The following is a 72,089-nucleotide window of genomic DNA, read 5'->3' on the forward strand; positions in this document are numbered from 1 at the left end:
GAAATCCACAAATTCGAAATACTTTTTTCTTACGGATGTAAACCAACTTTGATTCTCTCCTGGAGTACATATTTTCTTCAAAATAATGACTTCACACACTGGAACCAATGAAACTCAAGCTTTGTAATGTTTTATGAATGGTCTGATAACTTTTTTTTGTGAAAATATCTGTTAAATTCAAGTGTTCCACAATTGTGAGAGGAACAATAACCACAATTATGAAACAGGCAATTTGGAGGCAGTGTTTTGCAGCTCTGAAAAAAAAATAGTCTCGACATGCAGTTTTTTTGTTCAAAAAGAACTAAAAAGAAAAAGGCTAGTGAAATAGCAAGAGAATGTCCTAATAAAGGTCCTAAAAATAGTAGGGTCATCAGAAAAGCTGCATTTGGCATGCTATTGACAAATTATCACAAAGGTGTTCCGAATTTGTGGGTGTTCTGAATATGTGCGATGACTGAACAATGACCCTTTGTACGACCGCAAACGGTTTAAAATTGATTTTAAAATCAATTGAAAAAAACGGGCCGTGAAGGCCGTGGTCTTGACAGCTCGTTCCAAGGGGAGCATAGTTGATCCATCGAAAAAATGTTGTCCAGTCAATTTATTTTTTTGCATTAAAATGAAAAAAATAAGCAGAAATGGTTTTAAATTGTGTTTTTAACGTTGTACAATTTGATATTGCCTTAAAAATATGTAGGTATTGAGGAAAAAAATGTTGAAAAAAAAAAAACTTTTGCGGTACTGCACATTTAAATTCCACAAAAATTACATAGTGAGTTGGTGTCTTCTAGATATTTTCAGAGCTCATCACAACAAACATTTCTGTTCGAAAAGAATAAAAGTAAGCCCTTTAAAACAAAAGTTAAAGCCAGAATACGACGAAAAAGACGCCATTTCAAAATGTGGATGGTGATGGAGTTGGACCTCGCTCTTGGAAGCATTTGAGGTCTTTTTTGTTCAAATCTTTTTGAAAACGAGCATTTTTTTAGTCGTTTTCTGATTCTTTTGATCAAAATTCGTTTTTCTAGAATGAAAATGTTTATTTTGGCAACCTTTACAATACAGTCTAGACTCGATAATCCGAAGGCCAAGGCAAAATTTCACTTCGAATAATCAAATCACAAAAAATAGTGTTTTCGATGTCTTATTTTTGATTGTTGAGCTTTAGTATGACTCCTAAACTACTCTAAAGTGATTTAGATTTTTTAAATCCAAGATGGCGGCCAAAACGGCGCTGATGAAATATTGAAAAAATGCATTTTTTTAATTTAATAAGCAATCAACCAGTCAAATTTGACTGACATGCAGTCGCAGCACTCGAATTTGATTTTTTGTTCATGAGACGATTATCCGAAGTCCCATAAAAACCTTCGGATAATCGAACTTTGAATGATCAAAACTACGGTTAATCGAGACTTCCGATAATCGAGTCTGGACTGTAGTCTAGAAGGGTCCAAACTAGAGATACTAAATAGGGAGACTGGACGAAGTGAATTTTGCGTACCCAAACAGACGCGAGTTTGACGTATCCAAACGAGCATTTGCCTTTACGCCCAGCAAAACTTATCAGTGTTGCCAAGCTCAAAACATACGTTGCCAGATCGATTTAGCAAGCTTAGTCCAGTCTCCCTATTTAGGGTCTCTAGTCCAAACCTGTACAAAAGAATCCAGTGGTGGTAAAAGAAGAAACAAGTTTTTACTGAAATATTTCAGGAATGAATATTATTAATTTAGTTGATTATTTTTAAAAATTTGTTTTAAATAATCTTTATTTCAAAATGGCGACTTTTTCGTCGTATTTTAGCTATAATTTTTGTTTAAAAAGACCTATTGAATGGTTCTGAATATACTATCTCGCCATCTTGCCAAATTAGAAGTTCAGAACCACCTTAAAATTTTGAGGTATAGCGTGGTCCACCGTACCAAAAGATGTCCCCATTGGCTCTGATGATAGAATAAATCGCATCAGTTCACAATTTGACAAATTCAATGCCAAAAGCTGGAAAATTATGAAAAAAATAAACAAATCCATAAACTAAACAAAACAAAAACTTAACAAGATAAATGCATACTGAAAAATAAAAAAATTATGATGAAAACTTAAAACCAGAGAAGTAAAGTTTTTCATTGGACAAATGTATCCCAAATGCAGGAGGTTTAGGGGAAATTAAAAAAACGAAATAAATTGGAAGTAGAGGGTGCTGTTCAAGTGAGCACATCTTTATATCAGAAAAATATGTATTTTTTATTATAATTTTTGTAATTTGTAATTTATTGCAAACGATAGCCTGTTAGTATAAAAGAGGTAATACTTAACCTTCAAGTTTTAAACAATCCAAAATTACACATTTGGATTGTGTACCTTTTATGCATTTCTGAAAGAAATTTTAGAATCAGCAAATTAATTTGATTTCAGGTACTCCAAAAACAGTTTCCCGACTTCCGTCAATTAGGAGGTGATTTCCAGCTTAAGTTGAGATTATTCCCGTCACCTCAGTTCACCTAGTTAGCAGTGACAGATCTTCCTCAAAGCGTCTCACCACAGAAGAAGATTCATTGCATTTCACCTAGCTCTGCTACTGAGCTGTCGCACCTTTTCAACCGTTTTTATCAAACCAGCCAGCCACCAGCACTGCACATAAATCCCCCAGTTTTGCCCTCCTTTTTTAGCGAGGGATATTTTCCTCCTCAAAGTCAAAGAAAAGCTGACACACCAGCCTGCACTGGACTCAGATTTGAAAAGAAGAAAAAGCAGAAGAAGAAGTGGGTGAGGTGTTTGGAGGAAAAACGGAATGAAAATGCTGCGTTCTTAACGGTGAGAAAAGACATCGATAGTGTTAAAATTTGTGGAAAGATATACGGTTTCTTTCTAGCTTGCTTACAAAGTTTTTTATCTTCTTTTTCGTTTTTTTCCCCTTACCAATATACAGGTTTACAGACACCATCATGAGAGAAAGAGAGAGAGATAGGGATTGGTTCTTGCCTTCCATTCCGACTGAGTGCTCGCAAATCCCTTCTTTAAGATTCTTCCTACTTTCCTCCTTCTTTAGTCCTCATACTTTTACACACTTTATGTCTTCCCTCCTGGGAGCCAAGGATGAACAACCAACCTCCTGGACCTTGCACACCGTGTCTCGTTGAGATATACCTATTGAATCCCCCATGGCCTTAAGGTTTGCTGCACCCCATATCGAACGAGACGAGACTCGTCTGACGTCCGGACAGGCTGTGCATGCATCTCCGGTTCGGTCGGTCTATTTGCGGGATAAACTTTTCGTGGAAGTTTTCTCAATGTGGATCAGGATGCTGTTGGACGTGCCGAACGTCGAGACCCGTATGTCGAACTTGCCGTCCAGTCCGAGCGAGTGGGTCATCAATCTTGCATTCTCGATCGTCGAATCGCACAGTCTGTTCGAGGGAATGAACGAAAGAAAGAAAGGAATGGAATCAATAATTTGTGAGGAGTCGGTGAAGTGATATTATGCTTTCTTTTTTTTCGTGATTTTATTCGCGTTCACTGGTTTTGTGACAGGATGGCTGGTGCATTACTTTTATAATCACATATAATTTAAAAAAAATGATATTAAAGCAAAGTGTAACTTATCAAACATCCAAATAATTCAAATCTTTTTGAAGAAAAACTTTTGCTAACGCAGGAATATAAAAATCATAAAAATGATTACAATATTGAAACTTTTAAATTATTTTAAACAAAGCTTCAAAAATGTGGTTTAGATTTTCTTTGGTCATATTAGTACAAAATAGAGCGTCCGATTTCCCGTCCCGGGAAATTATTTCCCGGAAAAAAACATTTCCCGTTTCCCGGGAAATTTGTTATTTTCCCGGGAATTCCCGAAATACAAGCGGAAGTATATGTACATTTGCCTACCTTTTTGGCACCAATATTTTGAAATTATGCAAAAAATAATAATTAGAGAACCTGATTTGATTTTATCAAACATATGTTGAACTAATCAGCTTGTCTGTAAATTTCATGTCAAGGTTTAATTCAGATAGTATTTATTACTGAAGCATTCATAACTAGGAATATTGTATGCTTGTATGTTGTGCAACAAAAATTACGCTATAATGGAATGAATACTACCTTTTTTATTTTCAACAACCTATTTTAACGATTTTTTTTGTTATATCATTTGAAAATGAGATATTTACCTCTTCCGGCCAAGATCAAAATTGAGATTTGTTTAAAATTCTTGTTTACATTTTTGGTAAATAAATAAAAATTGAATTGATATAATTAATTTTCTCAAAAAGGGTTGTGCGAGAAGAATTTGTTGAAAAGTATTCGAGAAATTATAGTTTGAGGTTATACATTTATAAAGCACTTGAGCTGCCATGGGATTAAAAGGGTTAAATATGAGTAATTCTCTACGAATTCGCTTTTTTAGAATTTTAATTTTTGTATTTTTTAATTCGACTGAGACTTTTTTGGTGCCTTCGGTATGCCCAAAGAAGCCATTTTGCATCATTAGTTTGTCCATATAATTTTCCATACAAATTTGGTAGCTGTCCATACAAAAATGATGTATGAAAACAATTGCATGGCAATATCTCAGCAACTAAGGGTCGTATCAAAAAAGTTCTAGAAAGCAAAATATAGAGCAGGCCTGCCCAACGTCCGGCCCGTGAAGCCATTTCTTCCGGCCCGTGACGGCTTTTCAAAATACACTCAAACCCCGATGGTTTGACACCAAATGTTGTCAAACGAACGGGGTCACTTTTTAGTTTGACACCCCATAGAGATATCCACGCGCGAGAGTGTGTAAGTTTGTACAAAATTTACACGCAGACTTAGGCAAATCGAGTAGAATGATTCGTCTGTCAAAATCAGCTGTGTTCTTTGTTATACCACGAGCACGTGGTAAACAGCTGGTTTTTACAGACGATTGATCTACTCGATTTGCCTATGTCTGCGTAAAAAAAGTGTAAACAAAATCAGCTGAATTCCAATCAGCCAATCACAATCGTTCAAAACCAAAACAATACTTCAAATACAAATACTAACACAGAATCATTGTGTGCGTGAGAGAAACCGTGGAGATCTCTATTTACACGGAGTTCACACGCACTAACAAACATTTGTTTTGATAGTGTGCGTGAGCACCGTGTAAAAAGTGACAGTTCGTCACTTTTTAGTTTGACTTTGACCAACGGGGTACAAACTAAAAAAGTGTCAAACGAAAAAGTGACCAACCACCGGGGGTTGAGTGTAGTTCTATGACCGGCCCTTAAAGCTGTTCATGAAATATTAAATAAATAAATTGATTGTCTGAAATAAATAAAATAAGCTTGAGATCAAATTTTAACATAGAGCAGTTCTCTAGGATTTCGGTCAATCGATTTTTTTTTGTATTTTTTAATCCGACTGAAACTTTTTTGGTGCCTTCGGTATGCCTAAAGAAGCCATTTTGCATCATTAGTTTGTCCATAAAATTTTCCATACAAGTTTGGCAGCTGTCCATACAAAAATGATGTATGAAAATTCAAAAATCTTTATCTTTTGAAGGAATTTTTTGATCAATTTGGTGTCTTCGGCAAAGTTGTAGGTATGGATACAGACTACACTGAAAAAAATGATACACTTAAAAATAATTGGTGATTTTTGCCTTCCTCACTGAGGTAAGGCTATAATCCTGCTCTGAAAATGAACTTTTTATTAAAAGCTTCTAGACCCACCTTCATGTATACATATCTACTCAGAATCGAAAACTGAACAAATGTCTGTGTGTGTATGTGTGTGTGTATGTGTGTGTATGTGTGTGTATGTATGTATGTGACCAAAATTCTCACTGAGTTTTCTCAGCACTGGCTGAACCGATTTTGATCGAACCAGTTGCATTCGACTTGGTTTAGGGTCCCATACATCGCTATTGAATTGTTTGAAGTTTCGATAAGCAGTTCAAAAGTTATGCATAAAAATGTGTTTTCACAAATACCGGATCTCAATTATATGCATGTAAACGATGTCCGGATCCATCATCCGACCCATCGTTGATTAGGTAATTGAAAGGCCTTTCCAATGAGTCCAAGACATTGATGATCTGGCAACCCTGTCTCGAGTTATGACCACTTAAGTGATATTTATGTACTTTTTTGAAGCCGGATCTCACTTAAATGTATGTAAACTATATCTGGATCCATCATCCGACCCATCGTTGGTTAGGTAATTGAAAGGCCTTTCCAATGAGTCCAAGACATTGAAGATCTGGCAACCGTGTCTCGAGTTATGACCACTTAAGTGATATTTATGTACTTTTTTGAAGCCGGATCTCACTTAAATGTATGTAAACTATGTCCGAATCCATCATCCGACTCATCGTTGGTTAGGTAATTGAAAGGCCTTTCCAATGAGTCCAAGACATTGATGATCTGGCAACCGTGTCTCGAGTTATGACCACTTAAGTGATATTTATGTACTTTTTTGAAGCCGGATCTCCCTTAAATGTATGTAAACTATGTCCTGTTCCATCATCCGACCCATCGTTGGTAAGGTAATTGGAAGGCTTTTCCAATGAGTCCAAAATATTGAAGATCTGGCAACCCTGTCTCGAGTTATGACCACTTAAGTGATATTTATGTACTAATAAACTATGTAAACTAGTAAACTATGTCTGGATCCATCATCCGACCCATCGTTGGTTAGGTAATTGAAAGGCTTTTCCAATGAGTCCAAGACATTGAAGATCTGGCAACCCTGTCTCGAGTTATGACCACAAAAGTTATACATTGTGTTCTTTTTTTCTGGATCTAAAAAAATGATGAAACCACTCATATACCCATTTTTGGTAAAAAGTGAGGAAGGCATCAACCATATAGGTGGATTAAGTTAGTTTTTTATTTAACTTTTTATCACTAAAACTTGATTTGCAAAAAAACACTACTTTTAATTTTTTTTATTTTTTGATATGTTTTAGAGGACATAAAATGCAAACTTTTCATAAATTTCCAGGTTGTGCAAAAAATCTTTCTAAACCAGGACTAACATTTTAAAAGGGCGTAATATTGAATGTTTGGTTCTTTTGAAATGCTAGTCTTGATTTGAAAATTTTGAAAATATTGTTTTCGAAAAGATCGGAAAATTTCACAAATGTTTCATATATTAACATTGAAAATCGGACCATTACTTGCTAAGATATCGACAATAAAAAATGGTGGGTTGTTTGGGTGAGACTTAGAAAACATCAATTTTCCTGTTTTTAAACCTTTGCATTGCAATATCTCAGCAACTAAAGGTCGTATCAACAAAGTCCGAAGAAGCAAAATATAGAGAATTTTCTCAGCTTTTCAAAAATTTTTTTTCCAAAAGTGTGCAAACATGTGCACTATTTAAAAAAATGAAAAACTGCGACAATTTTCAAAAAAGTTACCTAAAAATGGATTTATCTTGAAAACGGTGCACTTTATCAAAATTTCACTTAAGTACTTTTTGATTGCAAATTTGATTTTACATCGAAAAATGAAGTTGAATGTTTTTTGCGACCAATATTTCGATTTTTTGAAAAAAACCAGTATTGATTAAAAAATTTATAACTCGGTCAAAGATTTTTTGCACAACCTGGAAATTTCTGAAAAGTTGGCATTTTATTAAACATATCAAAAAATAAAAAAAATTAAAAATAGTGTTTTTTTGCAAATCAAGTTTTAGTGATAAAAAGTTAAATAAAAAAATCACCAATTTTTTTTTAAAGTGTATCATTTTTTTTCAGTGTAGTCTGTATCCATACCTAAAACTTTGCCGAAGACACCAAATCGATCAAAAAATTCCTTCAAAAGATACAGATTTTTGAATTTTCATATATCATTTTTGAATGGACAGCTGCCAAATTTGTATGGAAAATGGCAAACTAATGATGCAAAATGGCTTCTTTAGGCATACCGAAGGCACCAAAAAAGTCTCAGTCGGATTAAAAAACACAAAAACTAAAATTGAAGAAAAAAGACCGATTTCGTAGAGAACTGCTCCATATTTATACAACATTCTTTATGTTTGAATTTAATTCTTATAATTTCTTTATTGATATTTTTAAACTGAAAACTTGTCCATTTCGTAAAATTGTGAAATTTAAAAAAACTTGGATTGTTGTCTAAAAATGTACAAAAAGAAACTAAATTTAAATATTGTTTAGTTTTAACTGGGTTTTTTTCAAATTGAAGTTGTTTTCTATTTTATATTTTTTAAATAAATATGTAAGCAAAAACTAATGTATTTTCCGGAACAACTTTTCAATTTGAGAAAAGCTTTAAAATGCAAATTATTCATACTGAATATTAAAAAATGTCTCAAGCAATTAGGGAGCAAAAATATATTTTTAATAAGCTTTGAATTTCGAAGGAGAGCGAAAAAAAATATTTAAAATGACTAAAAAACACAAATTTTAAAAAGTAAAAAAAAAAAATTAAATCATTTATTTTTTTACTTTTTTTAAAATTTGTGTTTTTTTAATCATTTTTTTTTAGCTTGAATAAAGGTTCACAACAACTCTAAAAGTTATTTTTTGTAAAGGATATTCGAATTCAAATTTCGTTTGAATAAATTTTACTATGTCTCATTTTTTTTTATATTGTAGTGTTGAGAAAATTAAACAAACAAAAATTGCAGCGGCCATAAAAATTATAATGTTTTACACATTTTTGAAAGTTATCTTTGTTTTTCATTCTTTAAATCAAGATATATGAATCCTTTTTGCAACACAAGTTCTTCTATTTATTTACTTTAAAAGAACCCAAGCATAAAAAATTTTTATTTTCTGTTTTAGAAAAATCATATCTGGCCCGCAAGGCTAAAAGGTTGGGCACCCCTGATATAGAGAATTTTCTCAGCTCTTCAAAAATATATTTTTCAAAAGTGGGCAAACATGTGCACTAATTTAAAAAAATGAAAAACTGCGACTATTTTCAAAAAAGTCACCTGTAAATGGATTTAACTTGTAAACGGTACACTTTATCAAAATTTCACTTAAGTACTTTTTGATTTCACATCGAAAATGAAGTTGAAATATTTTTGCGACCGAAATTTCGATTTTTTGAAAAAATCAGTGTTGATTCAAAAATTCATAACTCGGTCAAAGGTTTTTTTTGGACAACCTGAAAATTTCTGAAAAGTTGGCATTTTATGTCCTCTTAAACATATCAAAAAATAAAAATAGTGTTTTTGCAAATCAAGTTTTAGTGATAAAAAGTTAAATAAAAATCACAATTTTTTTTTACCGTGTATCATTTTTTTCAGTGTAGTCCATATCCATACCTACAACTTTGCCGAAGACACCAAATCTATTAAAAAAATCCTTCAAAAGATACAGATTTTTGAATTTTTATAAATCATTTTTGTATGGACAGCTACCAAATTTGTATGGAAAATAATATGGACAAACTAATGATGCAAAATGGCTTCTTTGGGCATACCGAAGGCACCAAAAAAGTTTCAGTCGGATTAAAAAATACAAAAAAACATCGAATTTTGTAACTTCGGGAAATTGGACGCTCTAGTACAAAACAGTACATAGGAAATGCCTATGAACCAGGGCGTCTCCATAATTGTACATTAGGCTCATAAATTTTAAAGGAGACGCATGGCTATCCAGAAGCGATCGTTTTAGGATGGTGTAGTTAATCCGGTACCGGATCAACAATAACTTTGCAAAATTTTGGAATAAGTGTATCGTTTTCATGTTTAAGACATTCCAATTTTTTTTCATCTAATTTGATCGATCCACTTACGAAAAAATGTAGCAAAACGTAAAAATCTCGGTTTTGCTCTGGGCGGGAAGGGGTTAAATAAAAAGAATGAACATGATTTTTTTTTTCGATAAGATCAGAAAATTTCACAAATGTTTCATATTTTAACATTGAAAATCGGACCATTAGTTGCTGAGATATCGACGTTAGAAAATGGATTGTTTGGGTGAGACTTACTCTTTTTAAAAAGATAATCACACCGTCTTTGCAGACTGAATACTAATATTAAACGGGACACCATAGCAACTTAGGGATCGGCAGCCGAAGCCGCTAACCACCGTGCCACGAGGCCCTCCTACTTCTACATCTCGTCGCCGTTGTGCTAACTTGTCGTACGTGCATTTTGGGCCAAATTGAGTTAAGAACGCCATTTTGTGCAGCTCACAATGCCACATCTTTTCAATCCTGGGATATTCAACGAAATCCGAAAAAAAACTCCGTGCATTTTTGTCACTTTTCATATGAAAGTAGTTTCAATCTTGTCGTGCTATCTTGTCACTCCCTGAAAATTGATGTAAGTGCGACAACTGGCCAAAGAGATTTCAGGTCAGAACGCGTTTGACGCACGTATCAGTTAGACTACCGTAAACATTTGTAATTATAACTCGGGACTGCAGCAACCAACTTCAACCAAACTTCGGGACAATGCACATAATGGTCAGCCAAACAAAACGTGTTTGTTATTGTTTACATAGCGTGATTTCGTTTTTGTTTATTCAAGGTCAAACATTGAAACGCGTTTTTCTCGGAACGTCAAAATGGCGGGTGCGACAAGATAGCACGGCAACGTCGATCTGTCTTAATTTGTTATATTATGTAGCAGATGGCGGTGCTTGAGGAAACATGATAAAATGTGATATTTTTTTTCAAATTTGAAATATTTTCTTACAAGAATGTTCAGGTCATCATTTTTATTATTGTTTTAATATTTCGGGAAAATCGGGACAAATTATATTTTTTTGGAAACATCCCGGAAATTTTGTCCCGGAAATGGACATACAAAGTCTCACCAAAATTACATAAAAAATTCTAGTACAAGTTGATTTGCAAAAGATAAACACATGCAGAAAAATAAGGCATATTTGAATCAACAAAACGTTTTGCTGATTTGAAACTCAAGATTTTTGTTGAATCAACGCTTAACGTCAAAGCAACTTTTTCAAAACAACAAAAGATTTTTGTGGAATTGAAAAAATCAAGGTTTGTTTTAAAGCAAAATCGGCGTTGATTATAAAAAATTTGTTGAATCAAACCTCGTACGACTGATTCTACAAAATATTTTTCTGCGTGCACTTAACTCTATCCAGTGATTTAATTAAAAATTGATTTAATCAAAATTCACAAAATTCATTCTAGAATTGTTATATTCACCTTTCTTTAGATCGAGTTTCACTCGAATTTTAGCTCAATGAGCCATGTTTCTCAAACAGAAGAATTGGCCCAAGAGAGCACATACGCAACGATATGTCAACATATTCCAGGGTAACCCCTTAAACTTGGTCGTTACAGTCCTAAACGCTTAACAAAATGTCTATTTCATAAATTTCATAAATATAACAACTTTTATTTTATCCATTTTTTCCGTCTGAAAAAAAAATCTAACTGGGAATCATTTAACACTATGCAAGTAGAAAGAACGGTGAAATTCCATTTGCCAATTTCGATTCTTTTTTCAGCGTTTTCCCAGCTTTGATAACGAGGCAACAAACGTAATCCATGCAAATCCACATCTAGATTTGAATATCTTGCTCCAGGCTAGACATAGCAATAAATCGGAAGCTATCCAAATCTGGCACCCGTAAGTTCATGCCATTGATTGATTTTAGCAGTGATTTCATGTCTGAACAATATGTTCGATATCAATTGAGTTTTTTTTTTGATTCGACTAACTTTTTATTGATTTCAAACTGTTTATCTGTATTTTGCCTTCAAATGCACAAAAAAGGCATTCAAGGGAACAGCATCTAACTCCATCGTGCCTCTTATGTTGCCATATCAGCACTTTAACGTTCAATTACAGTTCATAAAAGGCGTTTTCAACTGAAATCGAGTGATAAATAGATCAGTTATCTTTTTCCGCTTGGTTATCATCAAGTTATCAAGCACACTCACCTCACATCAATCTCCATCCCCCGTATATCGGCGCAGTGCGTCCCAATGGCCACGATCTGCTCCTCGCTCAGCCCGGCCACCGTAATGCCGAGCCAGCGCAGCAGCGGCAAAAACCCGAGCAGCGCGTGCATAAACTGCGCCTCGATGCGGGCTTTCTTGGGCCTGTCCAGCACCACGATCCCGTCCAGCTTGACGTGACTCATCGGGCTCGACTTGAACAGCTTGGAGACAGTTTTGAGCGTGCGCACCGCGTCGTCCAGATGGACGATCCAGTTGCAGATCTTCAGCGTGTTCAGGGAGCTGGCAAAGAGGGGGAAGGGGATGATTGTTAGTGTTTTAGATAGAGATTGTTGAGGTTATGTTTACCTAAAGTGCCCGTTCAGGGTGGAGAAGAAACCGATGATGTCCTTGTCGGAGAGGATCAACGGGGTGGACGTGGTGCTGCCGAGGCCGGTGCGCGACGGCGCCGACAGGTCCAGCTCCCGCAGGTTCACGAAACCGGTCAGATATGGTAGCATGTGGGGACCCTTCATCGAGACGTGGTCGGCAAAGAGGATCTGTCAAAGCGAAAAGAGGTTAGGTTGTGGTTTTTTGGAGCGTCTTCTGGATCGCTTACCTGTGCGCCGGCCATTTTGAGGTTCACGACGGAGCGGCAATCGTACGCGGAGCTCGGCATGGCCAAATCGCTCTTGAACATGGACACATTCAGCCGGCAGTTGTTGAGGCCAAGTTCGCGGATCGACGTTAGCGACAAGAAGCCTCGGACGGAGGCGAGCGTGCCAATGTTCTCTATCCTGAAGCTCCACCCGTCCAGGCTAAGCAGTCTTAGTGTGATGCAACTACCCAAGGCACGTGCGGACATTCCGACGGCGGCGTCCTCAAGGGCGATCCGCGGCGATCCGAGACTCAGCATTTGAAGGGTGGGTGATTCGCTGGCGCCAAGTACCGTCGGGAGGATCTCGCTGAGCCGGGAGGCACCTTCCAGCTTGATCGAGTGCAGAGTAGCGGAGACGCGAACCGTTTCTCCGAGACACATGGAGTCTTCCAGCGAGAGTTGCGCCTTGCTGAGATCTAGGCCGTGCAGTCGGGAATACGGATCGCGAGCGGCCAGGAGCAGTTCGTGCAGGGTTCCGGAGTTGTGGGGACCTCCGTCGCAAGCGGGGGTCGGGTACCACGTTCGGGAGATTACGGAATCGGTGCTGCGCTTGTCTGGCGGTCCGTCCATAGGCTGTCGGGGCAGGGTAGCTGATCGACCCATGGCCGATGTGGAGTTGAGGACTCCTCGGGGCAGTGATGAAAATATTCCGGTAGGGTAAGATCGGGGCGAGGGCGCTCCGGTGAGGGACGATTGTTTGATGAGGCCAGAGTTGCCGGAGCTGCTACCGGAGCCGGAGCCCATGCTGACGCCACTCGAGGAAGGAGGATCGTCGCGGGCGCCCCAGCTGGACGCTAGCGCAAGATATGATAGGGGTCGGGCGTTCAGGAGACTGGCCAGGGCCCCAACGGCACCGCGTTCACAGCGAAGATGCGGGAATGAGAGTCGCGTCACTTGAGGACACTTTTCCAGCATGGAGCAGATTTGAACCAGCTGGGAGGTGCACAGACTAAGATCCAGAATCAAATTGCTGAGCTTCGGTTGTCGCGGAATTGTCCGGCAGAGACCGGTCACCACCGACTGTAACTTTAGGATAGGAGGATCCTCCTCAAGCAGGGTCAGAATGAGTTCGAAACTCTCCAGTCTTGGTTTTAGCACCGTCTTGGATATGCACGACGCCAGGTAGTTGATGTCCGAGTCGCGGACCTCGTTCTCGATCAGCGAAGTTATCCGCAGCGTCGTGACGGACTCATTCTTCAGCAGTGCGTCCAGGAAGATGTCCATCACGTTGCGCGACTCGAGCAGCATGTTCTTCTCGATTTGGTAGACGATTTCTAGGTTCTTCAGCGTACAGGTTGGGCTCTTCAGAGCCATTCCCCATCCTTGCAGCTCGGAGGCAGTGGACTTGATCTGCACCCAGATGGGTTTAGCCTCGAGCGGTGGGATTGGGGGTGACTTGGAGATGCCCAGGATCTCGCAGAGAGCTGTGAGGTTGGCCTCGGTTTCACCGCCGGCTAGGGCTAGGGAGAAGATCGTTTGGGGACTCAACCAGAGTGGGGTCAACTTGGAGAGGAGCAGGTGAGCGCGAGATCCCAGCAGTGCCATGGAGTACGTGAGGACTTTGAGGATCTCGGGCTCGACTTCGTCGCCGATGGCAAGTCCAGCTACTTCAGCTGCGAGCAGTCCCGGTCGGCTGGCGAGTGAGACCAGGTAGTTGGCCGCTAGGAACTCGGCGATTCCGGGGCAGATCGTCGTGTACTGGTACTCGGATTTTCTCCGGGCGGTGCGTCCAAACACGGGACCTTTGTCCAGGCAGCCGATGATGTTGGTCTCCGGCGAGGAGCAGTACATTTTAAGCTCCGCTGAACTAACCGTTGATCGTTTGGTCTTGAGACAGAACAGGGCTAGCCGTCCTAGCTCGGTGACCTGGGTGTGTGACGAGTTGGCCGCTACGCAGTTGAACACGGACGCTATCACGTTGATTTCGTCCTCGGTCCGAAGGACGCCGGCGTTTGAGTTGTAGATCGCGGCAATAGCCAGACATCCTAGCGAAGTCCGGGCAATGTTTCGCAGATGGTGGCAGTCTTGAACGCTGTCGATGAGCCTCGTTGGGGCACCCCACTGCCCTCCTCCGAGCAGCGAAACCGACCGGCCCCAAGTGATGCCCTCAAAGGTGATGTGCCGCTGCATCAACGGCAGAAGCTCACTGCAGGATGACGTTACGGAAATTAAAATGACCCGTGCTTCCGGAAAGAGTCGACCTTCCAGCAGATCCGCCACGTCCTTCTGCACGGTCTTGTTCTTGCGGGACTTGCTCTGCACGTCGTACCCGTCCAGCACGATCAGCAGTTTGCTCTTGAGCGACTCAAGCGAGCTCCAGGCGGCGTTGAAACCGCCAAACCCGGACGCAAACGGGTTCTGCGGTCCGCGAGGCAGCAGTTCTTTCGCCACGTAGCTGGATATAGACCCGCGTAGCTCGTTCAACGGTACAAAAAGTGCCAACGCTACGGGTTGACCTCGCGGAGGCCACGGCGGTTCCCGGCTCCAGCCGTGCAGTATCCGGAGGGCCAGCGTGCTACGCGTGACCCACGGCGGACACTCGATGAGGACACGCCGTGGCGCCTCCAGAAACGGTCCATCCTTGGTCTGAACGGCGGCCAGGATCTGGTCCACGGTGATGCACTCGTTTAGGCCGTGCGAGTGGATGTGCAGTCTTAGTTCGGGTTCGAGCCGGGCCGGACAGAGGACGCCGGGCGCCACCGGTTGGACCCAGGTCGGCAGGACCGGCTCCTTCAGCGCCAACTCGGTGTAGAGATTGCGCAGGGCGTGCGCTAGCCGACCTTGCGGGTCGCGTCGATTCTCGAGCAGGCATGCTGGCGGACCGGGAGGTGACGCGGGACACTCGAGCGACACGTACGATCCGGACAGTTCGTATTCGGTCCGGTAGGAGGTCGGGGTCGTGATTTGATGGTGGTGGTGATGCTGCTGCTGCGGATGTGGCTGGCTGTTGGTCTTCGTTGGATAGCACTGCAAAGAAGGGGTAAATAAAAATTTCAAACGTTACTTTGGCATTGCACAACGTGCCTCAAAGGGAATATCTGCTTCAGTGGTCAATTAGGGAACTTTTTGCCGGTTGCTGCAACTTTAACGAAATCATTTCCCATTCCGGTGAATAGACGGAACGTAGATCCGCAAAGATATGGCCCAAAGTTTGTCTGGTGTGCAACTTTTCGTTTTTTTTTTCATTCCGTTGTTGACCCACCACGTTGAAATGCTAGTTCTTTTCGTTATCTACGCGCGTGCTCGCTTTTCACACACAGTTTGTGGGTCGGGGCGTAAACTTTTTTAATTTTGAAAGGACTTTGATGTAAGTTTTTTTTTCGTGCAGTTCTTTTGGTGGATTTACAAGTTTTTTTTTGCTACATTTTTCCACGAGCCTGCGGCAGACAAGTAGAATATATGCGGGAAACGCACGGTGGAAACTATTCGGAAGGATGGTGTGATGCATGAGCTTGAGTTGCATCCTCCGAGGGCTTTGAATGATATCACTGACTGGAAGAGTGATTATCTGTGCGCGTTTTTAAAATTAAACTGCGAATTTGGGATGGTTGAACGCTTTTGATTATACAGTGAGAGAATAGCTTCATTGAGTTTTAAAGTTGGTAATTTAGTTAATTTAGTTTATGGAAGATAGCAAATAAGTCAAAGCTTGACACATCCCATCACCAGGCTAAATTTCAAATTTAGGCTAATTCTGACCACGGGAATCCCTTGTTTGTTTGTATGGGAAAAATCGCCAAAATGAATGGAAAAAAACAATCGTTCCTGTTTTTACCAATTTACCAGGCGCAATAACTATCCAATTCTTACCAATTTTCGGAACTAAGATCTTCATTAAATTTGGAACAACTTTCTCGAAGACAGCATATTTCTAGAATTTTCAGCTAAAAATTTGCATTTCTGCGTGGATGGCTCTTAGTTTAAAACCACAAAAAAAAAACTTAACAGTCATGTGCTCGTCAAAGTGCGTCACGTGTTAATCTGAAAAGCTCACATTTTTCACGTTCTCGTACGTGAACTTTCATCATTCGCGGATTATCCCGGCACACATACGTGGAGAATTGTCACATGTTTGCAGCGGGAAACAGCCATTACTTTTTTTTGCCAGCCACAAGAGGAAAACGGGTAAAAAATAGTTTCATAAAAGTCCAACATGATACAACGAACTTTCCACCGAAACACGTTCGCCTTCGGTGGAGAGCAACCGGAGCACGTCACTTTTGGAAGAGTATTTGACACTGACTTATGAGTACATTTTTCGAAGATTTTTGTTCTTTATGTTATATTTATAAGATTATTTTTAAAATTTAAAAAAAATTATCTCTTTATCAAATATTACTCAAGACAGCCATATGTCACACCCAACTCCCCACTTTTTACATCCCGGGGAGTATGCAAATGTGTTTTAAATGCACTGCAATCCGTAAAGTTGCGTTTTGTTTCAAAAACTGACTGCACTGCACAGCACATTCTCACACATTTCTCTTGCTGCCTGCCTGGCTGCAGTAAATTTTCCATCATTTTCCGACGGCGACGACGCGTTGCAGTGCTGTGGAGTGAAATGTGTTTGAAAATGTTTCCAGCAACAGCTTTCAGGGAGCGTGACATTTTTGAGTCAAACTAGAGCAAAAAAAAAAGTGGAAGCGGTTTTTGAAAGTTGGCAAAAGGCTTTGCATTCCAGAAGGCGAAATTCCAGGGCAACATTGCGATGGCACTATATGCAGTTTTGAAAAAAAGGATCATAAATTCATGAAGCTTTTAAGCTTCAATGATGCATTGTATGGTCATTTGTTTATTTTTTTTCTTTAAACGGAATTCATGAAATGAATTTAAAATCATCAATTGTGATAGGAAACAGCGAAAATTTGTTTCGAATTTACCTGTTTGTATTTACACTTGAGTATTTGTTTCGGATACTGGATTTTTAGTTTTACTTTGGTTTATTTTATAAGTGGTGAGAATAAGGTACTAATGGAATAATTTTGCATTCCTTTGTTTTGTTGACCATCATTACTTCAAGTTGAATTACCAGATAGGGTATTTGTCCCTATTTTGGGCCTACTAAGCCGAGCTCACTTTTAACTTGATGTATTCTTAAAGGCTGCTATAGGCAGCCTTGCTTGTATTACATGAATAAGTTGGTTTTTTAATGCTAATGCTCTTACTTGAACACATTTTAGACGAAAATACCTTATATTGCTGTACAAGCACGAGAAACTAAAACATTTTTTGTCCCTATTTTGGGGATACTGCACCTAGCATACGACCTTCTTTGTGCATATTTTCGGCCTACCATCTGATTGGTTGAAATCTCGAAGCACGTGGCGAACTTTTTTGACGTACGGTTCAGCCCCAGCTCGTACAGTACAGCCGCACAAATTCGGTCGACAAACATGTTAAATAATTTTGATGTTTTAAGCCACAAATCAACATTAACATGATTGATTCCACTTGCATTACATGCATAATCAGCTTATACATGATTTATATCATTCTTTACGAGTTTTAAACAAAATTAAACATTTGTTGCGTAGCCAAACAACAAGCCCGTAATATACAATAAAGACTGTAACTTGTGAAAAGCGCACACACATTGTCACAATTTGTAGAAGTGTCAAATGGACTGAATATAGAGCCATTCTCTCCGAAATGGACGAAGTGACTTTAATCAGTTCTTTTATTGATTTGGTGGCAGTTAAGCGATTGTTTTTGCAACGGAATTGTGCAACCCACCAATAAAAACATATTGCCGGTGGTTGGAGATTCGGGGGACGGCTCTCATTAGTGTGCTGAGTGATGAAAGCCGTGGTGCTGAGTGTCAACAAGCGCTAAGCAAAAGTGGTGAAAATTTTCGACCTAACGGGCAACTAGCGATTTGCCAAGAAAAAAAATGAAGAGTTCTATTTTTATTGCTTTATTTCTAATTTGGGAAGAAAAAGCAAATTATTCTTTCCCACCAAAATGAAGATAATGTCTGCCCGTATCATTCTCAAGTGGCAGATTCCTGCCAGATATGGTGAAATGCTCAATTTCGTTGGATTAATGTTGGTAGACCCAAAATAGGTACTAGGCCCAAAATAGGAACAAATACCCTATCCATTTTGTTTGTTTTCTCCAAGTGGTAAAATACTTCAGGGTTTTTCATAGAGCCTTTTAAAACACCGAGTAAGAATATATGAAAAAGACAAAAGTGTTCAATTAAGTTTGCATCAACCGGAATTTTAAAGTTCTATGACCCCAGAAGCCTGCATCTGATATCTCAGTTAGAAAATGTCTAGTTTTCAGGGAAAAGTGTTTGCGACCACCCTAACAAAATTCGAAAATTGTCTAATTATATGTTTTCCATGTAATTTTGCACACTGAATCTGAATCTGCCCTCAGAATTGAGTCAAAGTGTCAAAATATTTTTGGTCATATTTTTTCAAGATCAATCAAACCATCCACATTAACGACTCCCGGGTCTTTTGTGGTCTCTATTGCAAGTTTCTGCTCGAACCTAGGAGTCCGAAGGCTTGAATGGGGAGATCACCCAAACCTCTTTTTACTCCAAGGAACCTTCCACCCCAGTGTTTGAACTGACGACCTTTGGATTGCGAGTCCAACCGCCGCCAGCGATTCCACCGGAGTAGGCTTGGTTTGGTGTGTTGTTTGTTCTTATGGCATAGAGACAACTCCTACACCTGGAATGACTTAACGGCCTAACAACCAAGGCCGGGACCGACATTTTACTTCCTCATCCGATGGAAGGTTGTAGCAGATGGGAATCGAACCCAGAATCATCCGCTTACAAAGCGGACAGCGTAACCATTCGGCCACGCACTGCCACATTTTTTTTTTTGCCATTTTTTCAAGATAAATTTACATATAAACTTTACCCTGATTTGCTACTGTAAACTGGGGTGACATAGAGTCTGCGATTAGCAGAGAAGCGAGTCAGACGTGCGTCCCTCACACACCAAAAAAAAGTGCAAAAAAGTGCAAAAAATGCCTCACGACAAGAAAGAGAGGCGGTCCTCACCAGCAGGATCGGCAGATTTGAAGAAGCTAAAGAATGCCGAACCTGCAAAGCCAGGCAGTTTGAGCAAGGACGCTCAAAATTCCTCTGGAAACTACTTCGCTACCCTCCCTGTAGACGTAAGCGAGAAGGAAGAATTTGAACGACGGGAAAAGGTGCCGCCAATTTTTGTGAAAACATCGTCATCGGATTCGGTGCGAAAGTGGCTGACCGGGTTTATCAAATCTGGTGCTTTACGAGCTTCCAGTCGCTTATGTGCTGATGGACTCAGTATTCTGCTACCTGGCAGAAAGGATTAAAATTACGTTCGGAATTTCTTGAACAACACAAAGATTGAATACTATAGCCATGACGATCCAGGTAAACGCCCCATGTAACTGAAAGAAGAGCTCAAAACTCTTAAGTTCAACGTAATCGAAGTCTTCAAGATGACGAGACGCAACAAGGACATCAAGTATCGTGATCAACTGTACCTAATTCATCTCGAGATAGGATCAACAACGCCGTCTGAACTGAAAGCAGTTTGTGCAATTTTCAACATCATCGTGACTTGGGAACGTTATCGTCCAGTGCACCATGACGTGACGCAATGTTCAAACTGCTTGCAAGGAACTGTTTCATCAAGAGTCGTTGTGCAACCTGCGGAGGTGAGCACAAAACTCAAGCTTGCGAAACAATCAACGAGAGCATCGAAGCGAAATGCTTCAATTGCGGTGGCGACCATTCGACCAAGAATCGGAGCTGCCCAAAACGTGCTGAGTTTGTAAAACTTCGGCAGCAAGCGACGGCGAGGCACCAACCAAATCGTCGCAAAAAACACCACCAGCATTCACGGACGTGGATTTTCCTGCTTTGGCGTCACCAGGAGCGGGATCTGCTCGAGTGGTTCCAAATCTGCAGCCATTGCCGTTGAATCAGCGGCAAAAAGTTGCAGAGAATACAACACCTCCAGGCTTCAGTCAGTAACCGAGGGAAAACCAACCATAAGCCATACCACTTAGCATGTAAAAGAAATGTAATTACATATTATAAGAAAGTTCAATAAAGACATATATAATAAAAAAATAAAAAAACTACAGGCTTCATGGCTCGGTCAACTGGGTGTGTTTGGGCACAATTTATAATACCATATTTTAAACATGATTGCTCTATTCATATGACTTCTAAATCTCCAATACCCTTTTAGTACCTTGAACTTGCATAAATCACAGCCCATAAAAAAACATGCATAAAAGGAAGGTGCTCTTTCACCAAAATAAGCCAACCCAAATGACCATCCGGGGGTTGTGTGCCTTTTAACGGGCCATCCATAATGCGGAGCTTTCCGGGATCAGAACCTAATGATCCGATATCGGGTTTTACCTGCTAGGTTTAAGAGGAACCAACATATATCACTGTCGCATTCTATGCTTATTACGCATTCGTCTCATCCTGGCTCTCGGTACCTTCTCGAAATGGACCTCCTTTTTCATATTTCAAAATAACTTCTTCTCAGAGATGCTGCATGACACCGGGGATGAAAGCAGGACTTTTCCATGGCACAGAGATATTCATCACGCCCAGATATGTGCCTTTTCTTAGAGATTCTACTCGGCGGTTGGTCGATTTTCCAGAGTGGATGTTTCAATCCAGGGAAATAGGCAAGTAAAGCGAGAAAAAAATCCAGAAGGATGCTTTCATCTTCTTCTCGGACTCTGCCGAGTGCGGCATGGTAATTTTGTGCAAGGCTCTCATCCGCATCTTTGTCGGTGGACCTCCGGGCAAATACCGGCCGGAGCCCAGCGGAACGCTATGGGACGCCGGAAGCTGGAACACGTTGGGGCTGTGGCTTACTTTCTTCCTTGCATGAAGATTAGGATGACTACATTTTATGATATCTTTTAACTTTATATTAAAGTTAATTTAAGACTTTTATTTTTTTATTTAAGCATAAACTTTTTCTGTTAAAAATCTAGAAAATTTGAATTTAGGTCATCCTATCATTGTACTTATTAAACCATCACAAACTACACATACCCCGAACTATTTCCAGATTGGATAGCCCAGATATAGAGCACGGAAACTAAATACCCCGACTCGCACTCGTTGACTAACCGACAGCCTAATGAGGTTATTCAAAGTTCAGCAAGTGACTTTGTAGCTACTTATAGGAGAATGCTGCGGAAGCTGAGCTCCGGAATTTGTGCTGCAGCAGCACATTCTTGCAGTACCGTATTCCGAATATTACCATCATGTACAGCAGCAACAGCAGCCAAAGGATACCAAATCTGGGAACTTTTGGCCCCCTTGCCCCAAACGAAGAATTACAAAGACGGTCCCCGGCCGGTACCAACTTTGGCAGGCACGTAGAGGTCATATTGTTCTTAGATCCCTCTGGCCTAGAGGGGTGGGAGCGATTGGAATGCAGTGGCATTAGCAGGAATCTCTGTGGGGCTTCGAGGAAATGCTGACGTGCAGGATTAACTGCATCAAAGAGGTTATGATTGTTGGTCCTGTGGGGAACATATTTGGGTGTTCTAGCTAATTTGTGTACAACATCATGAAATGATGTTTTTTTTCTGAGACGTTGAATTTCTAGCATCAGAAGAATTTATGCACCTTCAAATAATGTGAATTGAGACTGAGAATTGACTTTGTGTTGTGATTTGTGTATGTCTAAAATCTTCGAAAAAAAAAATCCTTTTCATATGTGGATGGAACCTACAAGTATTGAATGAAAGTAAAAGTAAAAATGTATACATATCGACTCAGAATCGAAAACTGAGCAAATTTCTGTGTGCATGTGTGAACCGACTTCAGCCAAATTGGTCGCATTCGACTCGGTTTAGGGTCCCATAGATCAAGTTTAACTTTTTTTAAGTTTTGATAAGAAGTTCAAAAGTTATGTATAAAATGTGTTTTCGTAAATGTCCGGATGTAAATAAAGTGATCTTTTATAACACCAAACCCTATAATATCATAAATCAATAGGAAGATAATCAAAAGATCTATTAAATGAGTCATAAACATTAAAGATCTGGTCGCCTTATCTAAAGTTATGGCCACTTAAGTGATATTTATGTACTTTTTTTAGTCGGATCTCAGTAAATTTGATGATAATGATGCCCGGATCTAGCTTGTGACACATCATTGCACAGTGGGCGAAATGGAACCCAAAATCGGACTTATTCATCTCATCCACCGTACGAAACGGCAAAGGGTCCATTTTGCCCCAATTCCCATTTTTTACATTTTTTTCTTGAAAATCTGTGCGTATTTAGACCGTAGGCTTTATGCGGCCATCCAAAATGCACTTAACTTATGTGAAAATGTCTCAGGAATGCAGTAAAAATAACCACTTGCAACGCAAAAATCATCTAGGGTCCATTTAACCCCAATTCCGCTATAAAAGCATTTTTGGCCGTTTTCAAATATTAGGTCAGATTTTGGAAAACTGAAAATATTTGTATCGTAAAGATGAGACAATGATGAATGATGATTTGCACTTGATAGTTTGACATATTTATGTTACTATATTGACATTTAGTTAGATTGAAAGTTTGCTAAATTAAGTTTAGATATGTTTTATATAGAATTTCCAGAGTTTTATAAACTTTATACTAAGTAATTAGAAAACTTTATATTCAAGTCAAATTATTTTTTTAATCAGTCAAGGATGCCTATTTGGAGTTGGGAGACTGGATTTATGGTGATTTGTCAACAAATAACTTTATTTATTTTAATTTTTCGAAAGGCGCACAGAAAAAAAATGATGGTAATATTCATCAGGAAATGGTGACAGATTTTGTGGCAAAATAAATGGTAAATTTTACCCCAGAAAATGATAAATCAGTTATTGATGAATATTCATCAGGTTCACATTTTTACACATTTTTTATGTAATATTACACAAATAAAGAGGTAATATTCAACCTACCAAATTTTCAACATTCCAAAATTCAACTTTTTTTTCTGTGTGTACAAACTTTTTTTGCACCTTTTTTGATTTTTGTAAATACTATTACTTTTATATAACTTTTTATAGAAAACATCTTTTCATAAGCTTTTTGTAGCAAAATGTTCGGTATGAGTTTCTAACACTAGTACTAGGTTTCTTTCAAACTTTAAATTGTTACATGTTTCATCACAAAATGTGCATAGTGCCCAAGGGTTGTAAATACTTTTTTTACATACTGTAAATGAATGTGAACGATGTCCGGATCTATCAACCGACCCATCATTGGTTAGGTATTCAAAAGACCTTTCCAACGAGTCCAAATCATTGATAATCTGGCAACCCTGTTTTGAGTTATTACCACTTAAGTGATATTTATGTATCTTTTTGAAGCCGGATCTCACTTAAATGTATATAAACTATGTCCGGATTCATCATCCGACCCACCGTTGGTTAGGTAATTTCCAATTTGTCCAAAACATTGATGATCTGGTAACCCTGTCTCAAGTTATGACCACTTCAGTGATATTTGTGTACTTTCTTTTCCGGATCTAAAAAATAGATGAAATTTGTTTCCAAATTTGTGTGTTCTATCATGTCACCCACTATTTGTAAAGAGTGAGGAAGGCACCAACCACATAGGTGGATTATGTAAGTTTTCTTGTTTCATTTTTAGTATTTAAATTAACATTTATCTTGTTTAGTTTATGTTTGTTTTAATTGTTTTTGGCCTATTCTACTACCTCCTATCATAACATTTTGCCTTTCTAATTTTTTCATGTTTTTTTAATTTTTTTTTTATTTTTTTCACGTTTTCTGCTATATAATGTCACCATTATCATTTCAATTGTAAAAAAAATGCGTAGAGGCATAGTCTGCGGCATTAGAAAAATTATTGCATACTTTTTTTTACTTCAAATATAGGAAATGATGATAAAAAACACAGCCAAAGTTGACCACTTTTAAAAATGACATTTTTAAATAAAACATGGGCAAAGTCACATAAAACAAGTAAAACTTGCAAGTTGAAAGTTGGAGAATATTTATGGGTTGGAAGTTACAACCCATAATTTTTTTAAAATCACAAGAATTCGATGCCAACATTTCAAAAAGCATCATGTACAAACCATGCGTTTTGAGAAAAACGCATTTGAATGTTGAACATCCATTTTCAATTACCATTTTTATATAAAAGCAAAATAAGATGTTCTAATGATAACAAACGGTGAAAAACGTTGCTTTTGTTGATACTTGATCATCCATATTCAATAAAACATTATTCCCGTAATTTTATTTGAGAAAAACAAACATAACTTCTTTTGAAATCACCAACGTCGATATCACCCTGGTGTCACTGAGGGGGGCGCTTTGTTATGATTCATTTTTCTTAGCCGAATGTACATGGCGCTTTGTTCATGTTGCTTTTTTTTCGTCACGAGGTTCATGTAGTCTTTTGTTTGACAGATTGACAGGGCTATATAAACAGGGACTGCTGACGGCAGAGATTTTGTTTATGTTACTTTATTTAAAATCATGATTAAACAGGCTTTACTGAAGCAACTTTTGCTCATTTTTGGTGGAGAGGTAGCTTATTAGGAGTACTTTCAGAATATGCAATAACCCAGAAAGTGTCAAAATGTACATGATGCCTTTTGAAATGTTACCGTCGAATTCTTCTTTCCAATGCTTTTTAAAGATCAAAAAATGGTTGAAAAGTGTACAAATTGCCAAAAGATTTCTTTTCCTTGGAAGAATTCAAGCCAAAGATTTGGTTAGGGCACAAAACCAAAACGCGCGATTCGAGAAAATCGCTGGCAGAAAGTGGCCAACTTTTATTTATTATTTATTATCTAAATCATTAATCCACCGCAACTATCCAAATTAATCACTCAAGAAAATCATAGTGAGAGAGATTATCCTGCAGAAATAAAAATTTAAATGCTTCCACTTTTGAAAGCTTGAAACATCACAATTTTCCACCCAATTGCTTCCATTCAGACTAATGGCCAACACCCCCCACAAACCACGTCAAACGATCCACCGCAATCAATTACGGCTTTTCCGAAAGCCTCTCGTTAAATGAAACCAATAAATCTTGAAGCACCCACACTCAAGGAATTTACACTGTTTATTTCTGGGGCTCAAAAACGCCCCCCCCCCGCAAGCATTCCGCTCTCAGCGCCCAACGGAAATAATTTAAGACCCGACCATTTATTTCTACAAAGTACCAAGGAGTTGCGTATTAATCTCGTTGAGCAGCAAATACACAAACACACTTTGTGCATGAACTTCCGTATGAACTTCCCCGGCAGAAGCAGCACTTGCTTACTGTATTGCCGCCACCATATCGTGCCAAATGAACAAACTTTCCCTGTTGGCTAATCCCACACCCTCCCCAAGTCCCTGCCCTAATTCCCCCAAACTTTCCCACCAGTCATCGGGGGTAAAAGACTTTTCCAAACGCAAAGTTTATCATATTTTCCGACGAATGCCAACTCAACTAAAAGTAAGAGCGAGCAGCACACGCCTTAAGTCTCCACAGATCAACTCTCGAAGCGATGGAAACGCATGGTAGGTACTTCTTGTTTCTCCTCCTCCCTGGAAAAGTGTTCCGTGGGGGAGGGTTGTACCAAGTGTTCATCCACACATACACACGCACATGGTTTTTCTAATCGCATGCCGCTGCTGCTGGGCGGAGGAATTTAGACCATAAATAGTCGAGTTCCCGAACGCAAAACTTCCAACTGCCAACGACTGCGACGACGACGACGACGACGACGATGGCTGGTAATGAATGTGCTTTTTGTGCTATCTTTGGAATGGGGTTGAGGTGTTTGGGATTAGGAGGAAAACGCCAGGGTGGTGCAGCACATTTTCATTTTTCGTTCCTGGTTAGGACTTTTTAATTGTTTTTTTTAAACCACGAAAGTTTTTAACGTGATGACTTCCATCATTGTCACGATTTTTCGTTCAAAGATATAAATTTTGCGTCGCTTTCAATATTTTGACAAAATTCCTTCTACAAGTTGTTTAGAATAGTGCTCTACACATGCTGATTCCTTTTGGTAACAATTATCCCATTCCTTGCAAAGTTATGGAAATCGTCATTAATCAATGATTGCCAACTAGGCCGTCAATGACTGCACCACAAAATTATATAAATTTTGAAGCACAATTGATTTAGATCAAAATTTCCTTCAGTGGCTTCAAGAAGGCAACAATCGGCACATGCTGATTCCTTTTGGTGCTGAAATTCGGTAAATTGAATTTAATATAAAATATTCTATAGTGATGATCAGTTTTCTTCGAAAATGATCAACGGCTTCACCTTAAAGTAGCTAGGTACATCTATTTGATTTGCAAAAAGGATACTTTCCCAAGTAACCGCGAGGCACTAAATAGCGGCATTAAATCAGCATTATATTGGCATTTAATACCAGCAAATAATGCTTCAAAACATTTAATCAGCACTTTTCCCTTGAGAAATATTTCAAGTGGCGCACAGTGATGCTGATTTAATACTTCACCGAAAGCTCGAACAAAAACAAACTGCTTTATCGACGTCAAGGCTGGGGGGAAAAAAGAACAGCTGCTCCACACACTTGGTGGTGGGCCTCCTTTGTTTTTTTTCTCCTGTTGCGTTTCATGTGGGAGTGTGACACTTTGATGTTATTTTTGCATTTTTCTCGTCGATCTCCAGGATGCGCGCCAGCCAACTGATGTATTCTGAAATGAGTGTTTGTTTTGAAACTTTTAATCGATGTGGATAATGCATCAAACATTAATGAAGACTTTCTTTCTGCTGTTTAGAGATTCTGGTTCATGGTTGGACGGAAATAGGGACGTGGCGTTACATCGTGCTGCCATTTGGTTTTTTTAAGTGCAAGAGTGGAAAAGTGCTGAGTCATCGTCTAAAAATAGACGGCTTCCTATCTCGCCCAGCAAAATAAAGTCGATAAAGTAGTCGGTTTCGATGAGAAAAAGTGGAAAAAGTGTTCTAAAAATAGCGACGCCATCCCTCTATTATTTACGAGTCACTCAGCAAATTGCGGCCTGCCAGTAAGTGCAGTGCAATCAATTACGGAAAGCTTGAGGTTATTAGGGACAAGTACTGGCTAACGGCTAACGGGAACTGTTTTCCCGAGGAGTGCTTGGTCCACGGTTGGCAAAATTTCGCAAAGTGTATCAGACTTCTGGAAAACAGCTTTTTGCTTGCGAGAAAAATCATTCAATTTACCAGAGAACTTTTGATAATGTCCTTTGTGCTATAGAGGGATGGCGTCGCTATTTTTAGAACACTTTTTCCACTTTTTCTCATCGAAACCGACTACTTTATCGACTTTATTTTGCTGGGCGAGATAGGAAGCCGTCTATTTTTAGACGATGACTCAGCACTTTTCCACTCTTGCACTTAAAAAAACCAGATGGCAGCACGATGTAACGCCACGTCCCTATGGGCATAAGTTTTGAAAAATTTGGCTTATTACAGGCTGCAGTTTTCCACAAAATAAAAACAAGAAAACACTTCAATCGGCGGGAATTGAACCCAGCTCACGCAAAAATAAAACTGGTGCACACTGGGGGAATTGCGCCTTAGCCCGCACGTTTGATGGAACGGTATGACGGGAGAAGGATAAAAGTCAATAAAACCGTGCCAGGCTGAAATGTTCCCCGTATTGATGGGTTACTTTGTTGATAAACATCAAATGCTTTGAAGCACATTTTCAAGGTCGTAAATGGTGATTTAATGCCAGTTGTAATGCTGCAAAGTCTTGATACTTTGAAGCATTCGCAAAGCTTATTTACTACTTCAAAACATTCCAGTGCTGATTTAGTACTGCATTAATACTTCAATCAAGTGCTTGTGGTTACTTGGGTTAATATCGAATATTCTAAAATTTAAATAATTTTCATTATCAAATTGCGGTTCCTTGTATTTTTGTTGTTTTTTAGGGAGATGTACAGAGTCTTCACCATAAATGATAGCTGAATTTGTTCATCTAAAAAAATAAACATTTAATATAAAATGAGTTAATATTACACCATAAAAGATGTAATTTTAAACCTCCAAATTTTATACTTTCAAAATTTACACATTATGTTTTTAACTGTGTGTAGGCATTTGTAAATGAGCATCGTGTTTCGAGAAAACGCGTTGTAAGTTTGACAGTAGAGCAGTTCTCCCAAGAATGTGCAAATTTTACGCAAATTTATTTCATGTTTTTTTCTTATTAGGATGAAACTTTGTATGTACCTTTTTTATAACCAAAGGAGACATTTTATGTCATTATTTCGCGCACAGTAAACAAATGTGTAAATTGGAATGATGTTATATTGAAAGGTGTTTTTTTACCTCAATTAAGACTGAAAAGAGTGACATTATGCTTCGCTTCGGTAGGAGACGGTGATTTTAGCGGATTGCAGACTGGATTTCGCCATGTGATGTGATGATTGTCTAAGCCCAAGTTGCTTAGGATTGATAATTGGGAATAGAACCAATTCCACCTGAACCAGATTCTCACCACCATGACAGCCGTCCATTGCCGGCCGCTCCCATCTCCACCGCGCACCAGGGACAAGGATAGGAGATTTGGCAGACGGGAAGTGTTGATGCTCCACTTCAGGGGACAAGGGAAAATCTCCACGGTGTCCCCAAAAAAGTTTCGCTTGGAGTTGGACGGTTTTTGGGAAGGTAGAAGGTCTAGGATACGCTCTAAGCAAGCGTTGCGACCAATGGCATAATGTGTTTAAGGGTTATAGTTTTATTCTCAAGGCAAGCAATCGGATGCTGCTGTCGAGACATTTCCCGACATTTTAAGACTAAAATTTAAGAGTAACATTACACCAAAAAAGTGGTAAAATTACACATTTTTAGAGGCAAAATTACGCATTTTTCTGACATTAAAGATGTCCTGTGCATACTAGTCTTTATACAATTTTGGCAGCTGTCCATAGAAAAAGGCTATACAAAAAAAAATGTATCCTGAGAACGGATGTTTTGTTTCCAGCTAGATTGTACATGCTGCTAGGAACACTCGAAAAAAATTAAGCTTTAAAAATCATTTTCAAATATGTTTATCTGAAACATATTTGAAAATGACAAAAATTGCAATTTTAGAGCTAAAGCAAAAAATGGTCAACATTCAAAAGGCAAGCAATTTGTTTGATATCATTTTCAGATGTAAAATCAAATTTGCAATCAAAAAGTACTTTACCAACAATTTTATATCATGCACCGTTTTCAAGTTATTGCTAAAACAAATTTTATATTTAGCTAAAAACGCGACTTTTTGTATCTGCAGAGTTTTCATGAACATCCCTAAAAATGTTTTTTTTTTCGAAAATCTACGCTAAGGTTTGAAAAGGTTATCATACAATTATTATTGCTAACCTGCTATTTGCTAGGTTCATTAAATACAACATAATTTCGAAATAAGACTAAAATTTTTACGATAGTTTCATTTTTTTTTAATTTTTTTTGAAATTCGTACGCATATCTGCAGATTTTTAAACGTTTGAGTTGACTTCAATTAAAAAAATAAATGTTAAATGTTTCAACTTTTGACCTTTACGTAGGTTGCTATTTGTTGACAATCAGAAAATCCCATAATTCCTGTCTATCTTTTTTCGGTTGTTTACAAATTACATACAAAGATAGGATCTGCATTAGGCCGTCTCAAAAAAAAAATAAAAATAAATAAAAGTTGTCAAATCTTTGGTGCTCACCCCTAGAATGATAGATTAGGATGTCAGGAACAATGTTTTCATACTACAAAAAAATCCCTAAAATGGTTTACAACTCGCGCGAGGAGCTTGAATGAAAAAAGTGCATTTTTCGAGTATTTTTCAGAAATGCGCGTAACAATCATACTAAAGTCATTCAAATTTGGTCGCCTTGGGCTTAAAGTTATAGTTTAATGTCCCCTGAACAAATTTCTGTACAGGCATAGTCCATAAAAGCTTGTGTTTGGGCATGGCAGGGCGTTTTAGCGCGAAAAAAAAGGTATTTTTCAGCTAAAAAATTTCAAAAACCAATTTTGCAGCCAAAACTAATGCATACAGCAAATAGGAAATTTTACGAAGATGATTTTGCTTTTTTTAACATTCTATTTATGTCCACGCAAAGCCGAGATATTTACATTTTAGTGAACAAAATGTGACGAATTTTCAAAATTCTTAGTATATTTCCCTTTTTAAGCATAAAACATTGGTTACTATGATTACAAACGGGAAAGCACATATTTTGGATATTTTTATTTTGCACGCTCAAAAACAATATTTGTTTACAACATTTCATGAGAAACATGAGATTTTCTCACAATGTGACGTGACATTAAACTTTAACTTGAAGCCCAAGGCGACCAAATTCGAATGACTTTAGTATGATTGTTACGCGCATTTCTGAAAAATACTCGTAAAATGCACTTTTTTCATTCAAGCTCCGCGAGCGAGTTGTAAACCATTTTTGGGATTTTTTTGTTGTATGAAAACATTGTTCCTGACATCATAATCTATCATTCTAGGGGTAAGCACCAAAGATTTGACAACTTTTCATTTTTTGGGACGCTCTAATTTGCATATTTGAAAACCTATGTACAGAAATTCCATTTGAAAAGGGCACAAATCAAAAAAAAAAGTTCTCCGATTGGGCCCCAAATTTTTGTGGGGCTTCGCAGGTCAAAATAATTAGACTCATATTTTCTTGTTTGGCCATTGGTGTGACCTACACCGTACTAGGGTGGTCCCAAGAGTGGCCATTTTAGTCAATTTTATTAAAAACCACATTTTTTTAAAATCATAACTCCGCTCCATTTCAACAGATGTTTAGCTGCAAATGAAAGGTTATTGGTAGGTTTTTCAAGAAAAAATAATTTGAAAACCGAAAAAACTAGCTAAACATTTGAAAAAGTCGTATGAAAACTTAAAATTGTGTTTTGACCGAGTCTGTACCAAAGAGCCTATGTCTGAAAATATTTTTATCGGATTCCTCGGAATACTCAAACACTGGAGGTTCATTAACAGGATTCCGAGATATAAATAATTGTTTGAAAATAAAAAGTGTGATTTTCGGCACACCACACGCAAAATCGAGAAAATGACGAAAACGGGAAAATTTAACTTTTTATTCATGTTTGGATATCAAAATTTTCGTAAAGACGACACTATTGGTCGACGGTTTAACTACAAAAGCCGCCACAAAACCCATTTTGCAAACGCAGTTTAACGGGACGTCACGCGAGGAAAAGGGGAAGAGTGACAGGCATCGCTGGGAATCAATCGAATCAACAAAACTAACAAATTACACAAAGCACACAAATTGGCAACACTGCCAAACAATGTTGCGCAAATTCTTTTATGTGTCGAAAAATGATTTAAAAAGGGGTTTGTCTTCACAGAAAAAAAGTTGAATTTGGGAATGTTGAAAATTTGGTAGGTTGAATATCACCACTCTTTTTTGAATAATATTACAATATTACATATAAAATGTGTAAAAATGTGAACCTGATGAATATTCATAAAAAAACTGATGAAAATTCATCATTTTTTGGGGTAAAATTCATCATTTTTTAGCCCCAAAATCTGTCAACATCTCACAAATTTTCAGCCAAATAATAATAAAAGTTTTAAGAGAACTTTAAGAGAAATTGCTGCAAAATTTCATGTTTCTTACCCCCGATCAAAATATGATTGAATGTTCTGACAAATTAACCACCCTAACAGGGAGAATTTCACCACCACCAACACGACTCACATACCATTTCCAGGACAAACCGTATGTACATCCGGAGACGAATTTTCACCTCCCCATCTCAACGATGACACCTAACCCCCCCCCCCAAAAGCTCACACGCGTGCTCTGCTAAATGTGCAAAGTCACGAAATCTGTGAACTGTGAAAATGACTTCTAGTCCGATCGTTTGTTTTCCTTGCGCGTTTCCAGTCGTCGCCGTCTTTGGCGTAGTCTGCACCGGGATTTGGTGTTATATTCCAAAAGACTCACACGTGGGCTGTACTTGGTACCGGCTGGCGAGAGAACATGGATAGGTCATGTGTACTGGCACACTGTTGAACGAGTTTTCTTAGCTGACAAATCCACGCAAAAAAGCTTTTTCTCTTTTCTCAAATCTCAAATCAAATCTTCAAATTATACCACCAAATAAAAAAAAAAACTTCTTTTTTTAAATAAGAAATTATCACGCTGGAAACATTCTATTCTCAACAGAATAATGCTAAATGTAGTCCAAAGATGCACAAAGTGCCCCAATCAACATGCTGGTAGAACCTTTTGGCAACATTTATAGCCCAATCTAATCCAATATCCGGTTTGAATTCACCGACCATGAGCAGGTCAGCACTTCGGTGGCCCGGATAGTTCCAAAATATCTCGATGAATCCTGGCAGCCTGCAATCACGCTCTATTTGCGAAACCCGTCGTCTCCTTGGCTAAACTCCCCGGGCACCGTTTTGGCCGAGGCCGACGCTGAAACAACAGCCACGTTCCTGCTAAAACTGGGCCGAGCTGATGCATCTGACTGGCAAAGTAAGGAGCCCCGGCGAGGAAATTACGGTTATGATTTATCCATGAGCTCCAGTTTCAGCTTGGCTCGTGCCGACGACGCTCTCTAACTCGCTCTATTTGGGGAATATCTCTGTCACCAGGACACAAATTTGGCTTCCCAATCCCAGCTCGTACGAACGTACAAAGTGTGTAAATCAGCCAAGGATGCAAAGGAAAGGCACACAACTCTCGAAAACGGTTGAGTTGATTTATAGGACCAAGATGCCGAATGTGTAAAGTTTAGCTATATTATGTGGGCTAGGGTGGTTCAAATTTGAATTTGCGACGTCAACTTTGGGAAGCTTGTTCAGAATTTCAGCTATTTCGTGCTTCCCATTTCATTAGGGCACAAAACTTTTGTAAACAAGAGTGTACCCCTCTCACACCTTATGCAAACTATCATTCGAGTGAAAGGGATGTACTATTGTTTACAAAAGTTTTGTGCCCATTTAACCTAAGGAGTTAGCCTTCACTCGCAGGATGATAATGTTTGTCGTAACAATGGCCTATATGTTTAAAGAAGGCAAAATCTGAAATGTTCTTGACGTGGAATGCATGGCGCGAAAATTAAAATTTGAACCACTCTAATGTGGAACTTCTTGGTTTGTAAAGTGAACTCACAACTGATCAATTATGGAAGTGAGCTTGTCGCCGGTAATTGCATCTAATTGCTGTACAAAATTTATACTGATAGCGTTAGTTTCTCTAAAGCAGTGTAAAACATGTTCCAAAATTAAACTTTTTTTCCAAAAATGGTATATTGAAGCAAAATAAAAGCAAAATGCACCTACATTTTAAAACGATTAAACGGGATTGAACTCGTATATTAAAATTACTATACTAAAAAACTATGTATGTATTTTCTCTGTGATTATTGAAACTATTTTGCATCAGTAGTTTGTCCCTACAAGTCTCTATAAAATTTCAGCAACTACAGCGTTTCAAACAGAAACAGGTCATACACGAAGTATTCAAAGCAAATGTGCTCAGATTTGGCACAAATTTATCATGGGAGGAGTTCTTTGGCCAAAATAAAAAGAATCGTATTTTGTTTTGTATGGTGATTAGGGTGCTCCTATCCGAAAAAGGGTGGTCCAAAAATGTCTTTTTTCGTCGATTTTTGCAAAACAGCAATTGCAGCACTAAACAGGAATTTTTTAGGTACTTTTGTCTAGACCCTCTTCAGGCAATTTTACATAAAAGTCTCCATATTGACCATTGTCCTAAGTCCGATCCTTTTGAAGTTACAGCGTCTTTTAGAATAAAAATGTTGAAAAATGTTTTTTTGCAATTCCGTCGTGAAACTACTTACTTTTCCTGTCATTCTTGAACGACGAAATAGCCTACTTTTCTGTACCAAAAATAAAAGAATCGAATAACAACACTTTTCAAAATAAATGCTGAAAAGTTCTACTTTTCAGCACTCAAATGGGTGCTGAAAAGTTGAACTTTTTAGCTCTTGTTTCGAAAAGTAACACTTTTAAACATTTTTTTGATTTTAACGATTTATTGACAAAATACTTCAATTAGACATAAAATTTCCCTCAGTGTGTGTTTTTTGGAATTGCAAAAAATGTTGTATGGAACTCGTTGCAAAACTTGTTTTTTTCAGCACTCTTCGTATTTACCCAACTCGGTGAACCTCGTTGGATAAATGTACGACTCGTGCTGAAAAAAATCTCTTTTTGCAACTGCATAAACTACTATTTAAATAAACATTATTTTAATCGATCTCAAACATGCAAAATATGATTTTAATTTAGGAAATCTCATTTTTAAATGTTTTTATGTGATTGGGATTGTTTTTTTTATGAAAAAAAATGTTAGGCCTTTAGAAATAACGTCATGATTCGAATTCCCGGACAATTCATCTTGTTTTATCAATAATTTGGATATAAGTTCGCATTATGAATGTCAAAACTGTGTTATTTGATGAATTCTAACATCAACTTTCATTTTAAGTTTGTTTGAACGCTGTAGTTAATGTCAAAACAATTAAATAAAATAAAACTATAAGATTACCAAAACTTCGAAACATTTCACGTGAAATATTTCATAGGCATCCGAAGCACCGGGAAAGCAAAGCAGAAATTTATGGTTTTGATTTCCTTAAATATCGATTGTTTTGATGTTAACAGCTTATTTGAGACCTAAAGAATGCCATTCACTAACATTTCAGTCCAAATTTGTGAGATTCATTAGCTAAAACGAGTGTCCGGAATTCGAAGCACAACTAGTCATTTCAATTTTCAAATTCTGATGAAAAATTGTTAGAAAAGACATATTTTGCATGCATTCTCCTAAAAACTGACTATTTATACTACATCCTGATGATATTTCTTCATTTCAACTCATTACATGGTTTTTTGTCAGTTAAAACGAAAATGATATGCTACTAAGTGTCCGGATTTCGAATCGTGACGTTAACAATATTTTTTGCCCCCCCCCCCGATTTTGAAAAGGGGTGACAAACATATTTTTATACAATTTTGAGATGATTAGAATAACATTGAATTTATTTTTGATCTCATGTTTGATTTTGCCACTTAAAATTGAGCCAAGTTTTTGTTCTGCCTTTATATTAGAAAAATTCGGTGTAAAAAGAAGTTTGGGTTGTCTCACCGTTTCAAACCTTCAGACACCAAGTTTGGAGTTGGAATCTTGAAAGAGAGAACGCCAAGGCAATGCGGCAATGGTAGAGCGAACCATTTGATGTTTGATTTTTTTTGTAGGTTGGACATTTAGACACCCTTTCGTTTGTGCCCAAGATAGCCAAAATCGGTTGAAATGGTGCGGAGTTATGATTTTTTTTAATTGTGGTTTTTTTTGCAAAAATCGACGAAAATTGCCATTTTACGAACCACCCTAACAGGGCGTAGGTCACCGTAATAGACAAACAAAAAAAATACGGGTCTAATTATTTTGGCCAAGAAACCCACAGTAAATTTTTGAGTCCGATCGGAGAATTTTTTTTTCGAATCATGCTTTTTTCGGGGGAATTGCTATATTATTGTGATTTGAATTTTATTTTTTTAGGGTATAAACCATACAAATGTATATTTTAGTAAGTTGCGTAGAAATGTGATAGAACTTTTTGTCAGCGATCATTTCCGATAACAACATTTCGTCACTGCCGTGCCTACTTGTCGTACGTACATTTTGGGCCAATTTAGGTTATTGCATCTCACAGTGCATCATCTTTTGATCTTCACAGATCCCCAAAATTCGATTTCAATCCTGAGATATTCAACGAAATCCGAAAAAACTCCGTGCATTTTTGACAGTTTACATATGAAAGTAGTTTCAATCTTGCCGTGCTATCTTGTCACTCACTGAAAATTGATGTAATTGCGACAATTGGCCAAAGGGATTTCAGGTCAGAACGCGTTTGACGCACGTACCAGTTAGTACCGCGTTTTTCTCGGAACTTCTAGATGGCGGGTGCGACAAGATAGCACGACGACGTCGTTTTGTTCGCTGACACAAAGCGCCTATCAAAGCCGAAACGAACGAAAAAGCAGCCGAACGAGACAACGTGCTCTTTCTCTTTCTCTCGTTTCGCGCTCTCTCTCTCTCTCTCTCTCTCTCTCTCTCTCTCTCTCTCTCTCTCTCTCTATCTCTCTCTCTCTCTCTCTATCTATCTCTTTGTAGCTTCCTTGTGTTTGTTGCGTGTTGTCAGAAATAATATGATTGCGATCATTGGAGAGATGATCGAAATCTCGGCAGAGTGTCAAACGACCGTTCTCTGAGTGAATGTTTTTCTAGAGAGTGCATGAGTGTCTTTGCGTGGCACTCTTTCGTTTGTGTGTGAAATGAACGAGAATAGAATGTCAAAACCAGGTTGTCGTGGTGAAGACGATTGAAGTGTTCTGTCACTTATCACAAACAAAGTCGATATAGAGGAGAAAATCGTGACGTCAGAAATGAAATTAAATCACTCAAAATCATGTTGCGAGTGACTTTAACAGTTTTGCCTTGTTTGACGGCTACTTTGTCCCCAGTTTTCCGTGGGAAAGAAAAGGAGGCCAATACTTTATGAAAATCATACCTGTCAAAATCCCTAGCCTCAAAATTTTGTCGCGAGTTTTCTCTATTTCGTAAGCACTGATCCAGCATAAAATTTAATATTCAAACACCATGGCTATATTTCTACAAATTCTCACTTGGCCTTCAGCATTAAACTTGTCCCCAAAAATAAACCTGCAAGGACAATAAATACCAGAGCTCTATTCCGTTTAACTGCATAACTTTGACCATAACTCAGTTTGAATAGGCCAACAAACCATTCCAATTTTAATTTCCATTAATTTTTGTTCATCGTTCCGGAACAATTCCCCCTCCCCTGTTCCTTTTTTGTCGTGCTCGAAATGGCTGCAGATATCCACGAACAGGTTCATATCAGGTCCAACTGCCATTTCATCTTAATTTTATGGTCGGTGTCCGGTGCGCCTTTTTCCCCCGGAACCCTCCGCCTGCCAACGTGGTCCTGCCCGATGTCCAGCCCAGTCAGTGTGTGTGTGTGATTATTATCTGGAACCGCTCACGTGGCCAATTCCGGCCTTGGCCTTTTGTCCTCTGGAGTCTGAACCGGACTTGGAACCACAGGGACCGTCTTCTTGCTGTCATCTTGGCTGACGCTGACCATGGTCCGAAGTAAGTCCGGGGAAGTAATCTATTTTACGATCCCGGGATCGATGTCCGATTCTGGTCACGTGCGCCCATCAAGCGGACACGGTCACGCCTCGGCTAATGGAGAATTTGGATCCTCGATTGGGAGGAACCGTTACGAGCATGTATGGTCGGTCCCATTTTTTTTCGAAGGAGGGAGGCAGGCCATTACGACGAACAATTGCCGGGGAGGTGAGAGGACGGTCAAAAGCTGGGAGAGATGATTTAAGAAAATGAAATCGACTGAAGCCCTGAAATTAATAATGATGGCAACCGGGAATTGGGAGATCGGAGTGTAGGTCGGTAGGTCAGGATTATGGTGCCAGGAAGTGGAGGAAATTAATTCGTTATTTTGGGGTCGTGCAATATGTTAGGCGAAAGCCGATTTGCACACAGTAATGAATGGCGGCACTTAAGTAGTGGAGCTTTGAATGAGGTGAAGAACACATTATGCTCGCAAAAGGTCATTAGGGAGTGGATATTACGGCCTTTGTTTATGGAGTGACAGTTAGAAAGTCAATTATAATAACTTATAATATGTATATTGGCGATTTGAGTCGAAAGATCTCAACATTAAATTTAATTGCATTACGGTAATTTTGATTTAGACGGACAAGACTGATCAGAAACTATCAAATATCAAACAATTCAATGTCCGAAAATCATTTTAAACATCAATTTTCAATCAATCATTTTATGGCGTAGTACTTGTAGAAACATTCAACCCATTGGTGATTGCCCCAATTTGGTGCAAATCTACATGGAATAAACCAGAATCTGCATGAAAACTGTCTTCACGGATTTTTTTTTGCGATACATGTAGTGGTGAGCAATTCTCTACGAATTGGATGATTTCGACCATTTTTTTTATCAGCTCAAACTTTGTGAGGGCCTTACCAATAACCAATGTTGACAGCCGTACACATAAAAATGGTATGCAAAAATTCGAAAATTAATGTCTTTGAATCTGTAACTTTTGAAGAAATCTTCTGATCGATTTGGTGTCTTCGGTAAAGGTGGGTAATTCTCCGCCAACTCACACATCAGTTTCCACTCCTGATCACGAATCCGAGGTCCGTTTTTTGATATCTCGTGACGGAGGGGTCGTACTTAAATTTTTGAACATGCGAAAAAAATACATGCTTTTCAATAATTTGCAGCCTGAAAGGTGATGAGATATAAATTTGGAGTTAAAGAGACTTTTAAGTAGAGTTGGACACCCGGCGTATTAAAAATTTCGAAAAAACGTATTTAAAAAAAATCCATTTTTTTCAGCATGTCATTTTAAGGGAAGTTGAATAAACTTTTGGAATTTACATTAACCCAGAAGGGTCATTTTTGCATTTAAAACTAAATTTTTCATTTAAAAATTCGTAACTTTTGAGCCATAAGTATTAACAGAAATGTTGCCGCCAAATTATGTTTAAAAAATAGTAATTTCAGTCAAAAAAATTGGTTGGCGTCAGATTTTCATGTTAAACCAAATAGGTAATCAAAAATAATCAACGGAGTTTTTGATAAAGAGCACCGTTTTTAAGATATGTGTAGTAGCCTGTCCCATTTTGAGGTCATGTCGAGGAATTTCAGGTGCTCACTTCATAAATGATTGATTATGATGTTAGGAACAATGTTTTCTTAGACAAGAAAAAATAATAAAATACTTTCTCGCACCCCCTAGTTGATTTACTGAAAAAGTCTTTTTTTTAACAAATTTTCTAAAATCGCTTGGAATCAGTACTAAAACTGATTCGATCTGGTGAGTATTATCTTCAAGCCATAGGTTTTTGTCCATAGATTAAGATGCACTATCAATATTGGACCAAAACCTAAGTTTTTGGACTCTCTCTGGCGAATTTATGTCGAAAAAATCGCATTTTTTCGAAACTTTTTCCAGAAATGCTCATTTAATTTAGGGTAGCCTATTTTTCCCAGTAAAACCAATACATGCAGCTTGTAGGAAATTTCATGGCGAATATTTTTCTCTCTGAGAAAATGCAATTTTGACACTCCAGAGCCGAGATATTTGAGTTTTAGTGAGAAAAAAAGTGCCAATTTTCAAAATTTCTCAGAATTCAGAAGCAAGGCCTACTAATTACACGATATTGCAAGCATGTGTCGCAAAGGTCAGGGTTTGCTTTCGTATAGTAATTTAGGCCGCTGAATCCGAATCTGAAATCAAATTTCGTGTAAACAGTGATGTTTTTAGCTACACCCTTTTGGAATGTTTTTTGCGTGATTAAATCGCTGCAATTTAAATTGCTTGCAAGTTCGATCATACTTTTCACGAAATTTTACGTTTACACGAAATTTGATTTCAGATTCGGATTCAGCGGCCAAAATTACTAAAAGAAAGCATACCCTGACCTTTGCGACACATGCTTGCAACATCGTGTAATTAGTAGGCCTTGTTTCTTAATTCTGAGAAATTTTGAAAATTGACACTTTTTTCTCACTAAAACTCAAATATCTCGGCTCTGGAGTGTCAAAATTGCATTTTCTCAGAGAGAAAAATATTCGCCATGAAATTTCCTACAAGCTGCATGTATTGGTTTTACTGGGAAAAATAAACTACCCTAAATTAAATGAGCATTTCTGGAAAAAGTTTCGAAAAAATGCGATTTTTTCGACATAAGTCCGCCAGGGAGAGTCCAAAAACTTAGGTTTTGGTCCAATGTTGATAGTGCATCTTAATCTATGGACAAAAACCTATGGTTTGAAGATAATACTCACCAGATCGAATCAGTTTTTGTATTGATTCCAAGCGATTTTAGAAAATTTGTTAAAAAAGTGACTTTTTTCAGTAAATCGACTAGGGGGTGCGAGAAAGTATTTTATTATTTTTTCTTGTCTAAGAAAACATTGTTCCTAACATCATAATCTATCATTTAAGAAGTGAGCACCTGACATTCCTCGACATGACCTCAAAATGGGACAGGCTAATGTATAGCCACTTGAATTTAATGTCAACTTAAAAATTCCCGTTTTTAGATTTTTAAGGTGGTGGCCGCGATTGTCCTTTTCAGAAAACATGTTGCTCTAAAAGTTCAGAAAATTTCCAATAAAATTGCCTGAGAGGCATTGAAGATTGAATTTCTAGTTTCTGAAATACTGCGGATAAAAGAAAAAGAAACAAGAAAATTGAAGTTATTTAACTGCAACCAGAGCTTTTGGACACAGATTATTGTTATAGGAAATTTTAGTATCTTCAGAACTACGGGAACTATCGATTTAATGTTTTATTCATCCCTTAAGCTACTGTTTTATGAAAGATTTAAAACAAAATTTGACATTTTTTTAGTACCGATATCTCACAAAATAATGATTCAAATTCAATGTTCAAAAATGAAACATCAGTATTTTTTCATTTCTGCAAAAAAAAAAAAAATGGGTAATTCTCCGCCGACTCACACAGCAGTTGCCCCGACACCTCTTCGATTTGCGTGAAACTTTGTTCTAAAGAGTAACTTTTGTAACTAACATACTGATCACGAATCCGAGGTCCGTTTTTTGATATCTCGTGACGGAGGGGTGGTACGACCCCTTCAATGTTTGAACTTGCGAAAAAGAGGTGTTTTTCAATAATTTGCAGCCTGAAACGGTGATGAGGTAGAAATTTGAAGTCAAAGGGACTTTTATGTAAAATTAGACGCCCGATTTGATGGCGTACTTAGAATTAAAAAAAAAACGATTTTTTCAGCGAAAAAGAAACACTAAAAAAGTTTACAAAACTCTGCCACTTTCCGTTACTCAACTGTAATTTTTTTTTGAACATGTCATTTTAAGGGAAATTTAATGTAATTTTCTTTTCGACAATAACCCAGAAAGCTCATTTTTCATTTAGAACAATTTTTTTTATTTATAATGTCGTGTTTTTTCTAACATTGCAGGGTTATTTTTGCTTATAGACATTACGAGTTATCACCATTTTACGAAAAAAAATTTTAAAAATTTTACTTTTTGCGTTTTTCTTTTTTTCGTGACCATGAACGGCCATGATCAACGACGACCAACTTTTTCAAAACTTTTTTTTCGTGAAATCGCGATAACTCGTGATGGTTATAAGCAAACTCCTTATGTTTATATATCGAAACGTTTGTAATTGTCTGCTCTACAACTTTGTAGAACATTATTACATTCTAAAAAACAACCCTGCAAAGTTAGAAAAAACACGAAATTTTAAAATTAAAATTTAGTTCTTAATGAAAAAATACCCTTCTGGGTCAATGTAGATTCGAAAAGTACATTAAATTTTCCTTAAAATGACATGTTCCAAAAATTGTTACAGTTGAGGAACGGAAAATGGCAGAGTTTTTAGAACTTTTTTTAGTGTTTTTTCGATAAAAAATACGTTTTTTTCGGAATTCTGAGTACGCCATCAAATAGGGCGTCGTACCACCCCTCCGTCACGAGATATCAAAAAACGGACCTCGGATTCAAGATCAGGGACTATTACCCCTTAGTTTCATGCAAATCGAAAAGAGGTCGGGGCAACTTTTCCCGATTTCGTGTGAGTTGGTAGAGAACTACCGGAATTCAACTAAAAATTGCATGCAATATTCAAAGTGCATGTGTTTCTGGGGACCTTAAAGTTTATGCCTCTTTCGAGTTGAACTTGCGCAAAAAAGTTGTTGGTCGGTGTAATTGTTTAAAAAGTTATGCTGTAACAGTTTCTATAACTTATCGAAACAAAAAAATTGTGAGCAAAATTACCACACTTGAAACATCATAAAAATACTAAAACATCAACTACAGTGCCTCTAGCGCAACTTACCCACGGGTTGTTCCCCTGCTGGTTAGCCCAGTAGCCCTCGCCGGCGTCGGCCCACTGCGATTCGAGCGGCAGTTCCGGCTCCGGGGGCCATAGCGGTGGCTTCGGCGGCCGCGGGGTTCCCGGTTCGCCACGTGGGCACCACAACACCGACTGTGGGCAACCTATGTTGATGGTTTTCAGCAACCAAGCTGCCACGGACAGTTTATAGAGACACAGTGTCGGGCGGGGCTTGTCTTCTTCCTATTTTCCTATGCGCTGCTGGGAACACTGCACTGGCCTAACTGCTGCAGCTGGCAACACCTGCTGCTGCTGCTGAAGGTGGCTCGTTGTTCACGTGGCCGGACGTTGGGCGGACTGGTGCCACTCCGGCGGGAAATTGTTACGCACTTGCACATGGTTTTGATTGGCTTTCAATTGAGTGAGAAAGTGTGTGTGTGTGCGTGTGTGTACACTTTGATGGAGCTTCACGAGTTCATTCCGGTAGATTTCTATGAACAATCAAACGAACGCACTGTATCATGTATCTTTTCTCGTTCGCAGACTCGCACCGAAGGAAGTTACTTTAAAATACATTCCAACCCCTGGAGCAGAGGATAGATGCAAATTTCAGAAAATTTAACTGTGATTTGAATTGCTCCCTCTCTCGCTTCTGGTACAGATGTGGAGAACAATCAGAGTCGGAAGCTAAGCAAATACCAACCACAATAGAAACGAAACGAAGGAAAATAAACTCAATTTGCACAACAAATGAGAAAATTCAACAAATCTTGCCAGTGAACAGGAAGAGTCCATGTGAACATGGTGGCTTTCTCGTATTGGGTATGAAAAATCTTGTTTTGAATGATTTTAACTTTTGTCGAGATAATTATACAAAAAATAACACAAAATGTTTGATTTCAAATTTATCATAGAACAATTTTCATAACATCCACAATCACTTTTCAATAGGGCACGATTCGCTGCTAATCCCATGAAACTAATTTCACTTAATTTTTTTAAATATTGTAAATTTTGTTGACATTTCATCTGGAAAGAAGTAGGGGAAATATGCCCATTTTAAGCCTAATAAGCGGTCGTGTTTGAATGATGCTGGGTAATCTGGATTGTTCCTTTAAATTCACTAAAACCAAGTACACCAACGAGTAGAGCAACTTTTTGTGAACATTTCTGTTTATTTTCACTTTAATTGAAAGTTATGCTATTCCTTTTACAAGCATTTAAAAAAAATATTTCAAAAGTGCATTCTAATCAGTCGAGTGCATTAGGCCACGCCCATTTTTCTATTTTCAGCTTAGTTCTTTTTTCCTTCCAGCGCTCTTTTGGGTCTGCTTAGTGCTGCCAAAATTGATGAAATTTTAAGCGAACACTCACGAAAAGTAGCATTTATAGCGAAAGTTTCCTGGCAGCACTTGCTCACTCCAACAGGCGCTGCATAAGCATGTTGGTGGTGTTGGTGGCCAACCTTTGTTCTTTATTTGCCTTCGCTCTTCGCTCGGTTTTCTTCAGCCTTCGATAGGAATGTGTATTCAAAATTGAAACGTCAAACGACTTGGCGCGTTTGTTTTTTTGATGGTGCTTGCTAATTATTTACATGTTTCGGGATTATTTTTCAAGTGAGTGACTAACTAATGGGCAAAAGAACATGTTGCCGGTAGTTGGAAGCAATTTTATATCTTAAGCGCTTTAAAATCGTTAGCGAAAGTGAAAAGATATTGATGGCGGATTTCGTTAAGCAGTTAACCTCTCATCTTGCGTGTGGATGTGTGTGCCACCAAAATGATGAGAAATGGTCTCGCAAAAAAGAAATTATGATCAAAAGTGCATTAAATTTAATCTTTTTGGCCAGTACCTAAGTGGCATAAATTTGCGTGCTTACTTGAGGCGGTGCTGTTGCTGGTATGTTTATAGCCTAAATAGTATTTTTGGAGCTTTAATCGAGCATCAAAATCTCCATAAGACGAAGATAGGTGTTTGGTTAGAAAGGGTATATTTCCCCTACATATTTTATGTCGAAAAAAATGTATAATTTAATCTCTGAAAATGTGTAATGTTACCACTTTTCTGGTGTAATTTACAGTCTAAATTGAGGTAAAATTACATAATAAAAAAATAATATAACATAAAATATGATAATATCCAACCCTCCGAAATTACAGCTTCGAAATTTAAACAATTTTTTAATTGGACGGTTCCGGTTGCAAAAAAAAATCTGACGGCACCATTCGCTTCAGTGACCACTTTCCTTTAAAAAAAAATGAGGTCAAGTTTTGTTCTATTTTTTTTGGTTTCCAAGGCCATTATAAAAAACGTTACTTAATCCACCTAGGTGAATGGGGGCTTCCTATTCTCGGTTCATACACAAATTTATGTATTGAGAATGTACATGTATAATATACATGTATAATATACATTCGTTGATTGAGTTCTAAAATTCAACTAAATTGCTAATATTATTGTTCACAATGATAAAGCTTAATTTTCTGGGTACCATGACACTTTATACGACCGCAAAGGATTTAAAATGGATTTTTAAAACAATTTAAAGAAAAAACTTTGTGATCCTTTTTGACAGAAAGAATATTACTTTGCAAAGTATATAGTCTATAGACTTACTAAATCGAATGATATTCTATACCAGTAAAAGTAAAATAGGCCTACGGTCTGTCGACGAAAATCCATGTAAACAATGCACGCGAGCTGTCTAATGCTGTCACGGCGTAAAAACTAATAGGGGGATGGCGTCACTATTTTTAGACCACATTTTCCACTTTTTCTCATCGAAACTAACTACTTTATCGACTTCATTTTGCTGGGCGAGATAGGACGCCGTCTATTTTTAGACGATGACTCAGCACTTTTCCACTCTTGCACTTCAAAACACCAGATGGCAGCACGATTTAACGCCTCGTCCCTATGCAGTGCTCGAATGATTCATAATTTCCGTAAACTCTCTCCCTCTCTCACATTCCGCTCTCACATTCCGTTGCTAAAGCGAAAATTTAAGAAAGGGTAAAAAGTGTATCGCTAACGGAGTCGATCGATGGCTCAAGGATAGGTATCTAAGAACACATTATTACATATTGTCATTTCCCGAAATAACTCGACTTGTCTTGGCTTGGCTAAGACGTTTTTGAGACTATTCTGGACCTGATTTGAGGTCGGGTGGAATCTTTGCATGCTGGACGCGATTTACAAAGAGAATTTTATTTCCTAAGATGACATTCGAAGCACGATGAAAAATGCTTTCGAAGTATAATAGTTCTGGGTTTTTTAGCCGGATGGGCGAACCAGCATGTGATAATGCCTTGGTATCGTCAAAAATACCAGTTTAGCGCAGATATTAACGACTAAGTTTAATAACTCGTCGAGATATGTATCTCAGTGGATTGGGTTTTGAAAGAGCTTTACAAAAATGTGCAACATGCCGACATTTTGGTTAATTTTGGCCTCGTTTTAGTCGATTTGAAGGCGGCTGAATGCAAACAGTTTTCTTAAAGTGGCTATAACTTTGACAAATTTCAATGGATTTTTGTCCCGTTTCAGCCAGGGATGGAGGACATTCCAGACTACCTATTTGTGGAAAAATTAAGCAATTTTGAAAAATTTTCATCGTTTTTTGTTTTTCGATTTTAGGTTTGCAAATCGTTTTTCGTAAATATCTTTTGACAGGAAAGGGCTACGGGGAAGATTTTCAATAGCGACTTATCGGAAGCTAAGAGGAATCGAATGCAACAGGAAGTGTCCAAATCCGTTCAGCCATTTCCGAGAAATCGCAGTGACATTTTTTGGCCAATTTTCAAGTGATTTTATATGGCATTCTTCGGAGAGGAAGCCAAAACCATTTGGTTTTGGTGATACTTTGAATTTCTGAACTCAAAGTGAATACCCATCTATCTTGCAGCACTGCGGGTTTGTAAAAAAGTTACTTGGTGGATTATGTAACGTTTTTAGCTGAAAATATTTGTTTTCGAAATGTTCAGATTTTTTTTTTCATAAACTTGCTTCAAAAGCATTGAAAATTGGACAAATGGTTGCTGAAAAAAATACACAGAAAAAAACGAAGATTTTCTACATCACCAAAACAGAGTGTTGAATTTTTAATTGACGATATAAAAGCATCTTGAATTTTTCGAATAAAAATAAAACCGTATTTCCGATCTTATCAATTTTTTGAATTGATTTGACAATTTTAAAAATATTTCGTCTTGCTTTTTTTTAATGGTTGAATACACCTTGAATTAAAAAAAAATTGAAACATGGCTGACTTTTTTTTTAATTTTTAGTTTTCAGAAAAAATGGTATAAATATTTGAAGTAAAACAAAATTTCAAAGAAAATATAAACAGAACTTAAAATGGTATTAGTTTTTGCCAAAAAGTGACCACCCTGCACTCCAACTGCAAATCTAATCCAAATCTCTCGACTGGCACCAGTTGAAAGGACCAATCCGGATTGAGGTAGCCTGGATAGTTCGATCCAACTGTGACCATCCTCGTCGTTGAACGGCCACTGCAAATTGCACCATCAGAGCTGGATCAACCACAAAGTTCGAAACAACCGCCGAGATTCGTTCCGGATGAGCCGGTGGTCCATTAGCGATTCGGAATGGCGATGGTCAGTCGCGGAAGCCCCGGGAACACACTCCGACTCCGGTCCGTCGGTGGCCACAAAACGCACCGTTAAATCCGTTTTATGTTTAAACACGATAAATATTTTTTGAGAATGTGACAATTGATTTAAAATTTGTGTTTCAGGCTAAATATTTTTTTTAGGTTTCAATTATTCATGAAATGTTAAAGGCCATGTTTCCTAATTTTGAGGGCACCTACTTTAATTTTTTTTCCAGTGTAACATGGACAATTTGCATTTGGGACGAAATTTAAATTAATAGACAGTCATTTCTCATTAGTTGCGGTCGTGGCCGCCGCGGCAAAGTGTTGTTCGAAGCGGGGTGTTTGGTAAAACTCTGGGATTAGGTTGTCTTTGGCGCGGGCTTCGATTTGGAGGTTAGCTTTGGTGCAGTGGAGGGCGCACTGCAGTGCGATTTATTGAACAGAACCCAAGCTGTAGGATTAGAGGCGAGTGAGTCTGGCAGCTCTTAATTCTATAGTTTTGGACTAATGTTTGGAGAGTGCGGTTAATGGTGTTTGGACAATCCTGTGAAAGCGGACGGTTTTGTTCGTACTCAGTTGGTGATTAGAACAAAATCGGTCTTATGGATCGAGCTCAAATTTGGAATTTGACGAAATGAAGGATCTGTTTCCTTAAAAAGACAAAACAACCAAACGCAATTCCACCGTATTGACCCTCAACATAAACATTTACCAAATTTTACCCCGAAAATTTCGCAGACATCCTTCCGTTGGCAACATATGCGTCGTTCGCACAGATGACTGATGGGAGGCTGTCCCAGCCTCCTCCGGACAGTAATTCATCCACGACGGACGGTGGGCGAACCCTTTTAGACAATTGCTCCTGTGATGGGTTCTTCCGGACAGGCAGCATTAGGCAGCGAGATAAGATAAGGTCAACATTGTTAGTGTCAAGTTACCTTCCTAGAAGTCGTCCGGCCACCTCAACCTCTTCATATTTGGGATGTCCTTTAGAAGGAAGAGGACAAAAAAAAAATGATCCTCCTCCTAAAAGACACTTTCTGATGCGTGTGCAAATTTGTCCTCTCGCCACCACTCAAACCCGGGCCCACGTGGCAGCGACCACGGGCGATCTTTGTGACCTTTTGTGTTCTTTTTTTCTTCATTCTTTCTTATCACTAGGGGAACATCTTTTCTTTACGACCATTCTTCCAGCATGACTTGTTGGCCCTGGCTGAGCCAAAGTATCGAGCTATTTTTCATATTAAATTATGACACATAGCCGACAGCGGCAGCAGCAGCATCCAAGAGGGAGGTACGTCACCTTAATGGTGATTGTACGAGTATGCCCAGGTTGGCCGATTCATGGCCAGAAGGCGGGACCTTGGCGGGTCGTTTGAACCGGGGGCGTAGAATGGGTTGAAATAAGGTTTGGTTAAATATGAAGATGCTCTGTTTAAGATTTTGCGATTTATAAGTGGAATGAGACTGCACGCTTTTAATCATTTAAGTACCTTATAAGCAGCTACAAAAATAAACTTTCTGCAATTCCGTCGTGAAAGTACTTACCGTAAACTGGGGACAACAAAATGCGTACATCCATTTCCTAATTTAAAAGCTTGAAGTGCTCTAAAAACTGCTGTCCCTATTCAGACTGTAGTCCCGATTCACCCCAGATTACGGTACTTTTCCTGTCATTCTTGAACGACGAATCAACCTACTTTGCTATACCGAAAATAACAGAATCGAATAGCAACACTTTTCAAAAAAATGCTGAAAAGTTCTACTTTTCAGCACTGAAACGGGTGCTGACAAGTTAAACTTTTCAGCACTTATTTCGAAAAGTAATACTTTTCAACATTTTTTTGATTCAAACGATTTATTGACATAATACATGAACATTTGAATTATAATTAACTTAAATGATGTATGGAACTCGTTGCAAAATTTGATTTTTTCAGCACTTGTTGTATTTTTCCAACTCGGTGAACCTCTTTGGATAAATGTATGACTCGTGATGAAAAAATCCTCTTTTTGCAACTTGTTGCATGAACTACTATTACAAGTTGTTTTTTTGGTATGCTATTACCAAGCAAAAACGTTCCACAACTTAATTAGTTGTCAAATTGACAGTACTGGTTGTAGAAACAACATGTTTTAGCAAAGTTGGTTAAAAATGTCACAAACCTTTCAACGGAATTTAGTTTGATAAAAATTACTCTGGCCAATCTCACCCCAACCCCAATATTACGACTACTGCCGGCATTAACATATTTATTAATTTATACCTTGAGAACAAATTTTGATTGATTCGGTGCACTGGGAATAGTTGTGAATATTTATGAAGAGAATTCAAGAAAAAAAATTAACTGAAAATAATAATACTTAAACTCAAGACGAAATACTTTTTCTTAAAAAATAAATTACGCAAAACAACCATTACACTTTTGAGTAAAAATCTGGGTTTTTAGTTTTTAAATTTGATACACATAACTTTTTAAACATCAAAATACAAAAAAAAAAGAAAATATCCGGAAAATTTATCTGACAACCAGATAACCAAGAAAAAATTGAAATTAATGAACCCCCCTCCCCCCCTCCCTTCACTCCCCGTCACCATTTCTAAGTAAATACGTCAAAACAATAAGCATCTTTGTCAAGCCAAATTGGTTAGGGTTTAGAGGTCGCTGTTGAGTATTGCATGGTAATTAAAAATAAGGAATGGAGAACGACTAAAGTTTACATTTTTTTCTGGAAGGTGGTCTGAATTTTGCAAGTGAGCAATTCCAGCTCAAATCAGGAATTTTTCTGGTACTTTTGTACCCGACCCTCTCCGATTTCAATGAAACTTTTTAGACATGTTATCCTAGGCCTATATAAGCCATTTTTGTGTATATGGAGCCAATAGTACTCGAAAATAACATTTGAGAAGGGCGTAAGGTATTTAAATATTTTTGTATTTTGCAATTTAAAAATTACTGTATCTCGAAGCCATTGCGTCGTATCCAAAAGTGGTCAAAGAAAAACTTGTAGGAAATTGGACGGGCTTTCTGAAAAAAATACACTGAAACAAAAATCCACGCCACTTCTATGAGATTTTTTGATTTTTATGTCTAAAACTTAAATTTAAAGATGTTTTCACGTTTTTTTTTCGTTCAAAATTTATGAGGAAATAGCCTAGGATGTTACAAAAAGACTGACGAAAAATGCAGGATGGTATGTCTCTCCTAAAAAAATACAAAAATCATTTACTAAAACTGTTTTTTTTTTTAAAGTGGTCTAAACGTCAAAATTTTTAAAAACCCATAGTAGGAATCGATTCCCCAGACAATTTTACATAAAAGTCTCCATATTGACCATTGTCCTATGTCCAATCCTTGGGAAGATACAGCGTTTTTAAAAATAAAAACTAACTTAATCCACCTATGTGGTTGATGCCTTCCTCACTTTTTACCAACAATGGGTAATATTAGTGGTTTAAACACATATTTCAGCAATTTTTTAGATCCAGAAAAATAAGCACACAGATATAACTTAAGTGGTCATAATTCGAGGCAGGGTTGCCAGATAATCAATGTTGTGGACTCGTTGGAAAGGTCTCTCGATTACCTAACCAACGATGGGTCGGATGGTGGATCCGGACATCGTTTGCATACATTTAATTGAGATCCGGCTTCAAAAAAGTACATAAATATCACTTAAGTGGTCATAACTTGAGACAGGGTTGCCAGATCGTCAATGTTGTGGACTCGTTGGAAAGGTCTCTTGATTACCTAACCAACGATGGGTCTGATGGTGGATCCGGACATCGTTTGCATACATTTAAGTGAGATCCGGCTTCAAAAAAGTACATAAATATCACTTAAGTGGTCATAACTCGAGACAGGGTTGCCAGATCGTCAATGTTGTGGACTCATTGGAAAGGTCTTTCGATAACCTAACCAACGATGGGTTGGATGATGGATCCGGACATCGTTTACATGCATATAAATGAGATCCGGATATATGTGAAAACACATTTTTATACATAACTTTTGAACTAGTTATCGAAACTTCAAACAATTCAATAGCGATGTATGGGACCCTATGCCAAGTCGATTGCAACTGGTTTGGTCAAAATCGGTTCAGCCACTGCTGAGAAAACTCAGTGAGAATTTTGGTCACATACATACATACACACACATACACACACACATACACACACACAGACATTTGTTCAGTTTTAGATTCTGAGTCGATAGGTATACATGAAGGTGGGTCTTCGAGCTTTTAATAAAAAGTTCATTTTTAGAGCAGGATTATAGCCTTACCTCAGTGAGGAAGGCAAAATGATGAAAAAATGGATTTTTTGGTGGTTTTTGCAATTTCTATATGACAGACTTGGTTTTTCAGTCTCGTTAATATTTTTACCGGAAAGCTCGTCCAATTTCCCAAAAGTTTGCCTTTGACAGCATTTCAATTGGATGTAAGGGCTTACAGTTATAAGCTTAATTACATTGTTAATAACTGAAAAGAGAATATTTTTTTCAGTGTGGTAGAAACCTGGATAGTAAATTAGCTTACGTAAATATCAAAACGAGTCAAATCAAAAAGCTGTCAAAGGCAAACTTATGGGAAATTGGACGAGCTTTCCGGTAAAAATATTAACGAGACTGAAAAACCAAGTCTGTCACATAGAAATTGCCAAAAACCACAAAAAAACCCATTTTTTCATCATTTTTTTTTAAACCGCTGTATCTTCCCAAGGATTGGACGTAGGACAATGGTCAATATGGAGACTTTTATGTATAATTGTCTGGGGAATCGATTGCCACTATGGGGTTTTTAAAACTTTGACGTTTAGACCACTTTTCAAAAAAAAAACAGTTTTAGTAAATGATTTTTGTATTTTTTTAGGAGAGATATACCATCTTGCATTTTTCGTCAGTCTTTTTGTAACATCTTAGGCTCTTTCCTCAAAAATTTGAACGAAAAAAAATCGTGACAACGCCTTTAAATTTTAGTTTCAAAAATCAAAAAATCTCATAGAAGTGGCGTGTATTTTTGTTTCAGTGTATTTTTTTTCAGAAAGCCCGTCCAGTTTCCTACAAGTTTGTCTTTGACCACTTTTCGATACGACGCAATGGCTTCGAGATACAGTAATTTTTAAATTGCAAAATACAAAAATATTTAAATACCTTACGCCCTTCTCAAATATTATTTTCGAGTACTATAAAAAGAAAAAAATAAAATAAAAAGATATAAAAATTGAAATTACAAGCCTAGGTTTTAACATTTGGATGAAAAAGGCGTTTCAAAATATCGACGTATTGACGGTTTTTTTTTCGCAAAAAAAAACTTTTCGTGGGACTGTCTATTGGTATTTCATGAAAATTTAAAATGTTTTCAAAGGAGTTCAAACATGCTGAATATGATTATAAACGCGAGAAAATGCATTTTAACTGGTTTTTAGTTGATTAAACTTGAATTTTCATTAAAATTTTGAAGTTTGTTGAAAAACAATTTTTTTTGCTCCCTGATTATTCAGGCCAACTTTGAAGGGGGGGGAGGTTGGCGACATAAACTTTGCAGCGTCCTAAATGTATCAGCGATTTTCATTTTTTTTGGAGAAATCTCAAACAAACAAAAATGAGGATTCTTGAGTGTCAACAACAAAAATATTTAATAAACATAAACACAAGTTGCAATTTAAATTCAGACCCTCTAAGTTGACTAGGTTTTCTTGTGGCATCGTTGTTTTTCATGCAATTGGTTTTGTCCATATTAAAATAAACAAAAACGAAATAAACAAATATAAAATATACCCAACCCCTTCAAAAGGTCACGTCATTTATGGACAAGCACTTATGGACCCGTATGTGTGTGTGTTTTCAAATCCAATATCTGCTGGCCGGAAGTGGAATTATGGAAAATTAAAGTTGTTGAATTATGCTGTTTAGCTGAAGGATTTCTGAAAGTGAAAATAAAAGAATCTTGTTACAATTGACATGCTTGCTGCTTGCTTTGAAAAACCGACTAAACAATTACTTTCCTGTCGACTTTTTTTTCTAACTTAATTGCCAGCCAAGTCCAGAAAGCTCTGCCCAAGCAAGTGTTAATCATGAGACCCAGTCCTGGAATCATCCCAGAAATGGGATCCCACGGGTCATCCGTTTTCGCCTTTTATTGGTAGTAACTCAGTAAGTTGAACCCATCTCTTGGTGTTTTTTTTTTCTCCAGCTTCTTCCTGAACCATTTACAAGCTTCGTTCAACGACTCATCCAGTTTAGGGAGTTGGAAAAACGTCGTCATCGTCGTCGTCGTCGTCGTCGCCAAACCGAGTGGAAGTAATAACTGTTGTAATAAAAACAACCACATGCAATTTATTATCATCCTTTCGCAACTTTTCGCCATTAAGCAGCGGAAGGATTCCGACGGGGTCTTCGATAAAATATGATTAGGGTTACCAGGGTGGAGCTCGTAAAAAAACATTTTTTGGGGAAAGAACTTTGCAAGATGAAACACAGTTTATTGATTTCAGGTTAAAAGTTTGTTAGTGGAAGCTTCTTTTGATAAGTGGCACCTCATTAATTTACCAAACGTGGGAGACAGTTTCCATAAATTTGGGACACAACTGGTTGATTTTTCCAAGGTTTTCCTACTTTTGGGGCACTCCGGAAATGAGTAAGGCTCAATATACCCAAATTTTATAGTTGTCTATACCGGTGAATATGAGGCTATCCGTTCGAGGTGGCATTTCGTTACAGTCCTTATGTAATAAATTAACTTTGATTTATTGACACTGCGGTGACATTCTGCGGAAAAGCAGAAAACCACTCTAATAAAACTTTATTGAGAGAGAGAGAGAGAGGAAATCGGGCAATCAAAGTGGACCAGCTGGTTTGGAAATTGTCCTTGATGAAATCCTTGATTAAATCTGAAAACATTTGTATTCCCAATTCAAAGAACCTGATTACTTTCTAACTGAATTGAGCTTACCAAATTTCTCTCTTGAAAAGATTATTACAAATGTCTGTCTCTGCCCTAATCTCGAAACAAACATGTCAATCATTCGGCGTCCCAAATCCCCACCCAAAACCTCAGCAGACTCGAATACTTCACTTCACTTCATCTTTGTGGGCAAATCCTCCGGAACATGATGCTCAGATTATTATCTCCGGCTAATAACCACTTTTCAGCTTACAGTATCATTTTATTACTGCTCGCTCTTGGTCGTTTTTCCCGCCGCGCCCGTTCAAAGGATCGCTGGAAGACTCAGTACAAAGAACCCCGTGGAGATAGAGCGGAGGTTGGCCTTTCTTCCCCCCGGAGGCCAAAATCAGGACCAGGATCGTTCTACGTGCGCCGGAGAACTTCCACAGAGGTGTCCGGAGAGGGATGGTGGCATAAATTACCGCAAAATAATGCAATAAATTTGATTAATGACGGCAACCGGTACGGCGCGGTTGTTGGTTCACACTGCGATGACCGAGAATTGATAGCAGCGGAAGTTGGAAAGTTGTGCCCTTTTTTATGTAAAGTAAGATTGCCATCAGGTTCATGCTGACTTTTAGTGACAGGAATTGTGAGTTTTAAAGGAACACAAAGGTTTAATTAATCATATTTTATGATATTCAAAAGCAAAACAACATAATGTTATAAACTTTTCTCCAATCAACAGATTAACAAAATTGCTCGATAAAATGTTTCAAGTTAATGTCAAAGAACATAACAAAAAGCTAGTTTTAAATTTCTTTTAAGCTATCTAAAAACTGCTGTTGAGATTGAAGTGTAGATTAGCATTATCAGTTTTGAGCTTATTCTACGATTTAAAGCTTGCAAAATATAACAAATATAATGAAAACATAAATTTTATGACTGTTTTACAAATTCCCCGGGATTCCCGTTTCCCGGGAAATTCAAAACCCGTGAAAATTGGACGCCCTTATAATTGCAATCATTTAAAGTCCCACAAAAAACAATTAAAATAATTTGTCATGGATATTATTTTGATCTTAAAGTATTTTTTAATGAAAAACAATGTTGCCCCAATCAGAGCTGAGAGATAACTTTCTTTTCATAAAATTTGTAATTGACTCATTCGTTTTTAAAGCAAATCAAAACTTTGTGGTTTGGTTGAGTTAAATAAATCCCATAAAATAAGTTTCATGAGGGTGATTAATGATTTTTAGATTTTTATTTCCATTTTCAAGCAACTTTTAAAATTTTGAAATTTTGAAACATTGCATTTAACGATGATACATTTGGTCTTCCTGAACACGCTCCAAACGACCGGATTTAATTATGGTGAGATCCCCTCCAATAAAAAATGTGTTTTTCTGGTAGAAAAGGTATAGAATCATCAGAGCAGCTCTCTACGGAATCGGTCTTTTTTCTTAAATTTTAATTTTTGTATTTTTTAATCCGGCTGAAACTTTTTTGGTGCCTTCGGTATGCCCAAAGAAGCCATTTTGCATCATAAATTTGTCCATATAATTTTCCATACAAATTTGGCAGCTCTCAATACAAAAATAATATATGAAAATTCAAAAATCTGTATCTTGTGAAGGAATTTTTTGACCGATTTGGTGTCTTCGGCAAAGTTGTAGGTATCAGAACCCGTTTGACAGCTCAACGTAGTGGACGCGTTTTTCCTTTGTTGTTGCTGCGCGAAAAGTGCTTGTGGATGGAGGTGGAAGATTCCTCCGACGACGAGTTTCTTCCCGTTGTCGGAACGCGGAAGCGGAAGAAGACAAGTGACGACGGAGCCGACGTCGGAAATGGCAACGAGGAACAGCTCCTCAACAACAACAAGTTCAGCCCGCTGGTGGAGAATAACAACAACAACAATAACAATGGTATCCCAGCCAAGTTACAAGCTGACTCCGTTTGGGATCAAATTGCTGTGTATCTCCGAGGAGCGTTTTGAAACCACGCGGGCCCACTTGATTGCGAAAAAGTGGAGTTCTATACCCACGAGAAACGAGGCGAGCGGCAACTCGTTGTCGTCATCAGAGGACTTCCACCGGCTTCACCTGAATTCGTCAAGAAGAAACTCCAGGAATCGCACAACCTGGAAGCTGTGGATGTACATGCCATCAAGAGAAAAGGAGAGTTCGCCTCATCGACGGAAACCCCGTACATTGTTACGTTCCCCAAGGGGTACACCAACCTCAAGAAGCTGAGTGAAATCAAGCTCTTGCAAGCATTTCACATCCGGTGGGAGGCCTACCGGAACAAGTGGCCGAACGTGACTCAGTGCAGGAACTGCTTGCAGCTGGGACCAGGATCTGCCACCTCAAGGGGAGGTGCAACAACTGTGGGGGTTCCCCCCACAAGACGGACGAGTGCAAAGTCCAAGAAGCAGAGCCGAAGCGGTGTGCCAACTGCTCTGGAGCCCACGAAGCCACGGACCGCAGCTGCCCCAAGCGTGCGAACTTCATCCGGACGTGCCAGCAGGCGTCGAAACCGAAACCACCGACAAGGAAGGCGGAGAAGCAGAGTCCAGCAGTTCCGCCGTTTACGCCGGCGGAGTTCTCTCCACTGCCGGGCGCAGTTCCGGACGGAAAATTGAAGGATCGCCCTCGATCCGCAGGAAGCAGCCAAGGTGGCTCCCGAGGCGGTGGATCCACGGAGGAGGAAGCCGGGGAGGTGCTCTACAGTTCGGCTGAGTTGTGGGGCATTTTTTCCGAGTACATCGGCAGGTTCAAGACCTGCAAGATCCGCTTGGACCAAGTAACGATCGTCAGTTAGATGATCTCCAAGTACGGATTATAAGGAGTTATTTTTGTTATTATTTTATATTTGTTTTTAAACTGATCCTCGGTCCTAACCTGGTCGCAGTAACAAAGATTTGTTCCAAGAATAACTAAAAATGTTATGAGGTGTTATTACAATAACAATTCAATAACAAACAAAATCACAACGACGAATAACAAATCTTTTCATTAATAACATGAAATGTTATTGGCCTAGTATTTTCAAATATAAAAAAATGATATAACCAAGTTGTTTCCAGCTGCTCGGGTTTCAAGAAGACAATATTTTCTGTTATTTTAACAGTATTCGTTATTGAATTGGCATGAATTTTGATATCACCGTCTGCCCGGGAAAAACATCAGCAGTAATAACCTATTTTGTTATTATTTGTTATGTTGAATTTTACTTTGACCATGGACAAATTTTGATCGTTTTTCATTAATCTATTACTTACTTTTCGATGCTGGTGTGCTCTCTTGTACTAAGCTTGCTGGGTTTCTTATCTAGATAGTACAGGAGAGCACATGGGCATCGTATTGCAAACAAACCCGGGCAGACGGTAATAACAACATTCATGCCATTTCAATAACAAAAACTGTCAAAATAACAGAAAGTGTTATGGAATATTCTTGCAAAATCCATTCTTGCATAAGAGTTTAATAACAGTTTATGTTATCATAACAAAATTTGTTATTGGTCTGATATTGATTGAAAGCCAAAACAACTTTGGAATAACATTTTTTGTTATGGAAGAATAACTCCGACTGTTATTGGGATGATCGGATTAGTTGTTAAAATAACAAAAAAACAATAACAAAGATTTGTTCGAAGAATAACTGAAACTGTTATTAGTCTGTCATTACAATAACAATCCAATAACAAAAATTTCATAACGATGAATAACAAATCTTGTTATAAATAACATAAAAGGTTATTGGCCTAGTATTTTTAAATATCAAATATGTTATTCCCAAGTTATTTCTGTCTGCTCTGGAATGTATTTCAGCAATACCAAATAAACTCTATTCGGGAGTATTTTTCTCTTTTATAGGATTTTCTTCTATTAATTTTTGAGAACATAATGAGTTATTTTTCGAATACATCTCTGTTATTATGCTGTGTTATCATAACAAATAATCTATGTGTTTTATTAACAAGTTCTGACCTTCTGAAAATAACAGAACTTGAACTTTTCTAGTTTATTTCCACCTGTTCGGGACAGAACAGATTTTGATGTAATAAGCAAAAAAAAAGGATTTCATTGCAAAAAAAAATGTATCTGGACATCAATGGTCAGAGCTGACTTTTGAATCATATTGTAAGAACTACAAGCGGAAACATTTACAGATTTATTGTTCGAAAAGTTAAAATAATTATTTTATTTTCGATTTCGTGATCCCAAAGTAGTTTTCAAATATATCCGCAAGAGTTTGAAAGTCATGACATGGATGTTTCAACTATTGAGGTTATTTAAAATTATACCCTTTTCTATACCCACTGGAATTGTTTGTTAACATAACTTTTGAAGTACTTTATCAAACTTAATAATACTTACAGGACTTTAAGACAGGTCGAATGGCACTCATTTTTAAACATGAGTTTTTACCACTATCCATGTTTTTTTAAGTCAATTCCATATCTTTCGCAACATTGTTCAAATGTTTGTTCAGCCTCCCGGGAGGGAGTCCCATCAAGTGGAGTTGAAACACTAAAGTTTAACATAAAATCGCTCGCCCCACCTGGCTCCAAGGCAATCGTCAGTGCACAAATTTAAGTTGTCCTGCTCCGTGCTCGCTCGCAGCATAGTGCGTTCAGTCAGCATGTCCTTCCAAAAAAGCCCCACCGTGCGTATAAGACACCCACAAACTTTTGTTATGTTAAACGAGGGTTGTTTGCCTCCCGGCGGCAGTCTAATGTGATTTAACGTGTAGCACCAAGCACCCACTTGAGCCAGGTTGAGCTACTTCAGGAGTGGAAGATGAGTAACGAAATAAAAGTGTTGTTTTAAACTGTCCCAACTTCTGGTCCTTGACTTAACGAAGAAGATGATGACGCCGACGACGACGAATGGGGCATTAAAATTCATGAGAATGTACGGAGGGTGGATCCGTTCAGGTGGAATCACGTGGCGACTCGCCGTTGATGACCCGCTGGGGGCCCGTTGTGAGAGTTGTTTAAGCGAGTTTTGGATTATTATTCGAGCTTATCAGGACTGGTCAGCTTTCGCGCTGTCAATGTTCATTTTATGCATTCTAATTAGATCCTCCCGACGGAGTGTCGTAACCACAGCAGGTATCGGTTTTGACCATATTACTCTCGGCCTTCCGGCAGATCAACGATAACATTGGGTGGGATAATTACATTCACGCCAAAAGTCAACATGCCTTTAGTACGTGCATCGTGATTTTCGATTAGCCGCTATAAGCTGACAACTGCACTGTCAGTTGGCTGTATTTTAGACTCAAATGACGTTGTAAAAAATTAATCGCCTAAAAGTACGCTACCGTCATTACACTTCATTCACTAATTACGCCTGAAGTTATGTAGATAACGTTAAAAAGCAGCAAAATTGCAATTTTCCACCACAGAAAAAGTCGCTTCACAATGTTTTTGATAAAACCAGAACCCGTTTTTCGATCCTCCTCGGCTGCATACATCTGGGGGGCAAAAGGCAAACAAAACCGCCCCCTCACACCTCGTAGTCCTTTGTCACAACCGCTGAACCGGAGAGGAAGACCCCGGAAAGGCAAAGGTTACACGTTCGAGCGAAGCCAAATTACCATAATTGAATTTTAATTTAATTTATTCCGAAAATGTAATGAAATATTACATCAGTGTCGAGTCTTTGTCGGCTGCCCGTTGTTATCTCCGGGAGTTGTTGGCCATTTTTTATAATTTCTTCCCAGAGCCAGACATCGGCTCGTCGATACCATTGTTGGCTTTCCATTTTCAAGACAGGATATCAACTTTTAATGTTTTAATTACACTGTACGACGAAATTAACATTGAATGTGAATTTCCATTTCAACAACTAAATACTTAAAACATCGTTTCAAAAATCCTAGAATCTAGAAAATTGTCACCTCCATTTCGTCGAGTCGTGTTATTGATCATAAACGATGTTGATGCCGATGTTGTTTACGCCGAGAAATGTAATCATTCCAGTGCTACGTGTTGTTTTACGAAGAAATACGGACGGAATTTATTTGCATAACATCGAATTGGATTGCAGTTTGCAATGTTTTTCACCGGCAGCAGCGAACACGGAATCGTTGATGATTTATTGATTTGTGAATTATGCGCACATGGTTCGGTGGAAAATTGTGCAGTCAGCATTAATGTGATGCAACCAGATGGAGCAGTTGAATGATTTTTGCTGTCTCCTCCAGCTAGCCGTCTTTTCAACATGGTTCGTAATTAATGTTTTCGACTCATTTAATTCAGATTACAATAAAAATTGGGGTTCAATTATAAAACTCGACATTTTTAAGTTGATGTAAGTAAACGTTTCAGTTTAATAAAGGTATGGAGCAATTCCAGCCCAAACCAGGAATTTTTTAGGTACTTTTTTCTCGACCCTCTCCGATTTCAATGTAACTTTGTAGACATGTTATCCTAGGCCTATACAAGCCATTTTTGTGTATATGGAGCCAGTTACACTCGATAATGACATTTGAGAAGGGTGTAAGTGTTTTAAATATTTTTGTATTTCGTAATTTAAACATTGCTGTATCTCGAAGCCGTTGCATCGTATCAAAAAGTGGTCAAAGACAAACTTGTAGGAAATTTGACGGGCTTTTCGAAAAAAATACACTGAAAGAAAAAAACACCCCACTTTTATGAGATTTTTTTATTTTTAAGTTTAAAAGTCAAATTTGAAGGTGAGCCCACGATTTTTTTTCGTTCAAAATTTTTGTGAAAATAGTCTACAATGTTACAAAAAGACTCACGAAAAATGCAGGATGGAGCAACTCACCTAAAAAATACAAAAATCATTTACTGAAACTGTTTTTTTTAAAAGAGCTCTAAACGTCAAAATTTTCAAAACCCGATTACGGGAATCGATTTTTCAGACAATTTTACATAAAAGTCTTCATATTGACCATTGTCCTAAGTCCAATCCTTGTGAAGTAACAGCGGTTTTAAAAATAAAAATGTTGAAAAAATAGAGTTTTTGATGGTTTTTGGCAATTTCTATATGACCGACTTGATTTTTCAGTCTCGAAAATATTTTTACCGGAAAGCTCGTCCAATTTCCCATAAGTTTGTCTTTGATCACATTTCAATTGGATGTATGGGCTTACAGATATAAGCTAATTTACTATTCAGGTTACTATACTACACTGAAAAAATATTATGTTTTCAGTTATGAGCAATGTAATTAGCTTATATCTGTAAGCCAATACATCCAATTGAAATGTGGTCAAAGACAAACTTATGGGAAATTGGACGAGCTTTCCGGTAAAAATATTTTCGAGACTGAAATCAAGTCGGTCATATAGAAATCGCCAAAACCATCAAAACCTATTTTTCAACATTTTTATTTTTAAATCCGCTGTAACTTCACAAGGATTGAACTTAGACAATGCTCAATATGAAGACTTTTATGTAAAATTGTCTGAAGAATCGATTCCCGTATTCAAAATTTTGACGTTTAAACTCTTTTCAAAAACAGTTTCAGTAAATGATTTTTGTATTTTTAGGTGAGTTGCTCCATCCTGCATTTTTCGTGAGTCTTTTTGTAACATTTTAGGCTATTTTCACAAAAATATTGAACGAAAAAAAATCGTGGGCTCACCTTCAAATTTGACTTTTAAACTTAAATATCAAAAAATCTCTTAAAAGTGGAGTGTTTTTTTCTTTCAGTGTATTTTTTTCGGAAAGCCCGTCAAATTTCTTACAAGTTTGTCTTTGACTACTTTTTGATACGATGCAACGGCTTCGATATACAGCAAAATTTAAATTACGAAATACAAAAATAATGAAAACACTAACGCCCTTCTCGAATGTCATTATCGAGTGTTACTGGCTCCATATACACAAAAATGGCTTAATTTACTATTCAGGTTACTATACTACACTGAAAAAATATTATGTTTTCAGTTATGAGCAATGTAATTAGCTTATATCTGTAAGCCAATACATCCAATTGAAATGTGGTCAAAGACAAACTTATGGGAAATTGGACGAGCTTTCCGGTAAAAATATTTTCGAGACTGAAAAATCAAGTCGGTCATATAGAAATCGCCAAAAACCATCAAAAAACCTATTTTTTCAACATTTTTATTTTTAAATCCGCTGTAACTTCACAAGGATTGGACTTAGGACAATGCTCAATATGAAGACTTTTATGTAAAATTGTCTGAAGAATCGATTCCCGTATTCGGTTTTTGAAAATTTTGACGTTTAGAGCTCTTTTCAAAAAAACAGTTTCAGTAAATGATTTTTGTATTTTTTAGGTGAGTTGCTCCATCCTGCATTTTTCGTGAGTCTTTTTGTAACATTGTAGACTATTTTCACAAAAATTTTGAACGAAAAAAAATCGTGGGCTCACCTTCAAATTTGACTTTTAAACTTAAAAATAAAAAAATCTCATAAAAGTGGAGTGTTTTTTTCTTTCAGTGTATTTTTCTCGGAAAGCCCGTCAAATTTCCTACAAGTTTGTCTTTGACCACTTTTTGATACGATGCAACGGCTTCGATATACAGCAAAATTTAAATTACGAAATACAAAAATAATGAAAACACTAACGCCCTTCTCGAATGTCATTATCGAGTGTTACTGGCTCCATATACACAAAAATGGCTTATATATGCCTAGGATAACATGTCTACAAAGTTTCATTGAAATCGGAGAGGGTCGGGTACAACCGATTCCCTATTTGACATGGAATTGCTCTATGATAGATTCGGGCTCCCTGAACACGTTACAGTCGAAAGAATTAAATTTTAGTGAGTTCTCTGCGAATAAATAAAATTGTAAATTTTGACTTTAAAATGTGATAGAATCTCTTGAGCAACCATGCGCACCCCCTTAATTGTATCTATTCCATAGATCCAATGGAGCTTTTAAGCGAGCCCAAATCTATTATGCCTTGACTAAACTGAAGCGTTTACTGACATCAACTTCAAAAATGTGGCGTACCACGACTTCATCATCACCAAACATTTTAATCGCCTTAGTCCCCGTTCCTATCTGTTGATTCACGACCAACGACGGGTGGGCTGCCTGTTGATGGCGGGGGGGACTCATGACCCCAAAATCGTCGTTTAAAGACGATCCATTAACAAGATTATTACACGTGTTACGAAAGGGGAAGGCAACCGAAAAAAAAATCCTTTCCAAATACCATCCCCAAAAGCTGCTGTTTGTGCTGATGCCAAATTTAGTATTCAAACGTTACCCTTTTTTAGAGCGGTGTTCCCTCGCTTTTTTTCAAAAATGTGCTTGCGTATGTGTGCGGAGTAAACGAGCATGCTTGCCTGCGGGCCGAAATCTGGTTGATGCTCATTTTCATAACTACACGGAAAAGCTTTCACTGTGTCATGTGGGGTGGGTGCGAGCGAAAGCTCTCGCACAGATATCGTCGCTATTGTGATATCTCGACTCAATCTGTTTAACTTTAGAACAGATTTAAATTCAAATGATAAAAAATTGATTTAAAATCAAATTTTAAATAACTGTTTGACGGTACGTTTCTAAATGAACTTAAAATATATTTAAAAAAAACTATCGAATGAATGAATATCGGGACACCCAAACCGGTTACTGTAACTAGAAAGCATTTGAACGCCGCTGTGAAATTTACAACTGTTTCTAAAGAACAAGTGCGAGATAAAATTACAAGATACAGTTGAAGCATGAATGTCAGAAACATGATATTTTTCGTGTGGCTAGTGATTGGTCACTGATGAACTACGTAATTTAACTTAATTTAATTTATCAATATGACATTGAAAATTTGCTCACTAAATACGGCTCAAAAAAGGTCCAAATTTCCTTTGTTGTTAATTTCCATAAATGCCTTTGCAAGATGATGGATCAACGTACATAAAAAACATTACCTGCCTAATTTCAAACAAACTATAACCACTGACGAACTGACGTGCCACCAGGAACAAATTGCTCGATCATTTCTGACCGCATTCTTCTTTTTTTTCTTTTTGCTTTTCTCTTCTTGAGTGAATGTCAAATTTCGAGTTTGACACTTAACCACCTGCAGCTGCGAAGAATTCAAGTACAACAAGTAAAAAAGGCTGATAAGGATAAGAATTATAATGTTAGAAAACATCTTAAATCATCATGATCATTGACAATTAATTCATGGCAAATCAATACTTCTAACTACCTTTCATTTATATTTGAAAAATGTGTCAAAAATTGAATTTCGTTATGGATTTTGCAAAAATAAATCAACACAGGAATGATTTCCGCCCTTTCAACATGTTGTTTCAGAAAGCTTCTCAGCAGCAGCAACTGTGCATCTGTCAAACCATGTGTTTGACAATCGCCGATCGCTGCGAGTGAGTGAGAAGGAAGATGGGAAAGTGCGGTCAAATTTGAATTCTTGGTGGCACGTCAGTTCGTCAGTGCTATAACATCCCAAAATAAAGAGCAAGAGCGGCCCAAAACAGAGATTTTATAGTCACTTCTTTCCTCAACTTTCTCCGATTTCAGTGAAACTTTTTTTTCATAAAATTATTTTTATTAGGTCCTTTTCGGTACTGGGACCTGGTTAGGACCGAGTCGGCTTTTGTAATTACATTTGACTAAATAATTACAGAGGATCTTGTGTTAGTTAGGAGGGGAGCCGATTACCCGCGGCCTACTCGGGGTTAGTAGGGAAGGGATTGATGTTAAGGACAAGGCGTGGGAAGGGAAGGGGTATTGTGTAGGGGTCTTGGTTGGCTCTGCTGGCCTTTGCGTTTTGTCCTCAGCCGCAACTCGGTGTCCAGCTGCTGGGGCGATCTTGCTTTGCTTCCGGTGCAACCAGAAACGACGGCTTTGTGCGAAGGCGAGTTATACTAACTAGAGGAAAACTAACTGAAGGGAAACTAACTGGAAGAAAACTAAATAGATATTTTGGAATCTGAGAGGAACTGATAGATAGGATAGAGAACATCAAGGTCTAGTTGAGATAGAGCGTCTCGCATCGGGATTTCTGGTGGTCTTCCTCGGGCCCTGAGGGTATCTCAGTGAAACTTTGTGGATATGTTGCCCCAAGCTTAAATAAGCCATTTTTGTTTAAATGTAGCCAGTAGAAGTCGAGAATAACATTTGAAAAGGGCACATGTTATTTGAATATTTTAGTTTTTCGTAATTTCAAATTGCTGAAAAATTAAGTCTTACATTTAGAAATGGCCAAAAACTCCTGCTTTTTCAAAAAAAAAAAAAAAAAACAATTTAAACCGCTGCATTGACATTTGTGTGAAATTTTATGAAAAATGGATTTCTGTTAGACCCTTTTTCAAAAATACGGGTTTTATCAAATGTGTTAAGGAGAGTTGCTCCATCCTGCATATTTGGTGCAAATGTTTGAAACAACTTAAAGTAATTCCAAAAAAAAAACGATCAAGAATTTGTTTTGGATCACCTTAAAATCAAAACAAATCGTAGAGAAAGCGTGTATTTTTCTATCAGTGTTTTTTCAGGAAGATGTTAAAATTTCCAACAAGTTTGTCTTTCACCACTTTTCCACCAGACAGCAATATTCGAATGACAAAATTAAAAAAAAAAATGTAAATAACGTTGGGCTTTAAGGGGTTACTTACATGTAAAATGGCAAAAATGTCAGATGTTGGTATGAGCACATACTTCATTTTATTTTAAATCTGTTTACAGGGCATTTCAATTTACATTTTCATCTCAAATAAAAAAAAAATCAAACCATCCACATTAACGACCCCCGGGTCTTTTGTGGTCTCTATTGAAAGTTTCTGCTCGAACCTAGGAGTCCGAAGGCTTGAATGGGGAGAGCACCCAAACCTCTTTCTACTCCAAGGAACCTTCCACCCCAGTGTTTGAACTGACGACCTTTGGATTGCGAGTCCAATCGCCGCCAGCGATTCCACCGGAGTAGGCTTGGTTTGGTGTGTTGTTTGTACTTATGGCATGGAGACGACTCCTACACCTGGACGGCCTAACAACCAAGGCCGGGACCGACATTTTACTTCCTCATCCGATGGAAGGTTGGAGCAGATGGGAATCGAACCCAGAATCATCCGCTTACAAAGTGGACAGCGTAACCATTCGGCCACGCACTGCTACATTTTCATCTATTAACAAAATAAATATGAAGACATTTGGATGTACCATTACCGAGATATAGCTACTTTAAGTTAGCAGTTTCAAAAAACTGCTCAACACTGATTCGACCAAATCGGCTCAAAATTTTGGTGAAGACTCGTAAAACTGGTTCCGTGTGCATGAAGAAGACCGATTTTCAAAAGGTTATAAAATATTTTTAATTTTTAATTCATATTAGAAATCGTCAGTTTTTGATTTTTGTATTTTTTTTTAAAAAGCAAAATTAAAAAATCGGGATATGTCTTGAGAGTTTTTATCCCAAATTTCAGCTAATTCGGTCCATCCTATCTCGAGATATCGTGGCACCCGTAAATCAACTCGGTGTTCAGACAAAAACGCTCACAAAGTTTGGCAGTTCGCTTTGCGCATGGCAAAATTTTAAACTTAAATCGTCTGTCACTCACTAGAATCATGGAATATCTTCATGAAACTATCAGAAGTGATTGGAAATAATCTTTTTAATGGAATTATCAATTTTGCCGTAATGTGAAATTTTGAGATTTTCTACATGTATGTAACCCCTTAAATTAATAAAATAAACAGTATTGAAAACAAGAAAATTTGAATTTTGGAAGGCCACACTTTTTGTGTTAGAAAAATAAATTCACGCATAATTTTCACGAAAAAAAAAAATAAAATGTATCAGACCAAGAAGGTTTAGTGATTTTTCATGCTCAAAAACTGTAATTAGCGACCATTTCTGAGAAAAAAATCCAAATGTTTAGAAAATTTTCCATAAAATTGTCGAAGAGACATTGAAGATTGGACCTCTGGTTGCTGAGATACAGCGGCTTAAAGAAAAAAGAAACAGGAAAATTGAAGTGCGAGAAATATTCCGTTTAAAAAGGGCCTAATACTCTATCTCTTTTGTAATGTTAGTCTTTATTAAAAAAAATTAAATATTGTTTTGGAAAACAACATTGAAAATCGGACCACTAGTTGCTTTTGCTGAGATATCGACTTTGGAAAATGATGGGTTGTTTGGATGAGACTTAGAAAACTTTAATTCTTAGACAATTTTATAGCAAATTTTCTGAACTTTTCAAAAAAAAAAAAGATTTAGAAATGGTCATAAGCACTATTTTTACAAATAAAAAACTGCAAATATTTCGCTCAAATCAAATATGAAAATAGAGCCTTTTATCAAAAAATCTGTAAAGTACTTTTCGATTGGAAATTCAATTTAACATTAAAAAATTTCGTCAAATTGTTTTTTGCATGAAATTTTGATTTTTTTTCCGAAAATCACTTTTTTTTTTCAAAAATTCATAACTCGGCGGCAGATTTTTTGACCATGTTTCTCTATAGATCAAAAGTTGCGGATTTTTGTTATATATATAAAAATCTCAAAAATCAAAAATTATTTATTTTGGGAAATTGAGTTTTTATGAAAAAAAGTTGATTAAAAAATCGGCAATTTTTTTTCGAGTACCTATTTTTTTCTCAATAGTCCTCGACAATACCTACAACTTTGCCGAAGACACCAAATTGATCAGAAAATTCACTCAAAAGTTACAGCTGCTTGAATATTTACCTACCCTTTTTGGTATGGACAGCAGCCAAAATTGTATGAGACTTGTATGGGTTAACCAATGACACAAAATAGCTTCTTTGGTCATAGGGAAGGCCCCCACAAAGTTAGCCGATTTCACGGAGAACTGCTCAACATAAAAGTTCTTTTGTCAAAAAAAAATCCATATGTGTCATGATCATTATTGAAATTCAAATTATTGAAAAATACGTCTTTTTTTGTTCAAAAGTGGAAGGGGTCGAGATAATTACTTCTTAGGACAAAGTTTCACGCAAATAGAAAAGGGGTCGGGACACCTTTTTCCGATTTCGTGTGAATTGACGGAAAATTACCCATTGGAAAAATCGAATGAAATCGATAATGATCAATAAATAATACATTTGAATATGTAAACTATTAATTTTTTCATCAAATGGAACCCGTTATAGGTTATGGTTTTATTTTTCAGTTCGGAAACGATGCACAACTTTTGAAACATCCTCAACCTCCCCACCGTCATCGAAGCTTGTGTTTGGCAAACTTTTATTTTATGCAGATTACGAAATGTCGCACGGAATTGATTCGCATGAATCTGCATGCCGAATCAGCCCGGAATCCAGCGCGGAAAAAGGAAAGTGACACTCGTCGTCGACGTTTTATGTGTCGTCACTCAAATAGTGCTTAAGTTAATAGAAGGGGAAAAGTGCTGCTGACTTCAGGCGTCGTTCTAGAATCGGGAATGGCGGCGTGAACGACCGAATTTGGAATTATTTATTTAGTTGGAATTGTGCTAAACAGTTTGCGATAAAGTTTTACGTCTCTATTCAGAGAAAGTTGGTTTAGGAGGTAGAAATTGCAATTGCCTTGAGTGAATTGATGTTTTTAAGGTGTGAAATTGAAATGCTTGGTTTTATGGAGTCGTTTTAAGTTATTTTTAATGTTTCAATTTCAATTTAAAGTTTGGTTTTGGAACCAGATATGTGTACCGAGATGCCTCGAATATCTTCAGGTCCTCTAGGAATCCTAGACCAACTCACCAATTCCAACTAAAGTGACGCAATTTCCGCTTCCCAGAATGGTCTGGACCTCTACCCCCCGAGGGACCAACAAACAACTCAATAAATTCACCTCAATGGTCGACGGAAATTTCATCACATCAATTCATTTTTCCTATAACTCAGATATACGGCTCGTGTTCTCACCACCCACAATAAATTGAATTGCCAAACAACCTTCAATAAATTTCCCTCCCAAAGAGAAAACAAACAAAACTCCCCGAAAAAAAACATCTCAGACATGCACGGCATCACGTCCCACCATTAACACACTAAATTTCATTGCGTGATTATGCTCAGTTTTGCCTGAACCGATGCTAGAGCATTTCCCTCTGGAGGCAGATCCTTGGAACTGGAACTAGTTTTTTGTTCTGCCCAGCGGAACGGAAAAACACTCCGATGATGCAAGACGACAAAAAAAAGTTGAGCAGAAAATTGAACTGCTCACTGAAGAGCTCACCCTCGGAACCATCCTGCAATGAATAGGAAATTCCATCGCTGGGTGGTGGGGGATGGACTGAAAATATAATTTGTATCACTGGAATTTTTATTATCGTTTTTTTAACTTGCTCACTAAGGAAAGTTTGGGTAATTTTTGCCCCAAACATTAGATAACAATGTAACAATTTCAACATTGATTCTAAAGTTTTAGAAGTTTATAGCACCTTTTAAAAAAATCGAACTCCTGTCAGCGTATCTGTAATAACTCTTTGTTGTCCAATCTGTAAACATTGAAATCTATAACTTTGTTTCTTAAATCGGAAAAAAGAAACGTTGAAGATTTTGGAATCATTTCATTGTTTACAAATTTGGCAACAGAGACCGGAATTGCTGACAGGATTTCTATCCGTGAAAACATACCTAAACATTTAGATTTGGAACGCTCAATCAATTAAGTTAAGGTTGATTACTTATCAATTAAATATATTTGAAAAATCTTTAGTTTTTTTAGTTTGGAAAACATAGCATTAAAATTAATAATGATTTTTAAATAATAAGATAATATTCGAACGTAACAAAATAATAAACTGAAACTGGTGAGATGAACTGTTTGACTTTATTACTTTTGTCAGTTTTTCAATTAAAAAAACAACGCGATTTTATTTTGCCGAGGTTTTTTTTTACAACAACATACCCCGAACAGACGGTAGTAACAAAATTCATGCCATTTCAATAACCAATCTTCTTGGAATCTTCTTGAAAATCCATTTTTGCATAAGAGTTCAATAACAGTTTATGTTATCATAACAAAATTTGTTATCGGTCTGATATTGATTGAAAGCCAGAACAACTCGGGAATAACATTTTTTGTTATGGATGAATACCTCAAACTGTTATTGGGATGATCGGATTAGTTGTTAAAATAACAAAAAAGAATAACAAAGATTTGTTCGAAGAATAACTAAAAATGTTATTAGTCTGTTATTACAATAACAATCCAATAACAAAAAAATCATAACGGCGAATAACAAATCTTGTTATAAATAACATAAAATGTTATTGGCCTAGTATTTTCAAATATCAAAAAATGTTATTCCCAAGTTATTTCCGTCTGCTCGGGTAGTAACAGTTTTTGTTATCATAACAAAATTTGTTATTGGTCAGCCAAAACAACTTTGGAATAACATTTTTTGATATGGAAGAATACCTCCAACTGTTATTTGGATGATCGGATTAGTTGTTAAAATAACAAAAAATAATAACAAAGATTTGTTCGACGAATTACAAAAAATGTTATTAGTCTATTATTACAATAACAATCCAATAACAAAAAAATCATAGCGACGACCCGGGCAGACGGTAATAACAAAATTCATGTCATTTCAATAACAAATTCTGTTAAAATAACAAAAAATGTTATGGAATCTTCCTGAAAAATCCATTTCTGCATAATGGTTTAATAACGGTTTATGTTATCATAACAAAATTTGTTATTGGTCTGGTATTGGTTGAAAGCCAAAACAACTTTGGAATAACATTTTTTGTTATGGAAGAATAACTCCAACTGTTATTGGGATGATCGGATTAGTTGTTAAAATAACAAAAATTAATAACAAAGATTTGTTCGAAGAATAACTAAAAATGTTATTAGTCTGTTATTACAATAACATACCAATAACAAAAAAATCATAACGACGAATAACAAATCTTGTTATAAATAACGTAAAATGTTATTGGCCTAGTATTTTCAAATATCAAAAAATGTTATTCCCAAGTTATTTCCGTCTGCTCGGGGAATAACAAATCTTGGTACAAATAACATAAAATGTTATTGGTCTAGTATTTTCAAAGATCTTAAAATGTTATTCGCAAGACATTTCCGTCTGCTCGGGACTACAAAACTTTTGCTCATCAAACAAGTCAACCCAATTTTTGCTGTTTTCTTGTCTAGAGTTGTTTTTTTGTAAAGGTCCAATAAACATTTTTTTTCTTTTCGGGTCTTTCTTAAACCACTTTGAGTCAGAGTCATATTCGAAATCATCCAAAAAGTAATGAAAATGATTTTTTTTAGACCTCCTAAAAAAACTCTAGAACTGAACCAGTATGATTAATTCAAAATAGTACCTGGAAATCCCTGGCAAAAATTTGTTTTGAACCTTTTTGGGGCAACCTTTGATTATTGATCGCAAATAAGGAATAAAAATGGGAAAGTAGTTTTAACGATTTGTCTTCATTTTTCAATTTTAAACACAGTCCTGACTCGATTTCCAGAAGCCTCGATTATGCGATGTAAAATTTGAATAGTTGGTTGCCTAATAAATTACAAAATCTTTTTTTTATTTCTTCGCCGCCATTTAGGACGCAATCTTGGATTTATAAAATCTAAATCATTTAAGCGTTGTATATTTCATCAATGAGCAGTTCTCTAGGATTTCGGTCATTCGATTTTTTTGTATTTTTTAATCCGACTGAAACTTTTTTGGTGCCTTCGGTATGCCCAAAGAAGCCATTTTGCATCATTAGTTTGTCCATATAATTTTCCATACAAATTCGGCAGCTGTCCATACAAAAATGATGTATGAAAATTCAAAAATCTGTATCTTTTGAAGGAATTTTTGATCGATTTGGTGTCTTCGGCAAAGTTGTAGGTATGGATACGGACTACACTGGAAAAAATAATACACGGTAAAAAAATTTGGTGATTTTTTATTTAACTTTTATCACTAAAACTTGATTTACAAAAAACACTATTTTTAATTTTTTTATTTTTGATATGTTTTAGAAGGCATAAAATGCCAACTTTTCAGAAATTTCAGGTTGTGCAAAAATCACTGACCGAGTTATGAATTTTTAATCAATACTGATTTTTCAAAAAATCGAAATTTTGGTCGTAAAATTTTCAACTTCATTTTTCGATGTAAAATCAAATTTGCAATCAAAAGTACTTTACTGAAATTTTGATAAAGTGCACCGTTTTC

General features: G+C 37.4%; 1 protein-coding gene across 1 annotated transcript; it reads right to left on the minus strand.

Moving 5' to 3' along the window:
- Positions 1-2,908: 2,908 nt before the first annotated feature.
- Positions 2,909-42,865, minus strand: LOC6039163. The gene is made up of 6 exons (XM_038262218.1): positions 42,748-42,865; positions 42,471-42,706; positions 12,485-15,490; positions 12,235-12,425; positions 11,869-12,168; positions 2,909-3,408 (listed from the first exon to the last, which is right to left on the minus strand). Exons 1-6 carry the CDS (start codon positions 42,863-42,865, stop codon positions 3,255-3,257), a joined length of 4,005 nt encoding a protein of 1,334 aa, XP_038118146.1. The 3' UTR covers positions 2,909-3,254.
- Positions 42,866-72,089: the final 29,224 nt, after the last annotated feature.

Source organism: Culex quinquefasciatus, chromosome 1 (assembly GCF_015732765.1).
Source record: "Culex quinquefasciatus strain JHB chromosome 1, VPISU_Cqui_1.0_pri_paternal, whole genome shotgun sequence".
Lineage (NCBI taxonomy): Eukaryota > Metazoa > Arthropoda > Insecta > Diptera > Culicidae > Culex > Culex quinquefasciatus.

What these genes read in the sequence shown, in the direction of transcription:
- LOC6039163 (XM_038262218.1), bottom strand. Translation starts at nt 42,865, where the DNA reads ATGTGCAAGTGCGTAACAATTTCCCGCCGGAGTGGCACCAGTCCGCCC. An exon ending in TCAAAATGGCCGGCGCACAG is followed by an intron (nt 12,426 to 12,484) that starts GTAAGCGATCCA and finishes TCGCTTTGACAG; the next exon opens with ATCCTCTTTGCCGACCACGT. An exon ending in GGGATGGAGATTGATGTGAG is followed by an intron (nt 3,409 to 11,868) that starts GTGAGTGTGCTT and finishes TCCCTCGAACAG; the next exon opens with ACTGTGCGATTCGACGATCG.